A 72,089-nucleotide genomic window follows, 5' to 3' on the forward strand; every position below is an offset into this window, starting at 1 on the left:
AGAATATATTTAAATATTCGCGTAAGATATTATTAATAAATATCTAAAAAGTAATAAGAGTATTATATAATTTAAAAGATATTATTATATATTTAAATAAACTATATTAAGTAAGAAATTTTTTTTTATAATTCTTTTTTACTTTAATTTCGTTAAAAGTGATTATAATATTAAATTTATTATATATTCTTCGCCGCGTATAATTTAACAAAGAGTCTCTTTAATTAATAGAGAAGCGTTTTAATTAAAGATAATAAGTATATTAAAAGCTCTATAATTTATATATAGTCTAAATTCTTTATTAAATTTCTTTATAATTAGAATTAAGTATTATATAGAGAGAAATATTTAATCTAATATAGTCTTTTTCTAATATCTTATTAATATATTTCTTTATAATTAATATCTAGTCTTTAAAGAGTTTATAAAGCTCTTTTTAATAATAAAATAGCTTTTTTTTAAGATATATTTTATAATTAATAAAGCGATAAGAAGAAAGTTTATTAATTTTAATTAAGTTTTAAATATCTAATTATTCGTAATATATTATAAAAACTTATTTCTATAATTATTTTATAATTAAAGATTTCTTTCTTAGTTTATAAAAGAATTTCTTATAATTTTTTATGTAATAATAGCGACGATATTAATAATAAACTTTACTTTCTTATTAATAAAATTAAAAAATTATTTAAAGTTTTAAAGCTATATAATAATAACTTAATTCTTTAATTTTTTAATTATCTTAATAAAAATATAGGCGAAGATCTCTATTATATTCTTTTTTTTAAATATAATCTTTATTATATAATTTAAATTCTTTTTTAAAAATTTATTATTACTTTAAATAATAATAGATTTATTATATAATAAATAGTTAAATATATAATAATCTAAATTAAATATAATAATTCTAGATTTAAAAAATATATAAGAATTATATTATTCTAGTTATAATATTTCTAAAATAATATTAAATTATTTTAATAAGATAATTAAGTATTAAAGTTCTTCTATATAATCTTTTAAAATAAGTTTTATTAAGATTATATATATAATATTAAAAATAGAGATAGATTTATTATTAATTAATTATAATCTATAAAATTATATTAATATTATTTTAAATAATTTATTTATTTTAATAAAAGATATATTTATAAAGCTTAATATTAAAGCTTTAATATTTAAAAGATAATTAATCTTAATCTATTTTATTAATATAATAATTTTTTTATAAAAATCTAATTAATATTTATTTTATAAAGAGATTTTAATAATAATAATATACGCGAATAGAGAGATAAAAGCGAGTATTCTTTTTATTTCTAACTCTTTAATTTTTATATATAAGACTTTTAGATCTCTAGCGGCGACTTAGTTAAAGATATTTAATTTTTTAATTCTTATAATAATTTAATAAGAATATTCTTCTTTATATTAATAGCTTTTAAAATTATATTAATTTATTCTTTTATTAATAAATTTATATTTTTATATAAAATACTATTATCGCTAGAACGATATCTAATTTTTAAATATTTAAAATATCTATCTTCTTTTTAAATTCTATTTATTAATAATTTAAGATACTTATATTTTTATATATAGAAATTTTTAATAATAATATTATTATTTCTTTTAATAAAGAAAGTATTATATTAATTATTCGAGGGGGTAAAGTTCTTATTAATTTTATTAATCTCTTTCTTATTTTTTAAATTTAATATATTATTATATTAATTAAAGTTTATATCTAGTATTTATAGAAATATAACTAATTCTTAAAAAGTATTAAAAGATTATTTTAAAATTTGATATTTTAGATATATAAAGATTAGTTATTTTAGATTAAATATCTTATAAATTTTAATAAATCTTAAGAGAGTAATAGCTATAGAGAATTATATATAGAAATTCTTAAATAATTTCTTTTTATCTATTTTCTATTTTTTATATTAAATTTAAAATTAAATATCTTAATATTTATATTTAATAATCTTATTATATATTTATAATTATATTTAGTTATCTTATTTAATATATCTATATTAATATTATATCTATATTAATTCTAATACTATAACTAAGATTAACTTACTTATTTTATTTATATTAGCGAACGAATTTAAAGAAACGCGCTAATAGAGGCTTTAATAAGAAATTAAGTTAAGTTATCATATTTCTAAATAAGTCTATTAGATAGATAAATCGATTTTAAAGAGTCTAAAAGAAATAGCGAAACGATCTCGATAAATAGTAGTTAAGAAATAAAGAAGATATTAAATTATTTATATAGCTAGCGAATCGAAAGAAATAGCTAATATTATCTTATATTTTTATATTTAAAATATATACTAGTAGTATTACTTATAACTTTATATATTATAATATCTAGAGTTTTAATAAAGTCTTAATTAGATAAGAAACGACCGAGTTATAGTTAATTTAAAATACTCTTCTTCGAAACTTTCTTATATATAACTTCTCTATGAGATAAGAGACTCTCTAAGCGAAGTAAGTATACTCGAAAGACTACTATTTAACGTATTTATAGTCTTCTTAACGTCTTAAATAATTAAGAAATAAGTATATTAAACCCCCGTAAAGAAATAACCTTATCTTAAGCTTTATAGTAAAAATTTTTATTCTTAATATCGAATAATTTCGACGCGTCTTCAAGAAACTTTACTACTCTCTAGTATATCTAATATCTCTTAATACCTATTCTTTCGAAGTATTTAAACTCCTCTCTTACTTTATTTTAAATCTTCTTTTTCTCTTTTTTATAACAAAGTTTAATATCGAAAGAATAGATTAAATTAAGACTCTACTTAAGTAAATTAAGTTTTAAAAAATATTAGTTCTATTAGATAATATAGTCTAACGAGTTTAACTCAATAGAAATATTTTAAAATATCGCTAATAGCTTATAACTATAATATTAGATTAAGTATTAATCTAACGAATTTATAATTATATTAAATAAAATTCGTTAGAAGCGAGACGATTTTCGAAAGATTATTACTCGATATTATATCGTTATAATAAAAAAGAATCTAGTTATAAACGATTTATTTTAGATTTATAGAATAATCGAGAAGATAAATTAACTAGTTTAAGACTTTTAGAAGAATATAACTTTTTTATAGCGAAAAGTTAATAATCTTAATCTATAGTCGATAAAAGACTTATAACTATTCTCGATTAAGGAGAAATATACATCTAGACGTTTAAAAGAGAAATTAGTTAAGATTCTAGATTTATCTCTATTTATCGACGATATTAACTCTATCTAAAACGACTAATTCTTTAGAATAGAATAGAAATTTAAGATTAATAGCGATTATTATCTTATTAAGAACTTTAAGATAATTTATATAATTTTATAACTCGGCGATAAGACTATATAATATACGATATATAGAAGACTTCGAAATTTTATTAACTTATATTAGTCTTTTACTAAGATTATAAATAAGTTAATTAATATTTATAAGAACTTAAATCGACGTAGTAATATATTATATAATATATATACTCTATAATAAGAGATCTAAATCTTTATCGACTTCTATTTAGACTTTATTTAACTAGATATTATTCTTAACTATAATAAAACTCTTATACTAAAGAACTATCTTTTTAAGAAATTAAGAAAGAAATTAAAGAAGATATAATAGATTATAGAAGGTTTTACTATCTTAAAGACTATAAAAGAATATCTTCGAAAGCTAAATAACTTATAACGTGCTAATTATAAGAATTTTAAATTTATAAAAGCTATTATTAAGTTAACTATAATATAAATATCGACGATAATATCCGCGATTAATATACGTCTTATATTTATTATCGAGTTTAATTTAAGTATAATTACTACGCCTCTAAATATTATAATTAATTTAAAATTAAGAAAATTAATATACTATAACTACGATAAGAAAGATTACTATTAAAAGAACTATATAATAATTATCTAAATCGAGGTCGATAAAAAAACTTTCGAGAAAGTATAACTCTATGCGATGGAAATAAATAAAGAATTCGAAATCGATAACGTCGATATTACGGGTAGCGACGATTCTTCTTCGAATTCGAGAAACGAATAGCCTCTTTTAAAGTTACGATAAGAGATACTTATAAAGTATATCTAATAGATACTTTTAATAACGCTCTAGCACGTCGTTCTTTTCGTATATAAGTTACGCTATCTTTATAAGAAAGAAAGTATTTACTTTAGAACTCTCTTATAGATAGTAAATATATCGATACTTATATAGTTATAAATAAGTTCTTAATCTTAGCGATATATAAGGCCTTATATCTAAAATTACTTTTACTATTATAATCTAAATTACTAAGAGATTATAACGACTAGATTATAAAACGATTAATTATATACTATTTACTTTCTACGATAATAGTAAAAGATTATTAAGAAGGAATATATCTAATATTAATTATATTATTAAAATACGATATAATAGTTGAAAAATCTTAAATAAATAAATACGAGATAGTTCTTAATATATTATAAAATAAGATACTCTTTCTATTCGATCGATATAATTATAATAATAATTAGATATTAATAATAAACGAACTCCTCTTTCTATTAACTTCGAAGCTACGATTATCTATATTACTTACTCTCTTATCTATTATACTAAAACAATAAAGCTCTCTCTTTATCTATCTACGATAACGAGACTAATTTAAATATCTTCTTATTAAATAAGAATAAGAATAATAAGAAGTCTAAGTTTATTAATATCGCTAAGATTAATATAGCGGCTTATTATTAACTAGCCCGTAAAAAAGATAATAAACTATTTATATTAATAATAAATAAGATCTATAATAACTCGTCTAATATTATATATATCTTCTTATTCTCAAATATCTCGCGATTTCTATATATCGATTAATAAACTCTATTTCTATAACTTAGAAAAGAAATATAAAAGATATTATAATTTTAATTACTCTATTTAGATTAATATCGTTAAAGAGGTTACTTTTAAGAAGGTAAAATATAAGCTATCTACGAAGTATTACGACTATCTCGATATTTTCGATAGAACTAAGACGAATATACTTTCCTTATATTATTCTTATAATTATAAGCTAAAATTTAACGATAGCTTCGATAAAACGAAACTTTCGAAAAGTAGAATCTATTTAATATTAGAATATAAACTAAAATAGATAAAGAAGTACCTAAATGAATATTTAAAGAAGGGATTTATAATATTAAGCTATATACTATTCGCCTTATCTATTCTATTCGCGGAAAAGTCGAATAAAGAATTACGTTTTTATATAAACTATCGAAAGCTAAACGCTATTATTAAAAGAAATCGATATTTAATTTTATTAATAGATAAGATTTTAATAAGAATTTAGAGATATAAATATCTTACTCGATTAAATATTATAGCCGCGTTTAATAAACTACATATATACTTTGAGAGCGAGAATTTTACTACTTTTATTATCTTTCTTAAAGTATATAAGTATTAGAGTTCTCTCTCTTCGATCTAATTAACGGCTTAACTATATATTAATAATATATAAATAATATTCTATTTAAGTATCTAAACGACTTCTATTAGATCTATCTCGATAATATACTTATTTATAATAAGATAAAAAAGAAATACATTTAATACGTTAGATAAATCCTCTAGAAATTAAGAGATATCGATCTTTAGATAAATATTCTTAAGTGCGAATTCTACGTTTAGAAAATTAAATTTCTAGACTTATTAATATCTATAGACGGGTTATAAATAAACTCTATTAAAATTCAGACTATTATCGAGTAAACTATATCTATTAACCTTAAAGAGATATAGGCCTTTATCGAATTTTATAATTTTTATTAACGATTTATTAGAGACTTCTCTAAAATAGTTAAATTTATAATAAAACTTACGATAAAAGAGACTATATTTAATTAGTTCCCAGTATATTAAGAGGCCTTCTACTTTCTTAAAGTCGTCGTTATTAAAGCTTTAGTTCTACGTTATTTCGATAGAATAAAGAAGGTCATTCTAGAGACTAACTCTTTCGACTACGTTAACGAAGGTATTTTTTTCTAATATAATAATAAGAAAGTACTCTACCCGATAGTCTTCTATAATAAAAATCTTACTTTAGTCAAGTATAACTATTAGATCTACGATAAGAAGTTACTAACTATTATTCGCTATCTTAAATACTAGCGTTCTAAACTAAAATATATCAATATCTCTATTAAGATCTTTACGAATTATAAGAACTTAATATACTTTCGTCAAAGAAAGAGACCTTAGTCGTCGTTAGGCTCGATATTTAAATATATTATTAGAATTTAATATAAAGATTATTTATCGATTAAGATCTTAGAACGTTAAGGCGAATATACTTATACGAATAGCTAGATATAAATTAATCGATTTCGAGAATAAACGATTACGTTAATAGTATTAAATAATTCTTATCTCTAATCGATTAAAATTAAATAGCGAATATATCGATATATATATAATTAATAACTCTATTTATTATAAGATAGTAGAGGCTAATAAGAAAGATAAGTATTATATAGAAATTCGTAATATTATTATCGAAGATAAAGATAAGTTTTAAGAGATTACTCTTAGTAAATACTTTATATAAGACGAGGTACTTTATTATTAGAATCGTTTATAGATATTCGATAATATATATATCGATATTATTCGAGAGATATACGATTAATTATTCTACGAATATCTCGAGATAGTATATACTTATAAGCTATTTAAAAGAAAATATTATTAGCGAGATATAAGAACTATTATAGCTATCTACGTTTAGAATTACTATATCTATTAGAGAATTAAGGCGTCTCGCGATCGAAAGTATAGTTTATTATAGTCTCTATTAATTTTATAGAAGCGATAATAAGATATATCGATCGACTTCGTTATAGGCTTATCTATATTTAATAACTATAACGCTATTTAAATAGCGATTAATTAATTTATTAAGAAATATTACTACGTAGTCTATTTCGATATTAATAAAGATATTATCGCTAAGAAGATAGTTAACTTACTACTTAAGAAAGTATTTTATCTATATAATCTATCGATCTTAATAATATCGAATTAAGGCTCTTAATTTATAGCTATTATATAAAAGTCTTTTTATAAGAGACTAGATATTATAGTTAAGCTATTAATAGCCTTTTATTCTAAAATCGATAAATAGATTAAATAAGCGAATTAGAATATAAAGCGTTATCTTTAAATATACTATAATTATATATAGAATAATTAAATAAGATAGCTATCTATTATCGAGTTCGTCGATAATAATACTATCTTATCGACTATCGATATTCTATCTTTTCTTATAAATAAGAGATTTTATTCTCGAATAACTTTTAGCTTAAATATTATCGACTATAAGATTATATATAAGCGTCTTAATACTACTTAGACGAAGAATATTACAAATTATATAAAATAAGTTCTTAAGTATATTCGAAGTAATATAAATCGCGTTTAGAAGGCTATAGTTATATAAATTAATAAGTATTAATAAAAGATTACTTTTTAAATAGGCGATACGATCTTTCTAAATAGTAAGAATATTATCTTTAATCGCTCTTCTTATAAATTAGACTATAAGAGACTCGATCTATTTAAGATTATAGGTCTTATTAAAATCTTATATCGTTTAAAACTTTCGCTAAGTATAAGAATTCACGACGTCTTTTATCTTAATCTCTTAAGTCTTATAGTAAATAACCTATTATTAAAATAGATAAATTCTTCGTCGAAATATATTACTATTAACGATTAAATCGAATAGATTATTAAAGAAATACTTAACTTTAAATTAATCTATAGTCGTCTTAAGTATAAAGTTAAGTAGAAAGATCTCGATAATAATCTCGTCTAATATAATACGAACGGCGGTAAATTCGAAAATTGCTAAGATCTAATAAACGACTTTTATAAACGATATTTCGAAGAGTCTTATCTATAAAGGGTTAACTTATAGAATAATAGAGGATACCCCGTTTTTAGTCGAATTAAAATCGTTCGATATCTTTATAAAAGCCTTATTTTTTCTAAACTCGAGAATCGATTTCTTAGATCTATATTAATAAAGAATTATCTTATATATAGTCTTTCGCGTAAGCCCCCCTTACTAATATAACTCTAAAGATCTTTCGAAGCTATATTAGTATATATATAAACTACGTTATCGCTATTACGAAATATAATCGATATTAGCTAAATAATATATTATAGAGAAGACTATATTAAAGTTATTTAATATTAAATTAGAGTTTTTAGCGCTTACGACTCGATTCGATTCGAGAGCCCTTAATTAATTACGTCGTATTATTTCACCGATATCTTATTCGCTTAAATACGAATTCGAAAATTACTATTATTTACACCTACGCCTATAAATATGGTTTACGCTATACTATATCGATTTCCTCTCGACTAGGCTTCTTATATACGTTTATATCTTAGCTAGCGACGTCGCTATAGCGTAAATATAAAGAGCTACTATCGTTCTTAATACCTCTTATAAAGAAAGATACGATACTAGAATTCTTAGATACGATTATTTCTTTACTACTTTTATCATTTTTTCAGACGTTAAGCGTGTATATATATTTATTTTTCTATCTTTCTACTTATTAATTATAGAATATAATTTAACGAAGGAGAGAAATAGTATTATAAGCGTATTCTTAATATACCTCTTAGCTCTATAGCTAGCGGGCCTTAGCGAAGATATTCTCTATTATATTATATCTTCTTTTCATCTATATATGATATATACTTATATATGATAATAGTAATTTCTAAGACTTACTAGAATTAAATCCTCTATTATAGGCTTATTTCTATAGATGATTAATAATAAAGCGGGAGATCTTGGTAATAGTAGTAATAATTTTAGCTATAATGCTAGCTTCGGCTAAAGTAAGTATCTAAAATTTGATATCGTTATTATAATTAATAGCTTAAGCTTTATCTATAAATATTTTAATATAGAGAATATAGAGAGAATTACTTCTTATAGTTATATTAAGAACTTTATATATAATATAAAGTCTTAAGATTCTCCCTCTTTTCTCGTAGGCTAGTACGTTTAATATTAATATCGTAATTCGATAAATATACTATTTATATATAGCTATAACGTCGCTATAACGCGTATATACTTCGTATATATATACTTCGTATATATATACCTCGTATATATAATATTAACGTCGCTATTAAGTAAAAAGTAGTAATATTAAAGATATTTAAGATATTCAGAATATTTACTAAGTATACATTACATTCATGGCTTGTGGTGCAAAACCATACGAAATGTACCCCAGTCTCATCCTATTGAGTCAGTCCCTGCAACCAGCAAACTAAGTCAGGCTGATGTAGGCCTGCAAGCGTATACCTGTCTGCTTGCTCCATCTACTATCGTTGCAGAGACTTACAGGAAAGAGATTTTTTGAGTGCCAAAATACGCGTACGACAACCGCTATTTGCACGCATCATCATGAAAACATTATACACTCTCATAATTAACAACCTATTTGGCTAGGCCTCCTCATAATGGTACACGACTTCGTAAGCCACGCCTGTGGCGCTCGCAACGATTATGAGAAGCGCTGCCCGAACCCAGATTGCAAAGTAAACTGCACTTACAGTAAGAAGTCGGGGCATTCGATAGACAAGTGACCAAAATTGTTTTGCGACCATTGTCATACTCAAGAACGCCCCAAACAATCCTCTAGAGCAATGCGACAAAAGCCGAACCACACCAAGCCTGCACGCTTTAGTTCTGACGATTCTCCAAAAGCAAATACGCCGAAGCCGACACTCGCTCCCACAACGTCTGCTTCCATTTTGCAGGAGCTCAATTGCCAAGCTGATCAGTATCAGAGTCTTGGGGATACGTCCCACGCCTTCCCAGGGTTGAGATGCGTCCTCAGCCATCTTCTCGATCATCTTGGGCCTGGCCATGGAACAGAATCATGGCAAACAATGTACTGTGCTTGGGTCAAAAGGCTTGGTGGACCGAAGAAGGTAGAGGATCTGTTGCTCGGTTTCATTGACGAGGATATCAAAGCCCTACAGGGTCAGTTGATCACTGCTCAACGACTGCAAGAGGTGAAACATGGGCAGCCTGTGATAATTGACCGGCACTAAAGGCAATCTGGAGGGTACCTCGACTTCATCACGGACGATCGGGAAATTTATTACCAACGATACTATTGGCCAGTCGACAAATTTGGGAGTATCGTAGGGTAGGCGATTATCGCGGAGTAAGAGAATATCGTGGGATATAAGAATATCGTAGGGTAGGAGAGTATGGTAGGATAAGGTATCGTGAGGTAAAAGAGTACAGTACCACCAGTACTGCAGGCCTCAAGGTGAAGCTCAGCTGGAATATTCGCTAAAGCGGCCACGGTCAGGGTGAGTGGGGGTTATACATACGAAATGTACCGCGATGATCCTATGTAAATGCGTACGCCCCCCCATCTCAGCCTGATGCTCTAGAACAAGAAGTTGTCAAAGGCTTCAGGCTGGCCCCTCACGCTAGGATATGCCATCTCGGGTAATCTTCCAAGTTAGGTAGGTGAAGAAGAAAACCCATCTAAGCTTGTCACACCTACCCCACCTTGACCTATCAGCTCTGGCGGTTCATGTTCTCCGACAGTATGTGGATTCAACGCTCCTTGGCGTCACCTACGCATTCTCTGCGGCTTTCCTGCCTTCATAAATCTCTCGTGTCTCCCTCTTTTCATTTCCATTCATATATAGATTGACCTTCTTTACGTTATAGATGCTTTGATCTTGCTGTTCCTTACTACTTGCCCAATGATGCTCCCAATATTATTAGCTGGCCTCGGGGCCTTGTCCTTGACTTGTGCAATGCCCCCACGACAGCTACTGGCTTCTAAACATATGGAGCTATCGCTTGAGCGTAGACAGGATGCCTCGCAGTACCCAGCGCATACCATTGATATGCCCATTGACCATTTCCCAAATAACCCACGTTATGCCCCGCACACAAATGCGACCTTCTCTCAGCGATATTATTTCGACTCGACGTACTATAAACCTGGCGGTCCAGTATATCTGTATATAGGAGGTGAAACGAGTGGGCCGAGCAGGTTCTCGAATTTGGAGACCGGGATCATCCAAATTTTGATGAATGCAACGAATGGATTGGGCGTCATCCTAGAGAATAGATACTATGGAGAATCGTTTCCTTACAACACTTCGACTACAGACCAACTAGCCTACTTGACTACCGAGCAAACAATTGCGGACAATGCATACTTCGCCACTCATGCAACCTTCCCTGGCATCAAAGGCAATATATCGGCACCAATTTCACCATGGGTGTTGTACGGAGGAAGTCTGGCAGGAGCTCAGACTGCATTCTCTGTCAAGCAATACGGAGGCTTGCTATACGGCGGCATTGCTAGTAGCGCCGTAATCCATGCGGTGCTCGCTTATCCTGAGTGGTACGCTCCAATCCAGAAGTTCGCTCCCCAAGACTGTGTCACAAGTATCAACAACATCGTCGACAAGTTCGATGCACTAGTTGCTGCAAACAACACTGAAGGGATTGAAGCATTCAAGGCAATTTTCGGCCTTGAGGCGTTGATAGACAACCGAGACTTCGCGATGACAATTGCTTTCCCAATCGGTGGGCCAATGAACTATCCGACCAACACATGGCAAGAGCTCAATTGGAACTCGACATATGGTTCCCAGGATTTCTTCCATTTCTGCTCCAATGTCACCAATCTGGACGCCCCTGAAAACATCACAGCGGTCGACACCGTGCTCAGTAAATACAGTAATGGCGAAGCTTGGAGCAATCTTGGTAACTACGCCCAATACGTGAAACAAACACTCCTCCCACTCTGTGACGGTGTCCCGATCGACAGCACGTCTTGCTTTGGCACCCAGAATCAAACTTTCTATGCCGATACAACCAATTCAGCAGCGCGCAGCTACCTTTACAGCACCTGCACCGAACAGGGCGCCTATCAGGTCGCTCCCGCAACTGGACCTTCATTGATCTCCCGCGTCCTTCAGGTCAACTACACCCAGCAATGGTGTGAATGGGCTTTTCCCAAGGGGAAGTTCAATTCCATACCCAGCACGCCCAATTTGAATTACTACAATCATTACGGAGGTTTCAATTTCTCTGCGGATCGTCTAGCCTTCATTGACGGCAACATCGACGTCTGGCTCGACGTCTGCTATCACTCGAATGACGCCCCAGCGCGCTATTCTACAGACCTTCATCCTGAGTATTTGATTGCCGGCGCGGGCCATCACTGGGATAGCTACGGCATTCTTGATCTCGCCGCGGAGCCCCAGTTCATCGAGCAGGCGCATCTGTGGGAGATCAGAACGGTGAGGAAGTGGCTGAGAAGCTTTAAGAGCTGGAAATCGAACGTCAGACATTCAGAGCTCTAGACCCTCGGGAAAGCCAGAGATTGAAGGCTTGTTCAGGTATCGAAAAGGTGGATTTATCATAGAGAGTATCGGTCAATCAAACACAAAAGCTGTCGTAACCATCTCACAAATCTCTTTCTCGCCCGCACTAATTCTGGCTGTAAAGTTGAGTTGATGAGCTGCTGAATGCCTCGATATCTTGCAGTGGGATTTGCTAAAGTTTTACCGCCAAGGTTATAAGGTACTTTAGTAGAGTAATGCGTTTTCCCCGACCAAGGCTAGTGTGAGTGCTGCTTTACATCGCGTGACTAACGCTGATTGTAGGTGGCCAAGGGTTGCTCTCAGAAACCGTTGCAACCGGGTCATAATGATTTCATGGTTATAGACACCATAGACGATAGTGATATACGCCAGCCCGACTGCTTTGTCCCCGTGGACTCACGAAGTGTGTTTGCAAAAGCCTAGATGCTACCGTTCCTGAAAACTCCTCAGATGAGTCGAGGACCGACATTGCTAACAATAGAAAGCGAAAACTTCGCTCACTTTTTCCTCTCGACTTTCCCCTGCCCCTCAAGCCCCTCCAACGCCTTACATGCCTCTGCCCAAGCCCCATCTCCCTCATAGAGCTGACTCCTTAAATACGCCCACGTCATCCTTTGCACTACCGCCAACCGCTCCGGACTCTCATCCAACGTCTCGCGCGCGTCCCACCCACTGATACCCCCAAGGCTATGTCTGGCGCCCTTGAGCGTAAGCAGATCTTTCGGCCCCGGAGCAAGCGCGTACGGGTCGGCATGCCAGTCGGCGCCGCGGATCGTCAAATGGGGGCTGACGTCCTCGTCACCGTACACCACGAGCGCGGGCGTGGCCATGTTGCCGAAGCTCGCGCCATAGAAGGGGACGAGTCTCTTCCCGAAGGCCGAGATATCCGCGCCGCCGTTTCCGATGCCGGCGAGGACGACGCCCGCCTTGATGCGCGTCTCGGGCTCGTACCACGTGGACCCGTCGCGCGGGTCCGTGTTGCTGGCACCCAGGAGCATGGCGGCGGTCCACCCGCCCGCCGAGTGGCCCGCGACCGCCACCCGCCGCTTGTCGAGGCGGCCCCGGAGCCCCGGCACGGCCGCCTCGACGCTGTTGAGGTGGTCGAGGATCCGCACCATGTCCGCGGCTCGCTCTTGCCAGAACAGTTCCTGGCCCTCGGGCGCCTCGAGCCCCAGGAACGCCGAGCTCAGGTGCGTCGGCTGCAGCACCGCGAAGCCGTGCGCGGCCCAGAACTCGTACAGGGGCGCGTACCCCTCCAGCGACGAGAGCGAGTTGCTGCGCCCCTGGCCGTGCGAGAGGAGGATGATCGGCAGGGCGTCCCCGGTCGAGGGCACCGTTACGCGCAGCTGGAGGTCGACGGGACGGCCGGGGGCGGGGAGGACGACGGGGCTGAAGGAGATGATGGGTTTAGAGGGGTTGGTGGGGATGTCGGCCGCGGCGCCGATGAGGGCGTGGTAACCGGTATGCATGGTGTTCGTTTTTGTTTGGTGAGTTGGATTGAGTGGGAGGTGGAGGGACGAGGGATGATCGAGTTGGTGAGAGACGGGACTGTAAAGCGAGAAGTATTTAATTCATAGATGAAATGACACGGCGCTGATAAAGCCAGCGCAATGGTGAGCGATCAGGATCAACTCTTCAGGGATTCACGATGGATATATGGAGTTAAGACGGACGTAAGCTCGGCTTTTGACTCGCTCACTCTACTTATTCCGCAAATTTGGACGGCAAAGCTTGAGGTAGTCTATCCCAATACCGTCTTGGAAACAAGAAGAGACCTTCCTTGCAGCAAGTGTAAGACAGCTATCATGCCCTGCTCCGAACCAGATAGTAGGGCTTACAAGACACCTCACCTTGTGTAAAGCGAGGGCACGCACCACAGGGAGCCCGTGAAAGGTTGACTGGAGAATATGAAATGTGATATAAAGACAGAATGCAGAAACTCCCAAGCTGGTCATGGCACCGCCGGCAGTGTACCCGATCGCGGCCGTTCAAATTCTTCAGCAAGTGCCTCGTGTATATTTGCCTCGTCCACCCGCTCGTTATGCTCATGACTGTAACCCTGCCACTTGACCGAGTAGCTACGCCTGAGGCTCGGAGCGCGGCTGTCCTTTTCCGCCCCTTCCACGGGCGGGCCACGACTGCGGCGAGGGCCGACGGGTGACGCGACAGTCGAGGAGCGCCGCTTAGCCAGATACTGACTGTCTTCGGAAACGACGGGGGGCGGGGGAGCCGGCTGGCTGTTGCTGTGTGGGCTTCGGAGAAGGTGATCCGGATATTGGGCGATGTCGAGCCTGCTTGGCCCCACTGATGGATGTCACTCGTTCATCGGCTAAGCCGTAGTCACCAAGTCGCCGTGACGGTGCTGAGCGCGAAGAAGCCAATTGCTGTATGGTGAAACGGAGGTTTCATGTCTTGAGAGAGATAGCGAGCTTCGAACGCAGCGGATCGCGCCATCACTCATCCGCATCAGCCAATCCGTCGACTTCCAGCCTTGCGCTTTCCGTGCCGGTGGTGTAAGTTCGATGAAGCACGCTTTGCTGTCGGGCACAAAGCAACGGGACCCTTTTTGCAGCTCGTTCAATGAAGTTTCGCTTCCGCCGGAGTCATCGGCAACCAGCGAGCTATTGGTTGGTTCAGTTCTGTGAGCCAAATTTCTAATTGGCATCGTGCTTGATGGTTGAGTGCGCTAAAAGCGGCAATCTCGGGTGAGCTCAGATTGACTAGCGTATGCACAAAGGTCCGGAATGCTTGGCGCTGAGAATTCCCACATATACCACCAAGAATAGTAGTGAATAGCTGCATCTTCTCCAATATCGTATTAAATTACCTCGGTTATTCTAAAGCTATTAAGAGCATTTTATAAAATTCGCTATTATTCTATTTTATAATAAAATAAAATATTTATATCTTTTAAAAACTTTATAATCTAATCTATATTATATTTATTAAATTTTAATAACTTTCTAGATTATAATAAACTGTGGTTTTGAACCTATACAGAAAAATTGAAATTTTTGCCATTGAACTGAGGGAAATTTTCTTTCTTTCTCAAGGATTATGCAATCAGGGGTAAAGCGGTTACGGCCGCGCGGGTTCCGAGTGTGTGGGGGGCTGGGGGCTCGGGGGTACAATGCTTTAAAGTAAAGTTTAGGTACCTTAAACCTGGTAGTCTTCACTGGCGTCTTTTTTTTCTGCCAAGACATGACTTTTTGACGATTGGTTCATCATTCACTACCTTGTTTTTGAAGCTCCATCAGATAGCTGGGGTAACCTTGACATGCGGACAGATGGCGGACTTTGATCTATCGACTTCTTTTGTCCCTTCTCTCAACAAGCCGTCCTCTCTCCTTCCTATTGCACGTCATCGTCAGAGTCTACTATATCTAGTTGAAACTTTTCCAGTAATCATAGTTGTTGGTCAAACAGGTTCGTACATTCCGTATTATCTTTCTTGTTTGGATCCAGGACTTGAGTCACATCACGGGGAGCAAAAGGGTTTTGTACTTGGCTTAGAGAAGCAATGCTGACCCGGAATTGTTGGTTAAGGAAGTGGAAAGACAACACAGATCCCACAGTTTCTCGAACAGGCAGGATGGTGCGAAGCAGGCAAAGTTGTTGCGGTCACGCAGGTAGGTGAGTTGGAAAGCCCTGTATTGATTGTCAGGTTTATTGATTACTGATGACATATCAGCCCCGGAGAGTCGCTGCTACTACCGTGGCCACTCGGGTCGCAGAGGAGGTTGGATGCAATTTAGGGGAAGAAGTCGGCTACTCCATTAGATTCGAGGACTTGACCAGTGCCAAAACTCGCATCAAGTTCTTGACCGATGGTCTTCTTCTTCGAGAAGCACTTGCAGATCCTCTCTTATCGAGATACTCAATTGTCATGGTCGACGAAGCTCATGAGCGCTCGCTAAGCACTGATATACTCCTCGGCGTACTGAAGAAGATTAGCAAAAGGAGGTCAGATCTCCGTATAATTATCAGTAGCGCAACATTGCAAGCAGAAGACTTTCTTCGTTTCTTCTCTGGAGAACAACCCGAACAGAACGGTGATGCAGACGAGCACTCTGTAGGTCGGATCATCAGCCTAGAAGGACGCATGTATCCAGTGGACACGATGTATCTTGAGGAGCCGGCCGAAAACTACGTCGAAAGGGCAGTGAAGACCGTATTCGATATACACGCCAGTGAATCGGATGGCGACATACTCATTTTCCTGACAGGTCGAGAAGAGATTGACACGGCTCTTCAGCTAATTGCAGACCGAGCAGCGTCTCTACACCCTCGGGCTCAATCTGTCCTCTCGCTGCCTCTATATGCTGGGCTAACGAGCGAGCAACAGCTCTACGTATTCGAGCCTGCTCCAGAGAATACCCGCAAAGTCATCGTCTCAACGAACATTGCGGAGGCTTCAGTGACCATTGATGGCATTGTCTATGTCATTGATTGTGGCTTTGTTAAGCTGCGTGCCTTTAATCCTAAGACTGGGATTGAAACTTTGACAGCCACGCCGGTTTCCAAGGCATCGGCCACGCAGCGTGCTGGACGAGCAGGGCGGACGAAAGCGGGGAAATGCTACAGGTTGTATACGCAGCTGGCTTACCAGAGTCTACCGGAAGCCACCGTGCCTGAAATCCAGAGATCAAATCTTGCACCAATCATTCTCCAATTGAAAGCACTTGGCATCGACAATGTTCTTCGCTTTGATTTTCTCACCCCTCCACCAGCAGAATTGATCATCCGTGCGCTGGAGCTGTTGTACTCGTTGGGAGCGGTGGATGACTACGCAAAGCTCACTCGGCCCTTGGGCGTACGCATGGCCGAACTTTCGGTTGAACCAATGATGGCTAAGGTCCTCTTGTCAGCATCTACTATGGGCTGTATGAGTGAGATTTTGTCTATTGCGGCAATGACTAGTTTGCAAGGAGCCGTGTGGTTTCATCACGATGGAGAGAAGAAGGCAACGGAATCTGCTCGTCGCAAATTCGCCGTCGAGGAAGGAGATCACCTTACGTTACTCAACGTATATCAAGCTTTTGTGACTAAAGGCAGGAAGGATTCGAAATGGTGTCGGGACAATTGTCTTAATTACAAATCTATGACACGCGCCGTCAGTGTTCGAACTCAGCTAAAGCGGCATCTAGAGCGGTTTGGAATAGACGTTGATGAAACACTTGCCACGAGTAAGAAGGCTGACGAAGTGTCTGATAAAGGAAAACAGATCAGAAAGTGTCTAGCAGCTGGATATTTTGCTCACGCCGCCAGGATGCAGCCTGATGGGGTCTTCAAGACAGTCAATGGGAGCGTGACTTTGCACGCTCATCCAAGCTCTCTCATGTTTGTAAGTCTACTTTCGCTCTCAGATTTTTGAAAGTCTTGCTAACGACAAATAGAATAGGAAGGCGGATTGGGTCATCTTCCACGAGATCCTCGAGACTGGGAGCAAGACCTTTATTCGAGATGTCACAAAGATCGAGAAGGGCTGGTTGCTTGATGGCTCGTTGTCCACGTATTATGAAATCACGGAACATTGAGAACGGTCTGGTCTGGTGAGTGGCTTTGAGACGAAGCACTAGAGGATCTCCATGGCGACATACGATTATTGTATAATAGACAATACATAGCAAGGAGTGATCTGAATTGAAGAAGTTGACCAATCAAAGCCGCACTTGCTAAGTGAATGTATCCCCGCTTCCTTACTTCCTTCTCTAGAAAATGTAGCCAGCACCTCCACCATGACCAAACATGCCTCACCATCAAGGGCACGATCATTCGGGTCACGACCACGAAGGCCACGGTCATGATCACGGTCACGACCACAGTGACGAGACAGAACCAGCTCTCCAGACCCTGATATGGAAGCAAATCGACTTTGACAACATAAGAACTCTCAACGAGCGTGAGCCCGATGCAGGCGCGAAGGTTGTCAAAAAAACATGGCAGCAGCGGCTGGAGGCTGATCCAGAGCTCGAGAGTGATGCAGACGAGCAGTTGCTCATGTTTGTGCCGTATGTAACTGATATGCTTCCTCAGACCTATAACACTCTAACGACTTGTGCACAGCTTCGCCGGCGTCCTAAAGCTCCACGCCATCCTCGTTCGTGCCTCAACTTCCGACTGCTGTCCCAAGACCCTCAAAGTCTACCACAACAGAGACGACCTCGACTTCTCCACCGCCTCTGATCTCGAGCCCACGCAGACACTCACCGTCTCACAGACCAGTGATATCCAAGATCTGCAGGTCAAGCGGGCGAAGTTTGGGAACACGTACAACTTGACGTTGTTCCTGGAGGATAACTATGGGGATGATGTTACGAGAGTGTATTGGATCGGATTCAAGGGAGAGTTTACGGAGTTGAACAGGGAGCCGTTCGAAGTGCTATATGAGAAGGCGGCGAATCCGAAGGATCATGAATTGGTAGCGGGGATTGGAGAGAGGGGTGCTATGAGTGGGGGGAGACATGGGATGTAGGTGGACGCCTACTGGATGGAGTAGAGGTTATAGCATGCTCTGCAATTGCTGCTTCACGGAATAAATTCCAGGAGCGTTAGCACCCCGGTGCTGTGTAAAGGAGCAAGATGTATTTGATAGTGATGACAACATCTATACATTTGCAATCGAAAGTGCACCAAGTGTGGATGAGAATTCCAAGAAGCCAAATATATACCGGCTGAGCATAACCAACGCCATTCGCTATGCCGTTCGCATAATCCCGGACCTTCCCGTATGAGCACTATGCCAGCATCGGCTCCGCAGCCTGCGCCGCCGCCCTCTCCTGTGCTCTCGCCCTTGCTCTCGCCTTCTGCTGTCCCACCTCTTCCAATTCACCAGCAAACACAGGCTCATTCTGAGGTGCTGCTGGATACTTGATAGCATTCGGCTCTTTAATCCCGTTGATCTCTCCCTCCAAAGTCTCCAACTCGTCCTCTACTTCGTCCTCGTCCTGATTTGACATTTGGCCTCCCAGCATCTCACTAATCTCTTTTTGATACGCCTTCGCATCTTCACTCTCCCCCATCAACTTCTCCACATTCTCAATGCCGCCCATTTCGGCATGTATTTGTTTGAGAACGTTTGTACCCTGTTGTAGGCCGTAGACCACGTCCTTCTGGACCAAGGTAAACTCGACATTGCTGGTCAACTGTTCAAGTGTCTCAAGCTGGGCGTCGGTTTTGGCGAGAAGGGTTTCTTGGAACTTCTTGCGCCGCAATGCCAGGAGCGCTTTAGGCTTGTCTCCACGGGCCAGACATTCTCGCGCGACTGCTGTCTCGCGGTCTGTAATCAGGGTTACGCGCTGCTGGTATTGGTGTAGCTTGTCGCGCTGGTTCTTCATGTCAAGGATTGCCCTACGTCATTTGTTAGTAGATATTGGGGAATAAAAGGCTCTTTGAGAGGACCTGTCCTGTGCCGATATCTTGTGCGAGCTTGGAGTGTTCCCCATAGCGACATGGTCTCGTTTCCAGCTACAAATAGGACGTAGTATACCGGGTTCAAGGTCAGATGCCTCGGAAGTTGTGAATTACAGACAGATACTAGCGCAGTCCTTATCGATAAGGGGCCGAACATTTTCCCTCGCCGTCAGTCTTCTCGCACACTCGAGAAGCTGCTTTCCAAACTTCGAGGCGCAATGCCTTCACGCACCTTTCATGGAAGGGTAACTTTGGGCCAGGGCCTAGACAAAGAGGTATGCATTACCGAGCAAGCCAACAGGAAATTTGCTCACTGGCCAGGTCTATCAAATTGTTCGGAAGCTCGCCGACGAAGACGCACAGTATGACCAGCAAACGAAATCGTCTATCTCCGATGTCTACGACAAGATCAAGAGGTCGAATTCAAGTCTAAATAGGAAAAGCAAAAAGTTGTTGGAGGATAGCATAGGCAGGGTGCTCGACGTATTGAAACAAGAAGCGGAGAGCGAAGATGAGATTGGGTCCATTGAGGGCGACTTTCCTGACATACAGAAAACGGATGTATTGATTGCAAATGGTATGAACAAGAGAATCGTGGGTTCGTGGTCGAAAGATGCTTCGAAAATGAATGGAAGCCAGACACTTTCCACTGAGGAGCAGGCAGCCCAGTCCATAGCACCAGTGTCGAAGAAGCGTCAAATGAACGGCGAACCCATGATGAAGCGGCGAAAAGCAGCTTCAGAGGTTGACCGCTCACCACCAACGCATGTCAGCCTGGCAGACCTCGGAGGAGTCGACACTGTCATCCAAGATCTGAAGGATTTAATCGTCCTACCTTTATTCAGGCCTGATATCTACATGAACTCAAAGATACAACCACCTCGCGGTATTCTTCTCCATGGACCTCCTGGATGTGGAAAAACCATGATTGCAAATGCTCTCGCTGCGGAGCTTGGCGTACCTTTCATCTCACTGTCTGCTCCTTCATTGGTGTCTGGTATGTCTGGGGAGTCGGAGAAAGCATTACGAGACCACTTTGAAGAGGCGAAGAAGATGGCACCTTGTCTCGTCTTCTTGGACGAAATAGACTCAATTACTCCTAAAAGAGAAAATGCGCAGCGCGAAATGGAGAAACGCATTGTTGCTCAACTTCTCACATGTATGGACCAGTTGGCCTTGGAGCAGACGGGTGGAAAGGCAGTGATCATTCTTGCCGCTACTAATAGACCCGATTCGCTCGATCCTGCTTTAAGGCGAGGCGGTCGATTCGATAAAGAGATCAATCTTGGAGTACCGAGTGAAGCAGTTCGTGGGCAAATTCTACGAGCATTGACCAGGCAGATGGCTTTGTCCGATGACTTCGATTTCCGCCATCTAGCCAAACTTACGCCTGGATTTGTGGGTGCTGATCTCAGCGACCTGGTCTCTACGGCGGGCTCGGCAGCTATAAAAAGATTCTTAGACACGCTCGAGATAGAGAGTAGTGACATGGATGTTGACACTGGTGATGCCCCAGTCTCGGAGACGGTCTTAGAACTGCGGCGACTAATAAAACGGGCAAAGGAGCCTCCCGGCCCAGAAAGGGCCGCTATTTTGATCACAACTGGTGACTTCTTGACTGCATTGCCCAAGATACAACCTTCATCTAAACGCGAAGGATTTGCTACAATCCCTGGTACTACTTGGGCAGACATTGGAGCCTTGCGGCCCGTTCGTGAAGAACTTCTTACTGCAATTGTTGAGCCAATCAGGAGTCCCGAAAAATACGAGCGGGTGGGCATTACGGCGCCTACAGGGGTTCTTTTATGGGGTCCGCCCGGTTGTGGGAAGACATTGCTTGCCAAGGCTGTGGCGAACGAGTCAAGAGCCAACTTCATCAGCGTCAAAGGGCCCGAACTTCTCAACAAGTATGTGGGTGAATCAGAGAGAGCGGTACGCCAAGTGTTTGTACGAGCCAGGTCAAGCATACCTTGCGTTATTTTCTTCGACGAATTAGACGCGCTGGTGCCCAAACGTGATGACAGCCTTTCGGAATCGTCCGCAAGAGTAGTCAATACACTGCTTACCGAGCTCGACGGCCTGAGCAGTCGACAGGGAATCTATGTAATTGCTGCAACCAACCGCCCAGACATCATAGATCCTGCAATGCTTCGGCCTGGCAGACTCGAGACTTTGCTCTTCGTTGACCTACCTGAAGAGGCGGAAAGAGTCGAGATCCTACAGACCCTGAGCCGCAATCTCTCGATACCATTCACCGATGCAATCGCGGATGTTGCCCGAGCATGTGAAGGCTTCAGCGGTGCGGACTTGGAGAGTCTACTGCGCAGGGCCGGGTATGCGGCCATCAAGCGTAATGACGATATCAAGTTAGAAGACTTCATGACTGCACGACAGAAGATCAGGCCCAGTGTTGGCGACAGAAGAAAATACGATAAATTGAAAGTGCAGTGGGGTGCAGGTCTATCAGGCTAGCGACAATACGAAGACCAATCTTATCACACTTTACCAAGTTCGGTTTACTTATGTGTGTATCTGTGTCTTGCAGTCTCAACTGGTAACAGTTCCCCGCTTTAACCTGTACTCCCTATCTGGACTGCAGTCTGATGGACCTTCTCGACTTGCATGGACGCACGCCAAAATGCGAAAGGAGGAACCAGCAAAAGGTGGGGAACAACGGCATGATTCCAGTACTATAACCATTCCACTTCTTCGGCAGATCATCGATTTGGTCTGGTTTTTCTATATTTGCTTGCTGGAGCGGCTTCGGGCCCGGGTATGCAGGAGAATCTTACACAATTAACAGGGGGTCCAATCCGCAAATTGCAACAACTGAGATTAGGACCAGGTTTACAGCGTCTAGGTCTTTAAGGTCTCGAGATATTTCAAGCGAGAGACAAGAAGGCGGATGTGTGGAGGCTCTTCCCAACCTAAGCCGCGGATTCGTCTGCAGCTATGTGCCCCTTGCATGTGCATTTGGCAGAATGCATCAGGAGTCGTTACCACTTTCTGTGGCAAGACAAGATAATCTGGGGAGTCGAAATGCGGGGACCCCAGATCATGCGCAAGGTCTGCTGCTCCAGACTACTACGCCCAAATAGGAAGGTGAAAGGCACAGCGCTAACCGCGAGCCCTTTAGCCGCTCCAGGTTGACCGCGAGAAATAGCATACTTTATGTCTCGGGACCCCAGATTTTGAATTTGGAGCTGCCCATGATGGCAAAGCTAAAAGCAAACAGGGATGGAAAACCTCATGGTCCCTCTCACATGGATCAGATGTGGTGCGTGCTACCTTGGAGGGATGACTACTGCTATATGAATCGTAGCCAATCATACCAGCCTACCAGCAAAGATATCAGCCGCCGAAGAGAAATCTTCTCGCCACTAGACTCGTACAAGGGGGCCAACGGAGCATGTACCAAAGCACCTAGATTGCCCTAGGGATGCACCGGCCTTGGATGATCCCAAATGCGGGAACACGTCATAAGGACTAGTTGCAATACGTTCCCTGATATGTCGTGCAGCATGGCCACTTGGACCAATCTATGCCTTCAAATCCGGGGTAGATATGGGGAAGCGGTTACTCTTGAAAATTGTTTCGATACTTAGAGGCCAAGAATTCTTGCTCCCCTGAACGACCGCATTCTGCTCTGATTTCGCTGGTGCCACGAGCCTGACAGCGGAGATTGAGCTCAGCTAATACCGGAGCTTCACAGTCATTTGTAGAAGCTTGAAAATGGCGCGTGTTGGCATCACCAGGTCTTTTCAGCAAGAGTGCTATAAGAAGCGTGATGTCCACCTTCAATCTCAGCCTCCAGCCCTCACAGACTCCTTCCTTTGGGAATCATGTTCTCTCATTGTTATGCCCTGCCCTTTGCGGCGCTCGTCTGTGTCTCCTATGCCGCATCAACCTTCTCACCTGCTCGTCCTCCAGCCATTCCTTTAGCAGTGAAATCTCCCTATGTCAACTGCTGGCAGCAAGCGGGGAGTGATGTCGAAATGGGAGGTCCTGGCAATGGTGGTTATCTTGCAGGGTAGGCGCAGTTTTCGGAGGAATCTCTTCCCACTTGATACCGCAAATTGAGCTGCAAGGCCTATCATCGTGTTGAAACTCTCACTTAGCCGTCTGGAGTTGTCTTATAATCCATATTTCCTCCTCAAAGAATTTCTGCTGATTCCGAAATTTGCAGGGAGTGGCCAACATTTTGGGCGTGCGTAAGCCTAGTCTTAGGACTGAGCCTGCTACTAACACTCTGTGCAGAGGCCAAATACTGGGATGGACGGGACTGATACGTGTCGACAATATATCCTATACGTGGATGGGCGCCCCAGCGCCATTACCCACAGTTGTGAATCAGACCTCTTTTGAGTACACCTCGACAAGGAGTAGTTTCGTCATGGACGTTGCCGGCGTCGTAGAGATGAACGTTACGTTCCTCTCATCCATCACTCCCACAGATCTGATGCGGCAGTCATTAATATTCTCCTACGTTGATGTCTCAGTGACTGCCACTGACGGAGCTACCCATGATGTACAGCTGTACACGGACATCACAGCCGGTAGGCCTTTAGGCTCACCCGTTTTTGGTGCTCGCTTTGCTGACCATGCTGCTTGATAGAATGGGTCTCTGGCGACAGAACGGCTATTGCTGAGTGGGAGTATGGCGTTACGTCAAATGACAGCTCTACAACAAGAAAACGTAATTTCTTCGATTCATTTGCACCGTTGTTGGACCGCAGGGAGTACACCAACGTGACCACTTCGACGAAGGCTACGGCGACAGGGGGCATCGCCTACCATAAAATTTACAGACAAACACAACTACTTTGGTCCGAGACCGATGATCAGACGGATTACGGCAATTGGTATTGGGCAACAGACAATGTCGAAGGCTTGACTTTTCAGTCGGGCGCGGATATTGACGTTCGCTCAGCCTTCACCACTTCAGGCGCTCTTGCAAACACAAACGATACCAATTTTCGTGCAATCAATGATGATTATCCCACCTTCGCGTTCGCAGTGGATCTGGGCACCGTTGGTGCAACCACTGTTAGCACTATCTTCTCTCTTGGCTTGACCCAGGAGCAGGCAATTCAGTTCGATGGAGCGAGCGGTAACGTGAGCGTGCCATCCTTGTGGACAAGCTACTTTTCAACTGAGCTCGATGCGGTAAGTCAAGTTGTCTATTCATGACGAATTAGCACTGAACTTTACGTTAGCTGGCCTTTTTCCACACTGATTTTGCTACTGCCTCTGGCCTGGCAACTACCTTTGATAACCAAGTCTCAGATGATGGGATGGCTGCCGGCGGTGCTGACTTTGTGACGATTGCTTCACTCACAGCCCGGCAAGCCTTTGGTGGGACTCAGTTGTGCGGAACGACAGCTGCACCATATCTTTTCCTCAAGGAGATCAGTTCAGACGGGAATGTGCAGACAGTTGGTAGGCAATTCTTCCTCATTCATGCTGTCTTATGGGTCGTTACACATGTCTCGCGACTCAGTACTCCTCCCGAAAGAGTGATGCTGACTGGGAAATCATCAAGATGTCTGCTACCCCTTTCATCCCATTTTGATCTACACCAATCCGACACTACTCAAGTATCTCTTGGATCCGCTTTTCATCAACCAAGAGGCTGGTCAATATCCTAATATGTATTCAATGCACGACCTTGGTTCCAGCTATCCTAACGCAACTGGTCATGTTGCTGGAAATGACGAGAAGCAACCACTGGAGGAGTGCGGGAACATGCTCATCATGACTCTGGCGTACGCTCAGAGGGCCAACGATACCGCATATCTTAGCCAGCATTATCCTATACTTGACCAGTGGACTCAGTATCTCATCGAGGAAGCCTTAATTCCGGCCGATCAGATCTCAACGGACGACTTTGCTGGAGCACTTGCGTACGTTTCTCCATTTCACATGAAATATACGACTGATACTGACTTGATGTTTCCAAAGGAACCAAACAAATCTGGCGCTCAAGGGCATCATAGGTATTGAAGCCATGGCTGTGATTGCGAACTTGACTGGCAACACAATCACGGGAGCGAATTACACATCAATAGCACATGATTATATCACGCAATGGCAGGTTCTAGGTATCGCCCATGATGCAGATCCTCCGCACACGACCCTTGCTTATGGGATGAATGATACACATGGTATGCAGGATCCTAATATTTAAGTCGACCAATGCATAAGCTAAAGCTGCCTAAAGGGTTGCTGTACAACCTCTTTGGCGACAGGGAGCTCGGTCTGAACCTCGTTCCTCAATCCGTCTACGATATGCAGAGCGCTTTTTACCCCACCGTGGAGGAAGAGTACGGTGTGCCGCTGGACACACGACATGACTACACGAAAGGTTGGTCAGATTTCCCACGTAAATCTACTCCGCTAACTGCGACTGATAGTTGATTGGGAGATGCTTGTGGCTGCAATCGCCTCAACGAATACATCGCAGATGATTTTCAGCGATATTGCTAATTGGATCAACGAGACGCCGACTAATAGGGCTTTTACTGATCTGTATAACGCAACCGGCGGAGAGTGAGTCGTCTTCTGTTGTTTCGATGGTCTAAATGCTGACAATGTTTAATAGTTATGGACTCATTCCTAATCTCACATTCACTGCTCGTCCTGTAGTTGGTGGTGCATTTGGCCTATTGGCACTTCCCAAATAGCTCCTGTTTCAAGTGGAAAAAAAAAATCTTGTCAACACAATTGTTTACTTCCTTGTACGTAATTCCATAGCGATCTTAATCATGCATTCCATTGGATAATCGAGCATCCTTCCGTATCGCTCCACTCTAAAATACCTTACCGCCAGTGGATTAATGGAAGCACGTCTTCACCGACGGAAGTAGCGATCGAACCATTGTGGTTAGGATCCTCTCTTGACAGTCCGACTTGATGAGGAAAGAGCCTTTGCGCTCGCTTCCATTCTCCAGCTTGGAAAGCTCATTTGTCCAGCTTCCAACTCCTCTTCTGTACTCTCATCGTCAACAAAATATTCCATACAAGATATCTCAGACACAGAAACATTGCTAGTATTTGTATTGAATCAGGATCACACCACAGCACCCACTAACCAGAGCAATGCCTCCTCTCGACCTTCTAGACAGCGTCACGAGCGGCCACATGACGAACCCAAGCCCGGAGCGCGGACCCGCAACCAACTCACTCGACGGTCCAAGGGACGGCTACCCAGCATCTCGCGTCTCCCATGCATACGACCTTCCATACCGAGAACCTCCACAAAATGCAACACCATTCAACAACAGCTACCCTCCTCTTCCTCCTCCTCCTCCTCCTCCTCCTCCTCCTCCCCCTCCTCCTCCTCCTCCTCGTCCCTCACCACCCGCCTACCGTGCTACGCCTCCCCAACAACGTCGCACACCCTTTCCCCGGACTCTCGCTCACCGCACCTGGACAGCCCTCCTCCACTGGCTCCGCCTCGTCCATCTCGACATCCTTTTCATGCTCATCGCCCTCGCCATCACGCATATCATCATGAGGTTCTCGCACGTCGTTTTCCGCTGGAACCAGCGCTACTTCCCCATGACGTGGGATCCGGTGTCTGGACACTGGTATGGACCGGCCGAGCTCAGCTATCCGCACTCGCCGTTTATACTCGGTATACTCTTTACCGGGGTGCTGATACCGGTGGTGGGGGTGCTGGTGATTGTGGGCATGCAGACGTGGGTGATGAGTTTTTGGGATACGAATGCGGCTTTGTTCGGGCTGTTCAAAGGGTTGGTTATGATGTGAGTTTTTGAGGTCTGAGCTGGGTAGCTGATACGATTGTTCTTCTCCTCTATCCTGTTCCTGTGTCTCTCTCGCGGGGCCTGCATGAGCATGGCTAGAAAGAACTATTTTGCATACTGACATTGTGGTCAGGACTTTCATCCAAATCTTCCTCAAACAATGGATTGGTAAGAGCAATTGCTGGTATTCTTGTGTGTCATGGTCTGCAAACTGACCCAAATCAGGTGGATTCCGCCCTTACTTCATCACAGTCTGCAACCCAGTCTTACTGCCTCCAAATATGACCGACCGGTTCCCATTCCGCAGATTCGTAACACCGGATTGCTGCAAACCCGAATCCCTAAAACACTTACAGGTGTCGGCAATGCAGTCGTTCCCTAGTGGCCACACTTCGGAGTCGTTCTTTGTGGGGACATTTCTGGCTCTCTACCTGAACGCGAAGCTGAAGGCTTTCTCGGATTACCATACTAGCTTCTGGAAATGGCTTGCTGTGATGTTACCCCTCTTTGGATCGTGTCTTATCGCTGGGACCTTGGTTGTTGACAGGAATCATCATGTCCACGATATCCTCCTGTCCATTCCTTGGGGCGTCCTGGTTGCTTTTCTCGCTTACCGCAGCCATTATGCCTCCATCTTCGACTACCGCACGAATCACCTTCCACTTCCCTGGTCGGGCACCCGCAAAAGTCTTCGCCGCACAATCCCAGCACCAGAGACCAAGCGCGGTGACAACCTAGCAGCAGTTACATGGCCCAGGAAGCCCATTGAGCACAGCTTTGACGGCGAACGAGGACAAGCCACAGGACTTGGCCTAGACGGAGCGGCAGATCGGCTGAGGGGCCCAAGGAACATCAACAGAGGCAGGCTGAGGCAGAACATCTTTCCGCAGCCCACGCCGTCCATGCGGAATCGCAGTGGTGCTATCGTTCCGGATGGCCAGGGGCAATTCGAGCTGAGGGACGTTGTGGACGTGGATCGTATGGAGCCAGATCTGGGTGCTGCTGGGCCGTCGACTGCTCGTGCCACTGGACGCCAGGTGGATTTGGAAGGGCAACGGCAGAGGAGACGGACGTTGGAGAGTGCTGAGGAGCTGGGTTGATGAGGTGCCTGGCAGAAGTGATGTCGCAAGTTTGGGAGCTAGGAGTATACGGTTCATCTTTGGGCATTATGGTTCTTGGGTTTCATGGTCTGTGATTCGGGTTTGATTCTGGCTCGTGGTGAGCAAAGCTTTGAATTGAATTGAAGAAGAGAACCTTCTGTATGCCAGCATAAGCAGGGGCTTTGCAGATTGTTTTAATTACTGCATCAAACGTGTGCTTAAAGGCCGACTGCTAAGACAGACTACCTCCTCTGCCTCTTTGAGCTCTTATTGCTGACGTGGCTTATGACGCTCGCACTACGTTTCCGTAGCCCTTCGCCCCTGGTGGTAGGAGCCGCGCTTGCTGGCGAAGAAGCTCCGTCGTCCTCGACCTCCTCATTCGCATCCGCATTGTCATCATTATTGTCCGCGTCCACCTCCGCTTCTGCTTCTGCCTCATCCGGCATCTCCTCATCTTCATCGTCCTCTCCCTCCTCCTCCTCCTCCTCCTCCTCCTCCTCGTCGTCTTGGTCCCCGGCGAAGTTCTCATCGACTTCAGCGTCTTCCTCTTCGTCCTTGTTGCTTCCTTTGGCACTGACCTCTTCATCGCTGTCCTCCTTCTCTTCTTCCTTCCCCTCGGCATTTTCGTCGTCTTCGTCGTCGTCTTCGTCATCATCCTCGGCCTCGTCGTCATCCTCGGCTTCAGCTTTCCTCCTACGTTCAGCCTGCTCATCAATCTCTTTCGTGTCCTCATCCTCCTCCTCATTCTCCACCGTTTGACTAGGCTCCTCTTCCTTGACCTCCTCACCCCGATCCTTAGCTTCTTGCTGCTCCTTCTGCGCCTGCCACACTTTGATCTCCCCGTCCAATTTCTCACTCAATTTCCTCACTTCGAGCAAAGTCTTGATGCTCTCAATCAGTTTCTCATACTCCGTAACCACCTTGGCCGTCGGCATGGTCAACCGTTGCGGTATTTTCAACTCTGTCAACGCTGCACCTATCCTGCTAGTTTGAACACCAGATTTCGCTTGACCGGCTTTAGTGATGCGCTCGTGCCGGAATTGCACGCCGCCTGTAAGACGCTCGTTGGGGTGGCTGACGCCATATTTCTGCTCCTCACGGGCGCTGAGCTGGCGTGGTCCTCCTTGTCCAAATGAAAAGCGCTTGTCTAAACCACCGCCTATTGAATGGCGTTGACCTCTATCCATACCGGACGGTCCGCCTGGGAAGTCGCCTTCTGCCCCCATGGCTGAGCGGCGTTTCTCTTTCTTCTCGAGCTCTTTGTTTTTGTTTTGGGTGAGGAGGTTCTGCATTAGTTGTGTGAGACCTTGGCTGGATTGATACATGGCCGTGCTATGGGTTTGCGGTGCGCCTGGCGGGGTTCCGAGGCGATCGTAGAGGGCTTTGCGTTCGTTGAATAGTTTTTCTTGGTTGAGGACGATTCTTGAGAGCTCTTTGAGCAGCATCTCTTCCTCGTACTTTTCCTCGTCTGTTCGGTTCATGAGCTGTTCGGCGTACATCTTCCGTTTTTTCTCTTGATTAGGGTCGTATTTCGTCATCTTCTCGTGAGCGTCGAATTCGGATGATGACATGCTCGATAGGGGATTATGGAGGACCATAGATTTCGCTGCGACGTCGTAGTATCGGGCTTTCATATCTTCCTGAGTTCTTGGCTTGGCCTGCAGCGTAACGGCCATGGAGTCGTCGTTCTCATTGGGTTGTCCCTTGGGCTGATATTCATATCTATCCGTGATCACGATCCACCGAAGATCGAAGTCCGTAGCCAAGTCGATCAAGTAATCTGTCTCTTCCTTGCTCCAATCGTCATTCTTCAAATGTGTCTCGTATTGCTCATCCGTGTACTGAGGCTTGTCGACCTTCACATTGAACTTTGCCCAGTGTGAATCAGATAGCGTAGTTGCTGCCTTTTCGTCCTGCTCCATCTCTGATGCGGCATTCGAATCTGCCGGCGTAACAGGCAATGCAGCTGCATTAGAAACGTCGCCCTTCCGCCTCCAATGTCGAAGTATAAGACCATCTTTCCGAGCCGAGTTTCCAAAAGGTGTCTCTTCCCAGGGACGAGGCTTGAATGGCAGCTTTGGCTTCTCCTTGAATTTGGGGGCGACGATTGATATTGGTGGTGCTCCTTCATATTTGAGATCGAGGACTTCTCTGCTCATTCCAGCTACGAAAGTCAGCACTGCGTTCAATTAGCTGGGAAGCGACAACACTTACTTGGACCTCTGACCTTTGGTTTCTGCACTTTTGGTGTTGCCGGCTTGGGTGGGCCTGCGCTGGGCAGCCCCAGCACATCGCGCGCATCTGAGCCCATCATCTTGACGCCTATGGGCTCTTGGAGCGGACCCGATCAGAATGAAACAACCTCAATAGCTTTCCATAGATTTATATTCATCACCAGGTCCTCAAAGCTACAGATTTAGAGCGAAAGTGATTGTGTTGATGCATTGGTGAATCTCCGCCAGGGAAGCCTGCGGCGGAGGACCCCTGCCCAAAAATATTCGCGGCTTCAACTTCTCTCTAAAGGAGTCTTGTGTTCAATCCCGTTCACTTTTTTGACACCAACCATGCAGACTGCACAGCGAGGGCCATTGAGTCTGGTGCCCTCTCTACTTCTAGTCCTTGTGTTCAATCTCATACTACCAACACAAGCCCTCTACTTCTACCTGGACGGTGCCTCCGCAAGCCCAAAATGCTTCTACGAAGAGCTCCCTAAGGACACTCTGGTCGTCGGTAAGCACCATTTCTCCTGTATCATCCATTCTCCTTGCTAACCCATGGAACACTAGGCCACTACAGCGCCCTCGAGTCTCAAAATAACGTCTTCACCACGAACCCCGACCTCTCCATCACCGTCACCGTCGACGAAGTCTTCGACAACGACCACCGCGTCGTCAACACCAAAGGATCCCACACCGGCAAGTTCACCTTCAGCGCCGCCGACGCTGGCGAGCACCGCATCTGCTTCACGCCCACCGGGGCCTCGCAGGGTGGGTGGTTGAGCCAGGGACAGGGCCATGGACAGGTGAGGTTGACGCTGGATCTGGCGATTGGGGAGACGAGCGCGATCGAGAGCACGGATAAGGGGAAGTTGAGTGAGATTGCGCAGAAGGTTAGGGATTTGAATGGGAGGCTGCAGGACATCAGGCGGGAGCAGGTTTTCCAGAGGGTGAGTGGCAGTTTCGAGGGTGCTAGAACCGGTGAGAGGGAGTGCTAATGCGGTTGATGTAGGAACGAGAAGCGGAGTTCAGAGATCAATCAGAATCTACGAATGCGAGGGTAGTGAGGTGGACTCTACTACAACTGATCGTCTTGGGCGTCACTTGTGCTTGGCAGCTATCGCACCTTCGCGCCTTCTTCATCAAGCAGAAACTCACATGAAGTTGCCAGAAAGTCTTTCGGAGCGCTTCTGGTGGTGGGCAATATATATTTTGCCGGAAGGTTCTTGCATTGCAACAGACCTGTGGTCCGTGGTGGCCGTATCAGGAAGCCTTTCTTCCATTGCATCCACACCAGATCTCACGGTGCAGGGAGAAGCGCATTTGATTTCGTGCATTATTTACGCGATCATTGAAGCTACTGGCGCTATTGATAAAGCCATGTCTCTTATATACCTACTAGAAGTATGACCAACTGCTCTGCCGGAACTGACAAAAGCATGCTCAAGCAAATAGGGTATATCGTATAAAGCAAGTCCAGCAACAGCTCATACGCTTCCAACCATCTGATGCAACGTAATGTATACCAGGGCCAAATATACTCAGCAGTGACTAGTTCTTCTGTCCCCCCACATGAAATGTAACATCATTCGTCTGCAATTCGTCGACATCCATGCCATCTCCGTCAATTTGCTCCAGTCGTTGCATACCCGCTCGTGACTCTCGGCCACGGCTGAAGAGCACACTGCTTGGTCGTGTAACCAAAGATCGTTTGCTGGCAATTGCATGAGCCCAGGGTCTCTTTGCTTCGTCCTCGCCCGTCCCTTCAGGAAATTTTCCTTTGCTGAGGTCAAAGATGCTCATACCTTTCCTCTTGCTCGCATTCCGGCTAGGCTTCGCAACCACGGCGTTCGTACTCTCAAGCGAAAGGAGAGCTCGATCATCCTCTGTGGCTAGATGACTGATCCCAGCTGCTAGTCCTCCCGCATCCTTTGAAGAAATTGAGTCTGTCTTCAATTTCTTCGTTACTGGTGCCACTTGTGAGCGGAGGTCTTTCGTGGCTCCCTTCCTTTTCACGCTTGTGCTTCCTTCCGAGGCTCTCCTTTTAGGAGATTGGGCCTCTGAGGAAGCATCCTCGCTTTGGCCCTCGAAGCTAAACTCTAAGATGGATGGACTCCGTTGCAGCGCACCGGCGGCCGTCTTATTTCCATTCATTGGTGGCTGAGGTTCGAGGCGAATCCGTGGTGTTGAGTAGCCGACAGGACTACTCGAGAAATACTCCGTATCGGAATGCTGAGCTAGCCCCGAGATCATGTTAGAGAACCTGGATGTAGATTTAGGGACAGTCAAGTGCTGATCAGACCGCCCAGAAGGACTGTCCACCTGTTCCACGACTGGCACCGGTGCACGTACGGCCTTGCCTTTGTGCTTGCGTCTGCTGAAGTCGAAGTCAAAGCCAGAATAGTCCTCAGGGGGTAGATGGCCGTCTTCGTCATCCGCTTCTGAGAAAGGATTATCCGATTCAGAGTGTTGACTTCTGGATCTCATGCTCTCATAGACTGGTAACGGCTTGCGTGGAATATTGCCATCGCCCGTCAGTTTTCGTATCTTAGGATTGCTTAGGTTTTCGCCTTCAGCAATGCGTCGATCGAGCCTTCCTCGGGTCAACTCTTCTTGCGATTCATACTGCGGAGGAGGCTCCCAGCCACCGCTGGAGCTCCTCTCAATAGATTCCATTCTCCTCGAATTGAAGGGCTTGTCGTTGCTACTGCTGCTGCTACTCAGTCGTTCCTTGATTGCACGAGTGGCTTTGACGAATGCCTTCTTGCCCTTTTCTAGAGGGGACAGCTTGGCCGATTCGGCGGCGTAAATGGCGGCCTTTTGCTTAGTCTGTGACTCCTGAGCGGCGGCTTGTTGCATGAGATTTGAGATTTTCTTGCTAAAATTCGTGGCATCTGCTGTACTTGGCTGAGTACCGAATGTGCTTTGGCTAGTATGACTGGTGGCAGGTCTGCTAGGAGACGGACCTGCGGGGCTCGACTCTGGCTCTACCATTATTGGAGAAGAGATCTTGGGTTTGGTGGCTACCTTGCCAGGGTCGGAGGCCTTCATGTTGGTTGTCTTTTTGGCGAGAGGTGGTCTATTCTGCCAGTGTAGTCTCTGCTCAGCAAAAGGGTCTCTTGGGATTGGCGGAAGTGGCTTGTCCGAATCGTCTGGGACTGTCTTTGTAGATCTGCTGGATTTTGGACGAAGGATGTCCGTCGTGCTCATTGCGGCAAGACTATGTAGTGAGGGAAGACGGACCGGCTCGTGGGGTACGGTGCTTAGAAGTTCATTCCCAGCAAGCTCATCAATGCTGCTTTCGTCATCTTGCGCCCGGCTGCGTGATCTCTGCATCTTCGACTTCGCCCTTTCGAGGCGTGCGTAGGCTGACAAACGGAGATGGATTAGATCTGCATATTTGTACGTTTTGGGATGTACTCACTCGAGCGCTGCTGCTGCTTAGTCTCTTTCTCTGGCTTGTCATCTTGGAAGACGGTGAAAGAGGAGAGTAGGCCTTTCTTTCTCTTGCCGTATGTTGCCATTGAAGCTTTGTGGAGCTTAAGGTGGACAGTCACTTCAATAGAGTTGTGACCCAAGTTGGTAAAAGTGAACTATCGCTAATGCTTGGAACTGCAGTATTGAGGTCACATAGTCAAAAGGAGGAGGGGATTTTTCATATGAGATTCAGTAGATAGCAATGACCAGAGTGCCTTCCCTTGCAAATGCTGTGATGCACATTGTATATATTTGAGGGAATGCTGCTTCTCTATCGGAAATTTAAGTTGAACATAATGAAGGTCCGGATCCGTACCCACCTAATCTTGACTGTTTGCTTGCTTTTAAGTTGACATATCTCTGTCGCCTTTTTGGCGTTTGTCTAACAGGATTGAAGGCGCAACAGCACAAATACAAGCAAACTACGAAATAGAATCATCCCAAAGGATCCAGAGCTTGATGGTGGACTTTTCAATTCCTCGCAATTCTCCACTCCGCTCGATAGCCCAATAATGAACCCCGGCCCTCCATACCAAAAAGCCGGGGTCTCGAGACGGAGCTCGAAAAGTGATGGTCTTCAAAGCATACTGTCATGAAGGGAGCCTTTTATTAGACGACAGAGTTGATCACCGAAATGTAGTATCATTGGATGAATTCGCCGTCTCTCGTTTAGTCTTTCAATGATATAGACAGCGATTAAAAACATTGGGTGTCGGAAAGGTGAAAGATGCTGGATGAGTGGAAAAGAAGCCGGCGATCATTACTTAGTCTACGCGAGGATCGAAGGAGCTTTCTCCGGCCGGAGCGGCCAATCAGAGTTAGCTTATTCTAAACATCCCCTGAAGGATGACGATTTTGAAAGCGACGAAGCCTCGTCCGCAAGTATAGATAATCAATTGTATGCTTACTGCCCATCCAAATCACTCGCCAGACATAAAATCTTGCACATCCACATCTAGTTTCCTAGGCCATTTACCACATCTTCACATTTCTGCCATTGTCCAAGTGTGCATCTGAGTCGATGTAGTTACAGTCGCCACTATTTCCGTCCTGTACGCCCTACGGAAGCGCCTCTGTCAGCATTGAATTGGCCTGAGGAGAGAGTTTTGTACATCTATCCAACAGCTTCCTTAGAATACAACCAACACAATGTCGTTCTCTTCGCTGGTCTCAGACCTGGCGTTTCGGGACAGCAATCCCAACGACCAAGCTTCACGCGCCTCGAGACCGTCCGCAAGATCAACCGCAGGTTCATACGCCAAATCGTACGCAAGTACGGCGGCAACGAGCGTCAGCATTTCGGGCGACATCTCGAGTCAACTCCATGGAGGTTATAGCCATCCGCTCACACGGTCCTGGCAGGCCGAGAGACAATTAACGAAGGTACTAGGGCATTTTGCCTTGTGTACCACGCTTTGCTAATATGCCCAGTCAATGCTCATCTACCCCCTCTTCATATCCGACCAAGCTGAAGAAGAGACCCTCATTCCCTCCCTTCCCAACCAACACCGCCGCGGCATCAACAAACTCATCCCTCACCTCGAGCCTCTTGTACGGAAAGGCCTCCGTTCCGTAATTCTCTTCGGTGTCCCTATCGCGCCAAACGTTAAAGATGCCCTCGGTACCGCAGCCGACGACCCCCAAGGTCCAGTCATTCAATCCATCCGTCTCCTCCGCGCCCGCTTTCCCACTCTCTTCATCGTCACCGACGTCTGCCTCTGCGAGTACACTTCCCACGGCCACTGCGGTATCCTGCGCGAGGACGGTAGTCTCAACAACAGCCTCTCCGTCGACCGCATAAGCGATGTGGCTATGGCGTACGCAGAAGCAGGCGCCCATTGTGTGGCACCATCAGACATGAACGACGGTCGTATCCGGGCTATAAAGCTCAAGCTCATCGAGGCCGGCATAGCGCACAAAGTTGTCCTCATGTCCTACTCTGCCAAGTTTTCCGGCTGTCTCTACGGTCCTTTCCGAGACGCAGCGGGTTCCTGCCCTTCCTTTGGCGACCGCAAATGCTATCAATTACCGCCGGGCGGTCGAGGTCTGGCTCGGCGGGCGATACATCGCGATATCCAAGAAGGTGCTGATATCATTATGGTGAAGCCTGCGAGTTCGTATCTCGACATCATTAGCGACGCAAAGGAGATAGGAAAGGACATGCCGATCGCGGCGTATCAGGTTAGTGGGGAATTTGCTATGATTCACGCAGCGGCAGCTGCAGGGGTGTTTGATATCAAAACAATGGCATTTGAAAGTACGGAGGGCATATTGAGGGCAGGGGCAACCATTGTGGTGTCTTATTTTACGCCGCAATTCTTGGATTGGCTGTCTAGTTGATAGGAACGATGCACGTTTGAGCATTTTCACAAAAACCAGGTATTGACCTGCACGCTGAGCGTTCGGGCTTTACATTTTATGCGCAGAACTGATGAGCTATGTAGCGATATTTATTGCCATACGAGTATCTAAAATGTACTGATTGATGCGCTACTGCTGCTTTCGTCTGACGTGTTTGGGGATCTGCGTCTTTCCAGTCTCATATTCATGTGACCACACGTGATGAGTCTCCAGCTAATCACGTAATCAGAGGACCGTCTCCAAAGACTATTGCACAAATGCGACAGCATCTCTCTCCGAGTAGCCCCGAAAATATCCGAAGGTAGGACACATCGAGCCATTCGGTGTATATTGTGAAGGACAGACTCTCACAGAAAGGCTAAAGCCCACTCTACCTGCCAGTAGACGCTCCACGACCGGATCTGCGCCACCGATGAAAGGAGGGCTTTGGAGGCTTTCCAACCTCCAGGTTGCCATCCTGAATCGCAGTCTCGCTGATGTCGACCGCTAGTGCACAGGTAAGTTCGGAAGGAAAGAGGTGCTGCTATTCTCAGGACGTACCACCGGATCCAGTATGTGGCTTTCCCGGCAGAGACACTATGGTCCCAGAGCAATCCTTCTCTCCCTCGGCGTGTTCGTGAAATGCACACAGATCCTTTTTGAAGGGAGCATCATTCAGGTTCATACCCTTAGTTTGAGCGTTGTTACCAGACTTCGCCAGTTCCATAGCCACATCAAACAGGAATTCTGGGCACTCGAGGAAAGTTTCTGTTGCTTTACCTGCCACCCAGATCCAGAGTGTGGGTTTGGCGGTAAACATAGCCGCGAGAAGTCTGCGTAAGGGAGAGCCGGCTGTTGTGTTCGCATAGGCATGTGCGATACATCCGACGACGACCACTGGAGATGAATAGTTGGACGCTATGACGTCGATAGCCTTATTCCGCAGTAGAGGCATATCATACTTATCGCCGAAGATAAAGGCATCGGCGAGCTGATCTGGGCCGCAGGCAGCATCCTTGCCGCCCACTGTCTGCGTGAGCTCATTAGTATAGAGCCAGGTGTGCATGATCTCAAAGTTTCGAGATGATGTCTTGGGAAGCACGACGACGCCATTCACTGCCTCGCTGAAGGATCCATTGAATGCTGCGTTGAAGTATTTCGAATACTTGCTGATTAGCCCTTTGTGGACCCCGAAGCGTACTTTGTACGGACCAACATCCACGTGCACGTATTCTTTGAAAAGTGACCTATATTACACCAGCGTCAGATATGAAATGCGTATGCAAGACGTTTCCATGGTAGCGTAGACCGTACCGTATAGGAGAAGTCTGTGCCTGGGATTGTGATTGCGCTGTTGGGTCTCCCTTGCTCTCGAAAGTAGCCTGCGGTGAGGACTTCGCAGCTTCTTCCTCTCCTGCACCTTTCTTCTCCTTCTCAAGCAGTGGTGTACTCGCGATACTCATAGGACTCGAAGCCAAGCAATCCTCTGGTATCTGGTCGCCAAATATCGAAGTATGGGTAGACAAAGGCTTGACTTGAGAGCTCGTTGGTCTGGAGAAGTCGTCGCTCCCATCAGACATGGAAGGTTTGCAGTCGAGAGCCATGGTAGCGGTGACAGGTATCTGTTTGGGTAACGATGTGATGATTCGAGGGGACTCGGATGGAGGTGTAGGCTTCAGCCTTTTATCTCCCCCAAATGGTGTCGCAAAGTCTTGTCACCTATTCAAGGAGAACAGCGAAGACTTATTGTGTTTACAAACATTGACCTGATTAACTCAAACTGCTTGGAGGGATGGAAGGTTTTGGAAAGGGTGGAAGCAAATTATTGCAGATGTTTATGACATTTGATGTGTGTGACTTCTTAACGCTGACCAGATCTCACTCTGCAAAGGCAAGGAATCCTCCTCATTTAGTGAGTAGCAAGATCTCAAAGTCCCTGGTTGTATCACATTGAAGCGTGCCTGTGGCCGACTATCTGGGTTACCAGTACTACTGTGGATAGGACAGTTGAACAACAGGGGCTTAGAGTGGCAGGCAAGGTGCCAGAACAAGTGGCAGTCGGAATGGTACTAATGCTCAACATTTGACAAGAGCAGCAGCAACAAGGAGGTTTCTGTGACGTACAGCGCTCCTTCTCGAGCGCATTTGATCTCGAACGACACAATATTCTGGACTGGTGCCCTAAAGTCGTCGTGAAAACAAGAGGTTTTCAGACATGGTCTCAGAATGCGACTTTTGTTGCAGGGTTACTGAATACTGAGACAGTCTCTGGGGTAGCTTTTAAACCTCAGCCCACCCCCACGGTAATATTACCGGAGAACGATTAGGCCGACCCGCCGGATTAGTAAGGCCCTCCCATAGTAATTTGGCAGCCCTCCTTACCTGTTGTACTCTTCTTCTCTATACCTCGCTGTCGCCCACCAATTTTTTTGAAGCTATTCATAACTCCGCCCCGCCCACTATGACCTCTCAAGAACGCGTCGTTCGCCCCGCCCACTATAACCTCTCAAGAACGCGTCGTCCGCGTCGCCCACTATGACCTCTCAAGAACGCGTCGTTCGTCAGCCCCCGCAATACGGGGGCTTCGAGGATACTTAGGAGGAGCTGGATTGGTACGGCAGTAACCCTAAAGACATTAATCGAGATCGTCCTCCGCCAGAGATTCTCTCGGAAGACGATATGACTCTACTGTAGAAGAAGGATAAGAGTAACTCTACTAATACTGAGTGGAGTCGCGGCACGTACTCTGACGCGTCTAGATCGCCGTCGCCATCATTTAATACCCTCCCTACCTCCCATCACCCCTCTGTTAAGCGAAAGGCCTCTATTAGTCTTGATGAGCAGAAAGAGCCGCGAAAGGGGACCAAACGCAGTAATCTCGCGCCTGTGATACTCGTGAGGCTGTTTTTACGCTGAAAACAGTTATCAAATGGACGCCCGAGTAGTTTGACGCGTATTGGCCTCTGGTTAATAATTTCTAAGTATGTAATAAGCTCGACAAGCCGCTGACTGCCTAAGGCAGTCGGTTATTCTATTGATAGTGTCGTTTACATAAGGGCGAGACTATTAGCGAGATATATCGTTAGCGAAATAAGTAGCTACGTTACGTCGATTTCTATAAAATAAAGCTAAAGATAATAAAGATCTATAGCGAGTATAGTAAATTAAGAGAATGATATAAGGGAGCGTATTTCCGCTTAATGGATGGCGATATTACGTTAAATAACTAAGTTTATTTATTAATAAGGGGTTTAAAAGATCTTAAAGAAGCTCGTCGGCCATAGATATAGTATAGCCCGGCTAGAGGCGCTAGCGAGATGAAGTAAAAAGGATTAAACTAGATTATATAGATAATACTATCGATAAAGTTCTCTTTCTCGTAAAAATCCTTAGCTTCGATAACGACGAGTCTTTTTTTCGTTCTATATACCTCGGAAAAGTAAAGAGCCTCTATTATACGAATAGTCTTATCGATAATAGCGAGATTACTATAAGACTACGTCTTATTTTAATATAACTCTTATATAAATCTAGCGCGGCCTTATAATCTCGCTATTAATATTTTTCTTAGTATAGACTAAGATTTAAAAGTATTCTATTTAGTTTAATATCTTATTATTATTAAAGAAAAGTATAGTTAATAGAGATTATCTAGTTAATAATACTAGTAGGCCTTAACTATAATAGTAGATATCTAGCTTTATATTAGTTATATATAATAGAGTTATTCTTCTTCTATCTATACGAGTCGTAATTATTCTTATTCTTTAAAGGTTCTACTCGAATTTCTTATAACTTTAAAGAACGATTATACTTCTATTATTTATTATCTTTTAATTTAATAACATTATTATATTAGTTATATTAATTATATCGAATTAATTATATTCGATATTCGATTTTTATTATACTTATAATAATTTAAAGCTAGTCTTACGTTAACTAAAGCGTCTTAAGTTTAAGTTACGAAGTTCTCGAAATAAAGTTATTACCTCGAAGTACTATTTAAGCTCTATAAATCTACTTCTTATAGAGAACGTAGTCGATTAGATAGAGTCTTTACTAGAAATTAATACGCTTTTTATCGAACCTTATATCAGCGAGTTATTAGATCGATTCCTCTCGCTCTTTAAAGAGCGTTTTTCTATTAAGTCTATCGAGACAATTTCGACTATCTTTTCGAAAGAACTCGAAGGCTTATATTAGAATATTAAGAAGTTACTTACTTCGTACTATTAGCGTATAATATAAATTATATATCGTTTTAAGACTCGTAATCGTCTTTTCGAAGGTCTATCTCTATTAATTCTCGAGTCTTTAATATTAAACTTAATCTATAATACTTTTCTTAAGAATTTACGAGATCTCGAGCTACGGCGTAAGGCCATTCGGAGGACTGTTACTGGAATATCTCTACACTCGATATTTATGTCTATGGAACAGGCATATAAATCTCGACTAATTATTAGAAAGATTGAGTACGAGAAGATTCAGTCACGGAAGGCCATATCCTATAAGGATATCGTGAAGAGAAATGTGTCTACAACTTAGTTGGATTCCATATAGGCTTCTTATTCAGCGGGGAGCAGGTGTGCCTGAACAGAGAATCCCACCACAATTTCTACTACCGTCTCCGAATCCTAAGCAAGTTTCTCAGTCAGCAATCGATTCGAAATCAGTCACCTGGGGTACGAGTGGTTTAGGTTCTCGATCCATTTTGAAGAAGGATCTATCAGGGGCTGCTGGGGCTGTTGTGAGTGCTGGGAGTATCAGTGCGTCTGGACCGGTCTATGGATATGAAGGATATCATGAAGGATTTGGTGTGGATCAGGGTGTTGGCTAGGCATGGTCGCGGGGCTCTTGTTGTTTGTTTGGTAGTAGTTGACAGGGGTTGCCTAGCCAACAACACTAGTGGGCCTTGGCCATGGTAGATATCTGGCCCTGCACCAGCCATACCTAGTAGTTATTCTCTTCTACCCACACGAGCCGTAGTCATTCTTGTTCTTTAGTAATACACGTACACCCCCTTTTTATACATGTACACCCCCTTTTGATACATGTACACCCCCCCCAAATCCGATTAGCTTCCGCGCGGCCGCTAGCCGCATAGAGTATAAAACCCGCACATAGCCGGAGTAGGGCTACACGAGGCGGACAGCGAGGTAGTCGACAGCGAGGTAGTCGGCAGCGAGGTAGTCGGCAGCGAGGTGGACGTGGTACGCCAGCCTACATGCAGGGTAACGAGACCATATTTGGTATCTTTCAGCTGTAGGAAGGCCAGGTGGCCAATAGGTAGTGGATATTCGAGTACGATAGGCGTATTTCTAGTAGCAACGAGAGAGGGTAGCCAGCCAATCAGCTAAGGACAATCCAAAGACCTCACCATTCGACGATTTGAAACCGTCTGATCTTTTAGACTTTATCAGGAGAGGTCTGGGAAGACTTGCCTTGCTACCACCAAGAGTCTCGGCAATATTCCCCAGGAAGCTATGTGCGAGGTTTATACCTTATGCGGCTAGCGGCCGCGCGGAAGCTAATCGGATTTGGGGGGGGGTGTACATGTATCCAAAGGGGGTGTACGTGTATCACATCCCTTATCAAATGCTTCCATATTCACCTCATCTCATTTTTTCACATCTTAGCAACAATCCTGCAAAAACGCCTCAAGAGCTTAACAAAACACCTCCTTCAAGGGTTGCGCACCTTGCATTGCTTTCAACATGGCGTAAGTACACCGTACTTAGTACAGACCCGACCTTTGTCTTCCATACGCATTGAAGAATTGCAAATGGATGGTGCTAACAGAACGTAGTGAGCTCACAACCTTCCAAAAACTGCAACTCCAGCCCTGGGTCACTTGGCCACACCCAGATACCTACAAGAACTACAAGACGTTGAAAGAGTGTATCGGTGAGGATGAATACGGCGAGGCCTGGGTTGAGGTTAGTATCGGTCTCGGCTGGATTTCACTTAGGCGTATGGATGCTCACAACATTGACACGCTCTCTCGACAGAAGAAGAGGAAGAGCACTTATCCACGTTCCCCCCTTTTCCCGAACTCCAGTCGTTTAGCCTCCAATGGTGCCTCGTCGTCCCGGTCCCACAACAACTATCAAAGCCAGTCTGGACTCTCAAACGCGACTTCAGTAAAATCATTCGCCACTGCTCTTACAAGACAGGGAACATCCTCAACGGCGCCTTCAACCGCCGCTAGAAGGAATGAATATGATCTCGGCCTGACTACCCTCGAAATAAGTTACTTTGTCACGGCATTCGGACAGGCGGAGAAACAGCTGGGGATTGTTCACCAACGAAACGGGGAGGCTTACCTTCCTGAAAGCGTCGAGGGACTCAAGATGCGGGCAATGATGATCGTAAAGAGTGTCCAAGACCAAAACACCGCGAGACAAGATCGAATGAAGAGCAAGATCCAAAAGCGAAACGCTCACTGGCAGCACGCAATGGCAAAGGCAGCGGGATTGCGGAAGGAGGTGTCTCACGTATGGACCGGGTTGAATCCAGTGGATGCCGAAAAGCGCTGGCTCAGGAACCGTTGCGTGTGATTTGCTGGTGGGTATGGAAGACATATATACTTGTTCGTTGCTGACGGTCATATAGAAGCCCATGGCCGAGAATGTGGCGACGTCCAGGGCGTACACATGTATTGATCAGTTGATCTGGATGGTGTCTGTCTTCCTAACGAAAGGGCATGGCGAGTCATTTTCCATGTACGTAACGCATGGGTGATAGCGATAGATCCAGATAGCAGAAGCAGCGTCCTTCTCTTCGTTACCAAAAAGACTTGCACGATCTACAAAAAGCCTTAAGTTTATATACGAGTCTTGCGACCTTCCACGGGTACATCATAGATCCCAAACAAAGCCAGCAACTTCTACCTAGATGTCTTAAAGAATGTCTCTTGAAAGGCTTACGTGTCCAAAGTGTTTCACTGCTTTATCGGACTATATTCTCATCAAATGCTAATGCGTCCATTGTTGCGAATAAGTGTGAGCCGGGGACGTCTGTATCAAAACAACCGTAGAGCCAGTCTTGCTCTCTAATGCTTTTTTGCCAATGAGCATCAGCATATATTGTCCCTCCTCGCCCTTTTTTTTAAGCCACAGGTCACAGCGTATAAGAATGGTGCTTCTGGTTCGCCAAATGGTTCTCTCCCTCCCTGCACTCGAGTTCTCTTCATAGATATCCCCATCATCATCAGGACCTCGCTGTGCAGCCCTCCCAGTAACCCCCCCCTCTCTCTCCTCTCTCTCTCTCTTCCCGCCTGTTTCTCAAGAGCATCGTAAGCCTGATTCTCTAAAACTCGACCGCGTACGTTGGAAGGAGGACCCCACGTTAAACGCACCAGCTAAAGCTGTGTCTGTTGAAAGACGACCTATTTGATCTTCGCCCCAGTCCCCCTGTCATTGCCCTTCTGACTCTGGAGTTGCGGCCTCCACCACCTCTCTTGCGTTTTTATCAGCGACCTTTCAAGCTTTAGCTAAGGCGTTTCCTTCCTGCATTGCAGTTGCGCCTCAGCTAAAACCTCAGTCCGAGTCTCATCCTCGCGCTCTGTCTGAGCATTGACTAAGACATCGTCCTTTTGGCGTTACTTTAGCCTTAACCTCATCCTTCTTGCGCGACTTCGGGGCCTCCGCCCGATTCAACTCCTCCTTGTTTACTCCTGAGCCTTAGCCTGTTTTTCAGCCTCCTGCGCAGCACTGCGACTGTAGGATTGTTCTGGCTTTGATGGCGAGTACGTAAAGGGGATGGGGGGTCCGATGCGGTAGAGTCGTTGGAGCGTTTGGGAGGCATAATGAGGCCTATATAGAGCTGAGGTTTGTGATACTTCGATTTTAACCACTTGGAGTGCTCCCAATTGTTTTGTTGATGTTGTTGGGTAGATGTCTGCTCTGCAGTACAAAAATGTATGGGGGGTGGGGGATTGCGACAGATTGCCAACGCCAAGAAATTGCCGATGTCCTGGCATTAAACCGGATGCTTTTAAACCTCAGCCCATGCTAAGAAAAATACCAGTAGCGGGATTATAAGGCCGCGCCAGATTTATATAGAGGTTATATTAAAATAAAGCGCGGCTTTATAATAATCTCGCTATTACTATTATATTATCGCTAGAGACTATTCGTATAATAGAGGCTCTTTACTTTTCCGAGGTATATAGAACGAAAAAAAGACTCGTCGTTATCGAAGCTGGGGATTTTTACGAGAAAGAGAATTTTATCGATAATATTATCTATATAATCTAATCTAATTCTCTCTACTTCGCCTCGCTAGCGCTTTTAATCGAGTTATATTATATCTATTATCGACGAGCTTCTTTAAAGTTTCTTAAATCTCTTATTAACGAATAGACTTAATTATTTAATATATCTTAAATAATTAACGACTTATCGAGTTTATTATATATTTAGAAATTATTAATTAAAGGCTAATACGCGTTAAACTACTTAAATATTTATTTAATAACTATTTTTAGCGTAAAAATAATCTTACGAGTAATTTTAATATTATTAACGCGACCTTTAAAAGTATTATAAGCGTAAGTTTATTACGTTTAATCTTCCTTTATAGCTCTTTTTATTTATTAAAATTAATAAAGATCTTTTATTTAATAGAGGAGTAATAAAATATAGAGAGGATATTAAATAATAGCGACGGCGATCTAGACGCGTTAGAGTACGTGTTATAACTTTACTTAATATTACTAAGATTACTCTTCTTCTATAGTAGGGCTATATTATCTTTTAAGAAAATCTCTAATAGAGAATAATCTCGATTAATATCTTTAAAGTTACTATTATATCAATTCAGCTTCTTCTAAATATTCTTAAAGCTCTCGTATTATAAGGGCTAGCGAATAACGCGTTTTTAAGAGATTATAATCTCGTAAGATAGTAAGTTATACTCTTAAGTACTAAGCTCTATAGAACTATATAAATAAAAAAGTAGTATTTTATTATTCTTTTACTACTATTAATTATAATATTTATATAATTTTATATAAACGTCTTTCTATACTATAAGCGTCGACGAGTATAAGATTAAGAAACTCTCGAATAATATTAAGTAAATTAAAGATTAGAAAGCGATCTATAGAAAGCGTTCGCTATTAAAAGCGATTAATTATAGATTAAATATAGACTAAAAGTTATAATATTAAGAATTTTTTCTCGAGCTAAATAAGTTACCTCTAATTTAGATAATTTATATAAAGAATTAAAATAGATTACTATAGTAATATCTGAATTTATAGATAAATTACTTTATTTATTATATATCTATATAGCTATATAATAAGATTATCTCTACTCGCTTAGCTAGCTCTTAGTATAAAAATCGAGAAGTAGCGTCGAAAGTCGATATTTATATAGAATTTATATTATATTAGACTTAGTACTCGAGAGTATAACTTATTATCTTATAAGATAATAGTAAGTAAGACGAAGCGAAGTTATAGATAGCTTTAAAAAAATTAATAAGTAATAGTAAGATATAGAGAAGAAGAGTATAATAGATAAAGAGGATTATTAAATTACTATTACTAATCGAAAAGATATAATATATTCTATAAAATATTTTATATTAAGTAATATTATATCGTACTCGAGTATAATATAAATAGAGTCGAATATTATTTCATTTTTCTAATATGAATTCGAAATCTTAACGAAATATTTTACGATATAATATATCTATAATATTATATTATGAAATAATATATATATAAAATATTCTTACTAAAATTTCTATATTTATAGAATAATTCGACTAAGATATATAGAATATATTTATTCTTCTTTATTAAGAGAGAGGGAATATAAAGAGTAATTTAATATAGCTATTTATCTTTTTATTAATATTAATAATTAGAATAATAATTAAAACTATAAGCGTCTCTATTCTTCTTCTTAAAAATTATAATATAAAAGAATATTCTAAATTTTAAATCTTTAAATATTATAAGAATAAAATTCTATAATTATCTTTATTTATATATTTATCTTAACGCGTTAAATAAGCTTAATAAACTTTATATTCGTTCTTCTCTTAAATTCTCTATCTCTCTTCTAGTCTACTCTATCGTAATTCTTTTATATATCTTAAATCTATCTCTATCTAATTAAACTTATTAATTATTTATAAATAGATTCGCTTCTCGAGTTATCTTAGATCTCTTTATTAAGATTAGATCTATTATTATTAACTCTCTCTAATTATAAGCCTATTAATTACTTCTCTATATATTATAAAATATTAATAATATATCTTAATAAACTTATAAATATTAGACTTATCGAAGTATTTTTTATAAGCTTATTATCTTTATTAATATAATTATTATAAATATTAACTAAGTTTTTATATAAAGTACTATTAGCTCTTTTAATCTAATTTAATATACTAAAATCTCCTTTAAGATTAAGTTTAGCTTATTTAAGCTCGTTTTCTTAATATTTTATATAAAGAATTATTATTAAAATACGAAATATCGCTAATAAATAATATTTTTAAATATTATAATATCTTTTAGCTATTAAGAAATACCGCTTATATATAATAGCCTCCGCGAGAGAATAAAGAATATTATAAGCTATTTAAGCGACTATAATATATTTAAACTTTAATTTCTTTTATTATTTTAGAATTAGAAGATTTATTAGATTATTAAAAAAAGCTTTATAAAAATTAGAAGTAAGATTATAATTAGAATAATAATTAGAAGATTTATTATTTCTTCTATACTACTAAAGTTAATTATATTTATTCTTATTATCTAAATTTTTAATCTCAGATTCTATCGCTTAATTAAGCGTATTTTTATTCGATTAATTTATTCGCTTAACTCTTTATAATTAACTACTTATATTAATATTTTAATAATTTTAAAATATCTTTTTAAGCGCTTTTTAATTTCGCGTTTAATAAGCTAAGATAGTATTTATTCGAGTTAACTAGATTTTAAAGCGATTATAAGCTATTAATTTAATAGTATATATCTAAAAATTCGAGGGACTATATATAAGATAGGTTTTTTAAATTATTCGAATTAAATAATATTATTAATAATAATAATATCTATTAAAAATTTAATTCGATTAATTAAATATATATTAAAAAGATTTTCGAGATTATTTGAGTTAAATAGTATTATTAATTATAATAATATTTATAAAAATTCTAGATTAGCTAGTCTCGCTAGTAATATTAATATTTATAGCGTATTTAAATTAAATAATATCGCCGATTATAATAACGTCTCTAGAGTATTTAATTTAAATTAAATTTAATATCTCTAAATATCTAATAAAAGTTATCGATTTAAGATTTATCGCGATATCTTATTATAATATTAATAATATTTATAATCTCTAAGATATAGATTTTTAAATAATTAAAATTTTAAGCGCTATAGCGATATTTAATTCTTTATTAATTCTTATTTAATTCGCTTAATAAATAAAGAGATTAACTCTTTCTATTCTATTTACTACGCTATATATTCTTTATATTTTTTCTTCTTATTTAATATAACTTTATTAATTTATAAATACTTATTCTCTTCGTAAATCGTCTCTTTCTTTATTCGCTATAGTAAAGCTATAGACGATATATTAAAGTTTAATCTTTTTTATTTATTCTCTTTACTTATCGAGATATAGAGTATTTATACTTCGAGCTTAGAGAGATTTAAGTTCTAATTATTATTTATTAAATCGATTTCTTTCTATTTAATTATTTTATATATTAATTATTTCTTAATAACTCGCGAGATTCTTTTATTATCTTCGAATAAGCTTAAATTTAATCTCTTAAATAATTTAATATTAGCGAATCTTAGTATAACTTCTCTTAAGACGCTTACGAAGCCCGATTTCTCGATAATATTATTTAGCGAATTCTTATATAAATTATTTAATTTAGAGGGTTTTTATATCTTTCTTATTAATCTAAAATATATCTTTAGAATACGCTATTATAATATATAATATATAATAAGTCTTTTCTATTATTCTATATCTCTTTAAAATTTCTTAATATACTTATATATTTCTAAGAAGTATTATAATTATATAAGTAGTAAAATAATAGTAAAGAGCTTATCTTCGACTTTCTTATTATCTTATCTTTTAATATAAAAATATCTAGAATTATAATTCTTTAGATTATAATAAAAGGCGATTATTATAAGAATTATAATATTATTAAATAAGAGTAATTAAAGATACTTACTTCTTTATCTAAATTTAAGAGATATTCTCTTATTATAAAAGAAAATTTTATATAATAATATAACTATTAATTAAAATAAGAAGTATTTTTTATTCTAGAGACTATTAGCTAAAGAAGTTAATTAATCTAAATTTTATAAAATATATTATATTCTATTTATTTTATAAATCTCGATATATAAATTAAAGGTCGATTAATAAGTCGCTAACTATCGTCTTTAAATCTTTAGATAATAACGTTATATAGATCTTAAGATAAGATTAAATAATATCTCGAATTTTCTTTATTAGAGTTAAACGAAAATCGCCTATATAGTTAAAAAGCTATATTCTTATTAGAAAGAGCTTAAAGTATTAATAATAATAATTAGTTAAGAATATTAATATCTTTCTCGCCTCGAAACTTATAGATTAATTATTAATACTTTATATAAATCGAGTATTCTTATAAAGTTATTATCTCTAATCTTTTTATATTTTAATTATTACTTAATTAAGCGCGTTAATATAATACTTTAACTAGAAACTTAGCTCTTAAAGATTTAGATATTTAAAATCTTTATTAATTATAATTATTATAAATAAGATAACTCTTATTATCTTAAATATATTAAGATACTCTTTCTTAATATTATAATCGCGCTCTTTTTATTATATTAAATTATCTTAAAGCGCGATCTAACGATTATCTTTATTTAAGTTATCTTATAAAGTATAATCTATATATCTTTCTTTATTCTAATCTATTAATAATATATAATTTAATATTATTAGAGATATTAATAAAGTTCTAAATTTTCTTATTTTATTTAATAGACGTATTAATAAAAGACTTAAACGAGCTATATATTAATAACGCGACTTCGATATAATAGCGTTTAACGACTTTATTTAACGTAATACTTTTTAATATTAAATTATTTATAGCGATTTAGTTATTATTCTACTATATTTAGAATATATACTTATTCTTATATTAAAGCTTTATATAAAGTATTTTAGCTTTATTATTATAAAGACGATTTCTCTTAATAAGTTATTTTTTATTTCGACTTAGTATATATTTATTAATCTAGATATTTAATTATATAGTATATTCTTACTTCGCTTTATTAATTCTAATTCTTTATCGCTAATAAGAATTATTTTAAATTCTATAGTTTATATTAGCTAGTTTATATTAATATTATTTAATTTTAAAACTAATTAACTAATAATTAATATTATTACTCTTTATCTTAGATTTAATAATCTTAATACTTAATCGAGGTTTAAATAAAAGTTTTTTTATCGCTTTCTATTAAGATATTAGCTCGATAGAAGATATAAATTAAATAAGAATATATCGAGTTTACGATCTTCGCCTTTATCTTTAACTTTAAAAGAGAGATCTTTTCTAATATCTATAATAGTATATAAAACTAAGAGAGTATTATTAATATTAAGAAGAGCTTCGTTATATATAATAATTATAATTATTAATAATTTCTTTATCTTTTATAAATTAATAGAGTTATTTAAGAATTTATTATCGTCGTAATTAGATACTATATATATATTCTTTTTAAACTTATATATTCTATAACGTTTAGATAATTTAAAATCTATCTATCTATATTCTTTAACGCGTCTTTTTCTCTTATTAATCTTCTTTATTTTACTCGCTTTCTATTAATATATAATTAATAATATCTTCGCGAATAAGTAGATTATAATTTATATTTTCTATCTTCTTAACTTTCTTCTCTCTTCTAGCGTTTTTAGCCTTCTTTATCGCTATTCTCTTTTTTATATTCTATTTTAAAGTTTTTATAATCTCTATAATTTAAATATAATAAATTTACTTAATAGAATATAAAGTATTATAAATCTTCTATTATTATTAAAAGTTAGAATAAAATTAATATTAAATATTAAAGATAATAATAAATAAAATATAAAAGTAAATATATTTAAATAGATAAAAAAATAAAAGAATAAAGAAAAGTTATTAACTTAAAAAGAGGGATTATTAATTAACGCGTTTTTAACTTATTTAAATTAAAGCGCGTCGAATCTCTATTTAAATTCGACTATCTATTTAACTTAAATACTCTATTTAAACTAAATAACGTTTTCGCTAATAATCTCTATTTAAATTAAATAAATTTTTTATTAATAATTAACGTTAAGTTAATTATTATTTATTATTAAATATTATTACTCTAATTATACTTTTCTTATTTACTTTTTATTCTTAAGTATTTTTCTATAAATAATATTTATTTTAATATATATAATTATAGATCTTCTAGTATAAATACTTATCGATAATAATTACTTCGATATATTAATAATATATTTTATCTCTTAGATGACGCTAGATATAAAGTTATAATTTATATAATTATTAATAATAATATTATTATAAACTTTATAACTATTAAAAATAACGTATAATTCTTTTTAGTAATTTAAAGCTATTTTATATATAATAGTATATTTCTATTATAATTAATATCGTCTTTTTATAATCTCTATCAATAAGAATATAGAGGTTAAATATTAGCTTTAGCGTCTTTTATATTATCTCTCTCTATTTAATAAAGATTATATATTTTTTTTAATCGAAGTCTATTAGAATATAATCTATAAAGAAAACTTATATTAGCGAATTTTCTAGAAGTTATTTAAGTTTAATATTATTAAATAACGCGAGGCGCTAGCTATATTAAAGATAAAGATTTTATATTATATAAAGTATAAAGAGATATTTAGAGAAAGTAAAGATTATAGATTATTTTAATAAGATAAACTCTTTATATTATAGAATTTCTCGAAATTAATTAAGCTTTAAAGAATATAATAATTATAATATAAATATCTAATTATTTTTTATATATATATATATTATAACTTTAAATTCTTTCGCTAATAGCGAGAATAGTTAATTCGAGCTATTATATCGCTTTATATATTTCTCTTAATATCTTTACTATCTTTTTCTTTTCTTAAAATAAATAATCTCTTCGCGTATTAATAATAATAGATATATATAAAAAATAAATATTTACTCGTCTAATATTCTTTAATTATAAAGAATATAGAATTCTAGTCTCGCTTATATATCGATAATATAATTATCTTAAACTTTCGAGAATAATTAATCTTAATATCTTTATTATTAATATAATATATAATTCGATCTATTATAGCGTTATATACTTTATCTTCTTTTAATATATTTATAAATATATCGAAATCGATATTATTTATTATAATGCGAATTAATATTTAAATCTTAATAATATTAAGAGATAATATTAATATATTAATTATAGTTCTTTTTAAATATATATAAAAACTAGCTTAATTAAAGATATATAATTATAATATAAAATCGATATTATTAATAGAGATAGATTATTTATTTACCTACCTATATTTATAAGTCTATATATATATATAATTAATTTTTATAATTATATTTAATTTATAATTATTTAATTATTCTCTTAAAATATTAGATATAAAGACTTTCGAAAAGATATTCTTTAGTTATTTAAAGGTCTTATCGAGTTTTATTTAATTATAAAAAATATTAAGCGCGCTCTTAATTAGATATCTCTTTTTTATCTCTTATTTTAAAAAGAAGCGAATCTTTTTATAATTAGACTCTTCTATTATTAAGTTATATAAGATAATTAATATTATTTAAATTTTTAAATTAATATTAATATAGAATAATTTAGATAAAATAGATAAAGATAACGCGACGCTAACTTATAAAGACTTATATTTTATATCTAAGATTAATTAAATTATAGAATTCTAAAAGAAGTAGAATAATTCTAGAGAAGAATATATTAGAAAGAATATTATAGAATTAATAGAGATTCTAATTTAGAAATAGATTTTACGAGCTAACCTTTATTTAATAAACTCTATTATATTATTTATTCTATCTATTTAAGAAATTAATTAATAATTAAATTAAATAGTTAAAGTCGAATAATATAATACGAAGTCGAACTATACTATATATTATTTAGATATTTAAAATATCTATTTAAGAATAATATATATCTTTCTTAACTTCTTTATCTATCGTATATCTAAATTATCTTATCTTTTACTTCTTTACTTATATCGTTATTCTTATATCTATTATAAATATTAACTCTTAAATTAAGTATCTTTTATTTAATCTTTTTATTTAGAATTTTTTTATTTAGATCTTATAAGTTATTTAATATTAAATTATAATTATATATTAAAATAGTATAGAAGCTTTAGAATAATTAAGTATACTTATAAATAGCGTATCTAAAAAGATAATATAGTATTATTATATATTTAAGAACGAATTATCTCTCTTTATATATTTCTATTTAAAATCTTATTATTAAGGCTTTTTAGATTATTTAATATTAAGTAGTAATTATATATCTTTTTATTTTCCTACGATAATTATATTACTCTTTTATCTATTTAAATATTCTATTATTTCTCTTAATTAATATCTAGATTAATAAAGCGAAAGACTCTTATTAGCGTTATATCTATATTTATAAAACGCTTAATTAAGATAAAAAAGTAGAATTTATCGTTATTCTTAAAAGATCGTATTATTAAGCTATCGCGATTTTTAAATTAAATAACTAAAGAGTATTAGAGAGTTTCATTATTTAAATACTCTTACTTAAATTACTATAAGTTTATTAATATTATTTAAGATTAATAAAATAGAGAAAAAGATTATATTAGAGCGATAATTAGATTAATTATAAGAGAACTTATAAATATTATTAGCTTTTTAAAATATTTATAAATATCTTTATTAAGAGTATTAATTAGCTATTTTAATACGATAAGCTTAAAAATATTTTTTATTAAGTTATATAGATAGTAATTATATATACTATCTTATAAATATTATAATTAATTCTTCTTTATATTATCTAGCTTAGAAGATTAATTATTACTATTTAGATTTATAATAATTCTTATTATTATAATACTTAATATTAATTAGCTTTAATTAATATATCTTAAAGAATTTAAGAATATTAGAAATAATAATTATAACGCGTAGTTTATAAGTCTTATTAAAGTATAATTTATATATAAATTTAGATAGATTATACTCTTAGCTCTAGATTTTATTATATTATATAAAATGCTTAACTTTAATTTAATCTTAAATAATCTAATTAATATCTTAAAGAATTTTTCTCTAATTATCGCTTAATAAATAGATAATCTTTCTTATTTTATAAGATAAAAGCTTTATAAGTAAAGCGTCGCTATTAATAATTTTTAATTTTACTATTTATTTAATTATTAGCTTATCTAGAATTATTTATATTTTATTAATATTTCTCTTTAATTTCTTATTTAATAAAGCGCGTAGACGAGACTTTATATTCTCTATATACTTCTTAATATTATAATATTTCTTCTCTATTATCTTAGATAAAATAATATTTATCTTTTATTATAATTACTTAATTAATAGAATTATTATTATTATATTAATAAAGAATATAATTTATAATATAATTAAATATCTATAAATAAATAATAGATAATACTTAAACTTCTTCGCTATTCTATTATAATATACTTATTTCTTCTTATTTAAATTTTATATATAAGCGAGATCTTTGATAATAATTTTAGATTACTTTATCTTATAAATAATAATTAATATAAATATTAAGAAGATATTTAATTTTATATTATAATATTTATTAATATAAATTTATTTAATAGCGAAGTTATATATAAATAAGCCCTTTATTTTAATTTAAATATAATTCTTATAAAATTTAAGCGTTATTAAGATTAAGAATCTCTCTTATCTAGATTAAGCTTTATCGTTAATTATATATTTAAATAATTTAATATTTATAAAGATTAAAGACTTCGGGCTAATATTATAATATCGAATTAATTTATATATATAAAAAACGCGAAGTTATATTATATTATAATCTTCGAGATTTATTAACTTAATAATTTTAATAAATTAATTTATAAAAATTTTAACTAGAATAATTATTAAGAAGAATTTTAATTTAAATATTATTTGAGTTATATAATTAACTTTGTTTTTATATAAATATATAATATTAAATATCTTAATTAAAGAATATTAAAATTATTAATTCTTTTAAATAAATTATAATATAAGATATTTATTCGCGAAGAAAGACTTTTTAAAGACTTCGATAATAATAATATCTTAATATTTTTCGAGAATATTAAATTATAAAATAAGTTATTATTTAAATATCTAACTTAATAATAATATTAGAGTCTAAAGAAATATTTATATTAGCGAGTCGAATAAAAGAATTAAATATATTTATCTTATTAAAGTCGAGTTTATTTATATTAATTACTTTATTATAGAGATTTATCTAAAAACGTCTTTATATTAAATTATATAGCTAATAAATTTTTAAAATAATAGATATTAAAGTTTCTTACGAACTTAAGATATATTTTAAATCTCTAAAAATATAAGTATTTTTAATACTTTTATTATTATAATTAAGTTATAGAACTTACTTTATAATTTTTTAAATCTAATTTAATTATTATAACCTCTCTTTCTTATTAAGCTTAATTTTTTTATTAAATTAATTAATATAAAGAGTAAATAATTAATAATACTCGAATATATACTCTAATATTAGATCTTTATTATTAATCTTTATATTATTCTATATCTTTCTTTAATTTATAATCTTATTAATTTTAATATTATAAGAGTTAATTAATTAAAAAATATAATCTTATTTAATTAAGAGCTTTATTAATATAGTATCTTCTATTATTAAATATCTTCTCTCTTATAATAAAAGTATATTATTACTTTTATAAATTTTAAGTATAATAACGTTATCTATTAAATTATTAATAAACTTCTTTTATAAAGAATAGCGATAAATTTATAATTAAGAGTTATTCTTATTTAAGCTAATACTAATAAATCGAAAATCTATTTTATTTTCTTTATAAATATTAAGTAAATTAGATAATAAGATTAAAGACGAAGTAATAATAGAATAAAGAGAAAGTAAAGTTTTAGTAGATTTAAATTAAGGCGAAATATTAATAAGTTTAAAAGAGATTAAAAACTTTAAGATTTTCTAAGAATTATCTTATATAAAGTATAGTAAAAGAAAGATATAAAAAAGAAGAATATTAAGAATTAAGAGTTAGAATTAAAATACTTTAATAGATAACTTAATCTTCTTTATAAATAGAGATTTATTTAATAATTTATTTTAGTAGTAAATAAAGTTTAAAAGAAGAATATAATATATTATTAATAATTTATTTAGATTAAAAGCTAGTCTTAAAAATTAAGATAAAAGATTTATATTAAATAAAACTCAATATTAAAATTAAGAGTAACTTCGATAAAGATTTTATTAAATATTATTTATAATATAAAGTTTATAAAGTAAATATTAAATAATAAATTATAAAGGGAAAATAGTAGAATATAATATTATAGGCGCTAATAACTAGCGCGATAATCGACTATTTAACTTTAATTTAATAATTTATTAACTATTTAAATTATCTATTTAATTTAAATATTTAATTATAATTTATATTATTTAAAAGCTAGATTAGAGATTATATTAATAATTAAAAATTATAATTAAAAGAATTATAGATATTTAATAGAAGTTAAATATTAAATTTATTATTACTATTAATTAACTTAAATATATTATTTATTTAGTTTAAATACTAAATATAGTAATAATATCGAAATCGAATAAGCGATATCTAAGCTATCTATATATTCGCGTTATTTATATTTCTAATATTATTATTCTTATTCTTAATATTATTATATATCTAAAATTAAATTATCTCTCTTTATATATTTCGATTTAATATCTTATTATTTAAGCTATTTAAGTTATTTAATATTAAATAATAATTATAAATCTTTTTATTTTTCTATAATAGCTATATTATTCTATTATCTATTTAAATATTTTATTATTTCTTTTAATCGATATCTAGATTTATAAAGCGAAAGAATCTTATTAAGATTATATTTATATTTATAAAATATTTAATAAAAATTAAAAAGCGAGATTCGTTATTATTCTCGAAAGATTATATTATTATATTATTATAATTCTTAAAAAAAATCGTTAAAAAGTATTAGAGAGTTTCGTAATTTAAATACTCTTATTTAAATTACTATGAGTTTATTAATATTATTTAAGATTAATTAGATAAAAAAGAAAAATATATTAGATTAATAATAAGATTAATAATAGAGGAATTTATAAAAATAACTAATTTTTTAATATATTTATATATATTCTCTTTAAGAGTATTAATTAACTACTTTAAGATAATAAGCTTAAAAATATCTTATATTAACTTATTTAGATAGTAATTATAAATACTATATTTTAAGTATTAAAGTTAATTATCTTTCTTATTATCTAGCTTTATAAAGTTTAATTATTATTATCTTATTTTATAATAATTTTTATTATTTTAATACTTAGAATTAATTAATTTTAGTTAATATTATTTAAAAAAGTCGAGAATATTTAAAATTATTATTACTATTTAAAGTTTATAAACTTTATTAAAATATAAATTATAAATAAAGTTAGAGATATTATAATTTTAGATTATAATTTTTTTATATTATATAAAATACTTTACTTTAATCTAATTTTAAATAATTTAATTAATATTTTATAATATCTTTCTTTAATTCTCGCTTAATATATAAATAATCTTTTTTATCTTATATAATAAAAGTTTAATAAATAAAGTATCGCTATTAATAGTTTTTATTTTCGCTATTTATTTAATTATTAGCTTATCTAAAATTATTTATATTTTATTAATATTTCTCTTTAATTTCTTATTCGATAAATTACGCGAGCGAGCTTTTATATTCTCTATCCGCTTTCTAATCTTATAATATACTTTTCTTATTATTATTAATATAATAAGATTTATCTTCTATTATAATTACTCTATTAAGAGAATTATTACTATTATATCTATAAAGAATTTAATTTATAATATAATTAAGTATTTATATATAAATAATAAATAGTATTTATATTTCTTCGCTAGTCTATTATAATATACTTATCTCTTTTTATATAGTTTTTATATATTTATAAGATTATCGATTATAATTCTAGATTACTTTATTTTATAAACGTTAATTAATATAAAAGTTAAAACGATATTTAATTTTATATTATAAAATTTATTAATATAGATCTAATCGATAGCGAAGTTATATTTAAATTTCTCTTTATCTTTAATTATAACTTTTATATAATTTTTATATAATTTAAGAGTTATTAGAATTAAAAATCTCTTTTATTTAAATTAAGCTTAATTATTAGTTATATATTTAAATAATTTAATATTTATAAAGATTAAGAGCTTAACGCTAATTTTATAATATTAAATTAATTTATATATATAAAATATACGAAGTTATATAATATCGCGATCGTCGAGATTTATAAGCTTAATAATTTTTATAAACTAGTTTATTAAAATCTTTATTAGAATAATAATAAGAAAGAATTTTATTTTAGATATTATTTAGATTATATAGTTTACTTTATTTTTATATAAATAAGTAATATTAAATATCTTAATCGAAGGATATTAAGACTATCGATTCTTTTAAATAAATTATAATATAAAATATTTACTCGCGAAGAGAGACTTTTTAAAAACTTCGATAATAGTAATATCTTAATACTTTTCGAGAATATTAAATTATAGAGTAAGTTATTATTTAAATATCTAACTTATTAATAATATTAGAATCTAAAGAAATATTTATATTAGCGAGTTAAATAAAAGAATTAAATATATTTATTTTATTAAAGCCGAGTTTATTTATATTAATAGCTTCTTTATAGATATTTATTTAAAAATATCGCTATATTAAATCGTAAAATTAATAAATCTTTAAAATAATAGAAATTAATATCTCTTATAAATCTAAGATATAATCTAAATCTCTAAATATTCGAGTATTATTAATATTTATATTATTACGATTAAGCTATAAGACTTACTTTATAATTTATTAAATTATATTAAATTATTAAAATCTTTTTTTCTTATTAAATTTTATTTTTCTATTATATTAATTAATATAAAGAATAAATAATTAATAGTATTCGAATATATACTCTAATACTAGATCTCTATCGTCGATCTTTATATTATTCTATATCTTTCTTTAATTTATAATTTTATTAATTTTAATATTATAAGAGTTAGTTAATTAAAGAGTATAATTTTATTTAATTAAAAGCTTTATTAATATAGTATCTTTTATTATTAAACACTTCTCTTTTATATAGGAAAGCGTATTATTATTTTTATAAATTTTAAGTATAATAACGTTATCTATTAGATTATTAATAGATTTCTTTTATAAAAAATAACGATAGATTTATAATTAAGGGTTATCTTTATTTAAGCTAATATTAATAAATTAAGAATTTATCTTATTTCTTTTATAGATATTAAGTAAATTAGATAGTAAGATCGAAGATCGAGTAATAATAGAATAAAGAGAAAGTAAAATTTCGATAGAATTAAGTTAAGGTAGAGTATTATAAAAATTAAAAAAGATTAAAAACTTTAAGACTTACTTTAGCTTAATAGAAGAAAAAACTAAATACTTAAATATCTTAGAGAATTATTAAAATTAAAAATATAAGTATATTAATAAATCTCGTATAATTCTAAAGATATTAATTTTAATATCTAATATCTTAATCGAAGTTAGAATTAATATTAATACTTATTATTAATATAAAAAAGCGAGATAAATAAATCTTTAATTACGCGCTATAAGAATATCCGCTATTTAAATATATATACTCGCTCTTAATATTTATACGCCTCTTATAAATTATTATTATTATTTATAATTAAGCTTATATTATTTACTTTATAAATTAGATAAAATAATATTATAGAATTTTTATTAATATTATTTTAGAATTATTTTAATTAAAGATAAGTAATAAAAGCTTTAAGGCTAAGTTATTTCTAGAATTAAGAAATTATTATTAAATTATATATTAACTTTTAAATAAAGATAAGTTTATATTTATTTAAATTATTAATAATAATAAATTAAAGAGAGTTAATATTAGAGGAATTTTTAATCAATAATTTATTAAATTAATAGAGATTTATTAATCTCTCGATTATTAAAAGCTTCTAGATCTTTATATATTTATCTTTCTATATTTTTATTAATTTTCTCTTAAATAATTACTTCTCTTACTTTATAGATATCTTATTAATTAATAAAATTAATTTATATAAGAATTTAAGAAGAAAGCTAAGATCTTATATAATTATATAATTAAAAATAGATAATAATTAAATAGTCTTATTTATAATAATATTAATCTTTTCCTTATATAATCTTATAGACTTTCTCTAAAAACCTTTATATCTTAATTAACGCGAGAACTTCTCTTTTATAATTTTAAATATAGACTCTAAAAATCGAAGTTCTTTATAAATATTATCTTAGTTTATAGAAATATCTAACTTAGCGACGTCGATTTTAAAATAAAAATTAATTTCGATAAATATTATTATTATAAATATATTATTTAAAAAAAATATAGATATTAATATAATAATATATATAATATAATAATAAGAAAATATATATTAGATTAAGTAAGATATAAGATAAAAGAAATTTAAATAAGATTAAAGAGTTTAAATTAAATATTTAATATTATTTTTTAAAATATATATTATATCTTTAATTAACTTTAATTAATTATAAATAAACTTTAATTAATATTAACTTTATTAATAGCTATCTTAATAATCTTAATTAAATATTAATATATTATATCTTTAATTAACTTTAATTAATTATTAATAAAAATTTCGATAAAAGTTTTAATTAGTATTAAAATTAATAATATATATATTAATAATAAGAGTATAAATTTCGCTATTATATCTACTAAGAATATAAATTTATTTAATAATAATATAAATTTTCTAAGATCTATTCTCTATTAATAATTTTAAAATTAATAATCTTTAGTAGAGTTTAAATAATAATAATTACTTCGATAATTAATATTTCGAAAATTAATACTTATTTTAATTCTTTAATATAAGAGATAATAATAAGATATAGTAATTAATAAATACTATATTTATATAATTTTTATCTACTCTTTAATTAATTAATAGATAGTTAAATTTCTTTTTTAATAGATATATTAATCTTCTTTCTTTTTTATATTTATAAAAATCGATTAATTAGATTATCTTCTTTTTAGATATATACGACTCTTAATAATTTATTTAACTTCGATTATTTATATTTAAAAGATTTTTATTTTAATATAAAGATATATTAGCTAGCTAAATATAATAAAATAGCTATATATTATAAATAATAATAAATATATTTAATATATTTCTTTTATAATACTTATTTTTAGAGATATTACTATTTAAATTAAACGATTTAAATTAAAATAAAATTAGTTTCTTTTATATAAAATATATATTTTTAAATTATATACTCTATAGACGACTTTACTATTTTAAAATAAATATATAAATATAATTTTATATATATAAAAGCGCTTTAATTATATATATATTAAATACGAAGAAATATTTAAAAGTAATAAAAGTATTTCTTCTCTAAATAGCTCGTTATAGACTCTTTCTTTTTATAAATATCTATTAATATAAAATATTTTTTATATATAAATTTATAAATATCTTTAATATAACTATAAAGAATATAAAATTAAAATTAGACTTCGCGATAAGTAAGGTTAAAGTAGTAATATATATTCGCTAAAGTATTAATATATTATTAATTATTAAAGAATATATATCTTATAATTAATTAATAATAGATAAGAGAATATATATCGAGTATATCGCTTTTATAAAAAATAATATAAAAATAATAGTAAACTTATTAGATATTTATAAGATTATAAAAAGCGAAAATCGATTCTTTTACACGCGTCTTTCAATATTATAAATCGTAATATAATTAATAATATTAATAATCTAATAACTCTAATTATCGTAAAAGAAGAAGATATATATTTACTCGAAGATAATATAATTATAAATTTAATATTATAATAATAATTAAACGTATAGAAGATAGAGAAAGAGAGAATAAATATAATATAAATAATAAATCTAAATAATAAGATAATAGTACTCTCTATCTCTATAATAGACTTAAGTTATAATATTATAATTTTATCTTTAATAATTAACTTTATAGAATTATATCTAAAAGAGCGAGGCGCTAGAAAATCGATAAAATTATAATTTAAATTAAAATCTCTTAATTAAATAAAATTAATATTTAATTATTAAATTAGATTAGACGTTAAGTCGATATTTAATATAAATAATTTTTAGAATTTATTTAAATCTCGAAAAGATTATACGCTAGCGCTATAATTTTTTAAGTTAAAACTCTTTAATAATAATATTAATAAGTTCTTTCGCGATATCTATTTATAGCGATTTCGAGATAATTATAATTTTAATAATATAAAATTATTAAAATATAAAATATAGAATATATATAGCGATAATATCGATAATGGTTAGATTAATTAGTCTTTTAAAATTTATAACTTTAAACTCGAATTAAAATCGAAGATATATTATATTATTTATTTTAATATTATAAGTATTATTAAAGTATTTCTAATATATAAATTTTTTAATATAAGCTTATATTATCGATTTATATATTAAAGAAATATTAATAAAGCGAAAGTCTATAATAAGATATATATCGCGAATTAATAGTAAGAAATATAGAATAAGCTATCTAATAGCTTTATCGTTATTTTTATTATTTTAATATTAAATAAAACTTATCTCTCTTAAATATATAGAGATTAATATATTTAATTAATTTATATTATAATTAGAAATCTTTAATAAAACGCGTAATACGCGTATAGTAAATCGAATATAGCGATTTTAGAAATAATATTAATTATTATAAAAAAAGAAGTTAAGATCTAGATCTATTATTACGCTTTAAATTTAATAATTAAAAATAACTTCTTATACTCTTATAATATACTATCTATTAATAAAGTATATTTAATAATTAAAAAATATTTTAAATATAATATTAATATATAATATAGTCTAATTTAAAGATATTATTTAATATTAATTATTATAATATTAGATTATAAAAAATAGATAATAATTACTTTAATCTTAAGCGATAGATATTATTTTATATATATAATCTTATCTATAAAGAGAGAGTAATTATATTTTTTAATTTTATATTTTAAATAAATATTTAAGTATATAGTCGAGTAGCTAAGATTATAAAAGAGATATATTAAAAAGATATTAAAATACTTATAAAATATAATACTTTATAATCGTTATTCTTTTATTAATAACTACTTTATTATCGATATATATTAATTATAATACTTTAATATTTTATATTTTTTAATAATTAAGAGACTTATAAACTATTTATTTAAATAATAAATTAAATATATTAAGATTATAAAGATAGAGAATAAAATAAATAAGTTTTTTAATACTCGCTTTTAGATGATTTCTAACTATATTAATTTAAGATATATTAAGTTTTTAAATAAAAAGATATAGTAAATAGAAGAGAATAATTGAATTCTATAAAGAATAATAATAGCTATCTTTATATTAATCTTAATTAAATTAAATTCGAATATATTATATATAGATCGCGCTATTCTTAATCTTATTATATTAATAAGATATTATTCTTATAATAATAATACTATTTAATATCTACTCGCGATCCTAATTTAAATTAATTTATTAAAAAAGATTTTTTAAATATATAGATCTTTAAATAAAATAATAAATAAAGATTATTTTAACTTTTTAAAGTTTTATAGTATTAATTACTTACTCGAAATAATATAATTATTTAATTTACTCGATAAATTAACTACTTAAATAAGGGAAAAGGCGTATATTAAATTTTTTAAAAAGTATTATAAATTAATAAATAAGTATAATAATTATATTAAATAGATTATATATTATAATATTATATATTAAAAGATAATTATAATATATAATTTTATTAAGTATTAAGATATAAAAGTATTATTATTTATAATTAAGAGATTATAAAAAAAAGAGAAAAAGATTAAAATAAGAACTTCTTTAAATTTTTATATTTAAGATTAATAGGCGGATAATAAAAAGTATAATATTATAAGATAGATCTATTATTATAATAGTTATTATTAATAATTAATAAGAGTTATTATTAAATAGTTAAAATTAAATACTTTCCTCGAAGCTTTAACCGCCTTTATTTAAATAGATCGAATAAAATTAAAAGAATATTATCTATTTAAAAGAGATAATAATATTAATATATATAAGGCGAATTATAAATAAATATATCGATATCCGATTCGTATTTATTTTAATATTCGATATTAAAAGGCTTTTAAGAAGAATTCTCTAAATATAGCTTATCTATTTAAAAACGTCGTTATCTATAGACTTATTAATTAATTCTTTTAAAAAAGATAGCGTAGAGATTACGCTTAAATTTACGAATATAATTAATAAACCTTTAATATTAATAAGATTTTTTTAAGAAAATTAATAGGGGAAGTATTAGTCGTAGTAAAAGTAATAAATCTAGTTTATAAAGATTTTAAATAAAGATTAATTTATCTATAAAGTATTTTTATAAAGATATTTAAATATCGATATAATAAATAAGTTTAGAAATATTATAATATAATAAAAATAGAAAGAGCGTAGCCATTAATAGCGCGGAATCTAAGAATTCTTAAAAAATAACGATTTTATAGCCTTATAAATATCGAGAGAAATATATATATTATATTTATATTAATAAAAGATAAGAAATTTTATTATATTAATAGCTTTATTGACTTTAATTAATATAATAATATCTATAATTTAAATTTTTTAAATAAGAGTTATAGAGTAATAAAGAAGATTAATATACGCTATATTATAAGATAATAGAGATATTAAAAATTTAAATCTTAGAATATTAGAAATAGAATTAAATATATAATAGATAAAATTAGTTTTAGTTACTCTTCTCGATTTAAATATCTTTCTCGATTTAAATACTCTTCTTAACTTAAATATTCTTCTTAATTTAAATAATTTTTAAATTATCTTTAGAGTTTATTAAGCGAAGAGAGGTTTTATAATTATAGAATATATATATAAATATTATAATTAGAAAGAGAAGAGAGAGCGAGCTCTTTTCTAATTAAAGAGATATTAATACGCTTTAAAAAGTATCTAGCTAAGTATTCTAACACTAAAAACTACTATTAAATTAATTCGCGATTTCTTATAATTTAAAAAATACTATCGCTTATAATAAAGGCTATTATCTAAAGTTTCTTTAAGTTATTAATAATCTATATAATAATATTAGAATTAAAATATATTATTTTAAAAATATAATAAATTAGAAGAAAGTCTTAATATAAAATATTATAGAGGGAGATTTATATATATTATTACTCGCTATATTCTTATATATATAATTATTTAAAAATTAAAACTTCTAATTTAAAAAAGTCGATTTTGATTTTATAAGAAAGATATCTAATACTTTAACTAGTATTAATATATATAAATCTTAAAGAAATTTAGATATTAAGAGAAGAGGTTAATAAAGCTAAGATTAGATAATAAAGATATAAATATATATTATTAATCTTTATATATATTATATTAACTTTAACGCGATTATAGCGATAGAAAAGCGTATTAACGATAATTTTTCTTTTTAAATAATTAATATTTACGAAATATATTATAAATAATAATATTCTTATCTTTAATAGAGAAGATAGATTACTTAATATAATAATATAAATTTATATATATAAACTTAATATCTAATAATAATATTATTAAATCGAGTTAAATTAAATTTATAATATAATTAAATTAAGTTAAACTCGACTTATAAAGTTAAATTAATATCGCGAATTATAGGAATAATAAAATATTAATATAAGATAATTATTATTTCTAGAAAAATTATTTAAATAGTATATAGTAATTATTAAACTAATAAATATTATTTGAATAATATATAGTAATTATTAAATTAATAAATATTATTTAAATAGTATATAATAATTATTAAATTAGCGAATAGTATTTTAATAGTAAATAGTAATTATTAAATTAGCGAATAGCGTATAAAAAGTAAACTATAATTATTAATTAGGCGGAATTTAGATAAATTTAAATTAGATTTACTAATTCGACGGATTTTATAATTTCCGCGACTAACGCGCGATTAGCAATTTCAAATTTTATAGAAACTTTTTAGATTTACAGATGCACTTAGTTATATTAACTATTAAGTTCTATAAAAGAAAAGAGCGACTTAATACGAGCGCGCTAAGGTATATCACATAACGTAGTTATATAATTACTAAGACGCTAAGAATTATATAATTTAAATTTTAATACTCCCCTTCGCATATATCCTTTTATAAGCGAAATTTAGTAGATACGAAGTTTAATATTAACGGCGTTAAAATCGAGTAGATAAGATAAGATTAGCGTCGAGTAGTAAGAGTAAATTAGTATTAAGTAGCTAAGGTAAGTTAGTATCGAATAGTTAACGTAAAAATATACCCCTTATATACCTCTACCCCCCTTATAAATAAAATTAAAAAATATAAGATTTAAAGTTTACGACGTCTAAAATAGAGTAGATAAAGTAAAAAGTCGAAATCTAAAAATAACTATATTAAACTATAGCCCTTATTTAAATATAATCTAAATTTCACTTTTTATTAAAAAGCGATTTTTCGAAAATTTTATTTCTAGATTATCTAATATATATTAAAAATCGATTAATTTAAGATCGGAAAATATATATAAGAATAGCTGAATAGAATAATTAGAAGAAATCTCTCTAGCTATATATCGTCGACTATAAGGTCTCTATAAGAGTTATTTTAAATAATTAGTTTTTAATAATAATAGTTATAATAGCGATAATTTAAAGATATAATATTTAAGATATTAATAATAAATAGATATAAATTCTTCGAAAGAGTTTTAGAAGTTTTAATAATAATAGCGGTAATAGCGTTAAAGAAATAATTATTTTAATATAAAATAGTAAATTTATATAATATTAAGTCTAATATAGCGACTCGATAAGCAACTTAAGACGATTATTTATAATATAAAAATTAATAAAATAGCTTCTCTAAAATAGATAACTTCTTTATATTAAGACTATTAGACTATAATTATAAACGATATTTTAATTTAATAAATTAATAAAAACTCTTAAATTTATTCTTATAGAGAATTTTAATAAAATTATTAATTATCTATTAATTGATAAAGATATAATCTAAAGCGATATTTTTAATAATAACTTATTCTTATATATAGTAATATTAAATATTAATATATTTAATATAGATATTAAAATTAAGAATTTTTAGCTAGTATTATAACGTCTTAATTATTATAAAAAATAACTATTTATTTATATTTATTTATTACTAAAATTAAATTAATTTAATAAATTATATAATTAAATTACTTTTTTAATAGCTTATATTTAATTAATATATTTAATTTTATAAATTAAAAGCGTTATAGTAGATTATCGCTTTAATAATTAATTAATAGCTTTATTATTAATATTAAATATATATCTAAATATAAAGTAATAAGTATCTTAATTATTAGCTTAATTGACGTTAATATAATTACTTAAAGATTTTAAATCTTCTCTAAAGATAAGTTAATAATTAATAATTTATTTAAAATAGCGAAAGATTCGCTTAATCGCTTTTTAATAGACTTCGTTAAGATTTAAGCTATATTAAAATATTATTAAAATTATAAATATAATATCTAGTCTTATATTAAATATTATATATATTAATAACTTTATTACTAACTAATACTTAATATAAAAGATTTAAAAGTTCTCTTCGAATATCTAATATCTTTCGATATCTATAAAAATAGATATATCTTTAAATTTCTATATACTATACTTAATAAAAAACCTTTTAATATACTTTATCTAATTAAATTAAATAATATAATTAATATAATTTCTAATAATAGTTATATCTAGATAATAAATATATAATTTTAAATTAATTATTTCGAAGTAACTATTAAGCTTATCTTTAATACTCTAAATTTCTACTTTATCGAAATTAATTAAAAAAATATTATTTATATAAATTATAATAATTATAATATTATTAATAAAGATTAAGAAATTAATTATAATAGACTTAAAGTCTAATTCTTTTAAATATATAAAGAAAATATTATATTAGATTTTTAAAAATTACTTTAAATTATATAGCGCCTTCTTTAACTTATATATCTTATATTTATTATTAATTTTAAAGCCTATAAACTACGTTATATAAATAATTTTCTTTATATTATTATAAAGAAAAGTAATTTTAATATTTATTTATTCTAATTTTTAATTAAGAATTATCGTTAAAGTAAAGATCGCTTTATAATTTATAAACTTAACTATAAAGATAAAAATCTTATTAAAATTTACGTCTTCGTATTATTTAAAATTATAAATTATTTATTAAGCTTTATATTATATAATCTTCTTAATAAAATCTTATTTAAATTTATAAATCTATTTATTATTTAAAATATATATATTTAAAAATAAATTTATTAAGATTTAAATATTATTAATTATAAGGAAATTAACTTCTTTTTATATAATAAGTTTCTATTTTATTTTTCGATATTTATTTATTATTATTTTTTAATATATTTAAAATTTAAATAGTTTAAGAGTATTAGCTTTAATTAAAAAGATGAGTAAATCTAATAAGAAATCGCGATAAACTTTAAGAATTTTATATTATTTAGATTATTTTAAAAGAGACTATTAATTAGTTATAAATCTAGTTATAGACTTTACTAGAGCTTATAAAGCTATTGAGATAAATTTTATAAGTATATTTTTACTTAAAGTTTTAAGTAATTCTAACTCTATCCCTTTTAAATATATCTATAAAGATATCTATAACGATATCTACGATAATATCTATAAAGATATTTTTTTAACGAAAATCTATATAATAGTAATAAATTCTTTTTTAACGATTTTAGTTAAGGTAATTACTACTTCGATAAATATTTTCTATCTTATTCTTTTTAAGATTTTCTTCTCTAAAATTAATATTAAAGAAATAATTAATAACTTATATATAATCTTTTATAGTATATTTATATAACGCTTATTTCTATTTTTAAATAGATTTTAATTATTAATCTTTTTTTTTTAGTGGGATTAAGCTTAAATAGAATTAACTTAAAAAAAATATTATTAATTTAAATTATATTTAAATAGATCTAAATTTTATTATTTAATATTAATATATAATAAAATTAATTAATTTTATAATTAATTAAATACCTCTTATAGATATAATTCTTATATTTAATCTAGCTAATATTTAATAAATATATTTAATAAAAATTAATTTATTTAATAATTTAAAGATATAAAATATTAGATAAATAATTTATAAAGATCTTATAAAAAGTAATATTTCTTTTTAATATTAATTATAGATTATATAGATAATTAAAAGCTTATATAAATTTTAATTAATACTTTTATAATAGTTTACTCTCTTTAAATATAGCGCTAATCTTATATTATATTATTTAATTAAAATATTTAAATTTATTATTTATTTAAATATTATTAAATATAATATCTTTTTAAATAATTTTTTTAATAAATTAAAAAGTATATATATTATAATTATTATACTCGAAATTATAATCGCTATAAAATCTAATATAAATATAATTTTTATATTTAATTTAATTTAAAAAAGACTTAAACGCTATAAGAATTATAAGATTATTTTTATTAGAAAATAAAAATATAGCGAAATAAAGTGTTTTATCGTTTAGAAAAATTACTATTTATTTATAATTATTATAAAAAATAGAGAAAGATCTTTAAAGATTATTATAAATTAGATTATTTTTTTAATAATCTAACGTTATATAACGCTTATATAATTTAATTTTTATATTAATAATATTATATAATTTATATATATCTTTTAAAAATAAAATAAATAAATTTATTTCGATATATATTTTAATTAATTTTTTAAGATTCTAAAATTCTAAGTAATTATAATAAGCGTATTATATATATAAAGTTTTTTTTATTAATTTAAAAATTTAGAATATTAATAAATAAGAATAAGAATTTAGATTTAGATATAGATATAGATATAATAAATTTATTATAAATAAAAATATTTTTATTAATAACTATTAAATATATAAGAGTCTTTATTTATATATTTAATATATAAAGATAATTACGCTAGCGTCTAAAAATAATATTATACTCTTTTATTTTAATATTTTTAAATATAAATTAAAATAAATAGTTTTAATCTTTAAGTTACTTTTAAAAAATTAAATTAAAACTATTATTAGAAATATATTAAATATCTTTTATATATAAGATTTATTTATTTTTAAAATCTTTATATTTAAGTTTAATACGCTTAAAGCTAATAGTTATAATTAAGCTATTAACTTTATTAATTAAATAATATAATTTAAATAAAATAAAGATTTAAAAGATTAAGAAGTTATAAGTAATATATTAAGTATAAATATTATTAATAAATTATAAATATAATAATATAATAATTATAAATATCGAAGAAGTTTAAGCTATAGTCTTTAAACTCTTTTTAATAAAGAAATAATAGATTTAATTTTATAAGAATTAAGAATTAGTAATAAGATATATAGTATTCTCTAGATTAAAATTAATATATATTATAAAACTATATATTATCGTCAGTTAAATATATATAATAATAATCTTAATATTATTAAACTAGCGATTAATAATAGACTTATTATTTTAAATATTTTTATTTTTATCTTTATTATCTAAGCTAGAGAAATTATTATTATTACTTTTTTTATTATTATCTTTATTATTATAACTATCGCGATCTTCGCGATTATCGTAATCTCTCTTACTATTATTATTATTTTATTTCTTAAATTCGAGATATAGAATAATATATTCGATATTATTATATTAGTTTTTCTTATAATAATTATAATATTTATAAATTTAAGTATAAATATAAGAGTTATTAATATAAATCTCTTATTAAATTTTATACTTAATAATTTTATTAACGATAATTAATATAATAATACTCTATAAATTATATATAAAAAATTTATTAATTAGTATAACTAGTATATAGACTTTAATATTAATTAAATTAATAGAATTAATTACGATATTAATAAATCGAGTAATTATATAGTTTAAATTAAACTTTATAATATTATTATTTTTAAAAACGTCGTAATTTTAATTATATTATTTATAGTATAAATTATATAAAGAATTTAAGCTTAAATAAAAGTAATAGATCTTCTAATTCTTATCGAACTTTAGCTTTAAAAATAAATTATCGAATTTATTTAGAATCTTTATAAATCTATTAACGTAGAATTAAAGATTATTATTATATCTTATAAGAGTAATATTATCTATTTTTCTAAATATAAAATTAAGAATATTTAAATCTTAAAATTTAAACTTATTTAAAATCTTTTAGACTTCTTTAGCGTTAATTTTATTCTTAATTTTAAAATATAGATTTTTTTTATAGCGCGATTTTAGTATAATATAGATTTAATTTTATATTTATAATTAATTATTAATCTAGAATTCGATAATAGTAATATTAATAATTAGCTTTATATAGTCTTTTTTAATATAACGTTATAATCTAAATAATTTTAATTTATTCTTAAATTATTACTTTTAAATTTAATAATTAAAAATATTTTTAAA

General features: G+C 33.0%; 14 protein-coding genes across 14 annotated transcripts; 9 read left to right on the forward strand and 5 right to left on the reverse strand.

The window, feature by feature from the left end:
* Positions 1-9,806: 9,806 nt before the first annotated feature.
* Positions 9,807-10,217, forward strand: HO173_012379 (uncharacterized protein; the record flags this gene model as incomplete). Its single annotated transcript, XM_037314250.1, has 1 exon — positions 9,807-10,217. One exon carries the CDS (start codon positions 9,807-9,809, stop codon positions 10,215-10,217), a length of 411 nt encoding a protein of 136 aa, XP_037158862.1.
* A 726-nt stretch (positions 10,218-10,943) lies between these two features.
* HO173_012380 (uncharacterized protein) lies at positions 10,944-12,509 on the forward strand (the record flags this gene model as incomplete). Its single annotated transcript, XM_037314251.1, has 1 exon — positions 10,944-12,509. One exon carries the CDS (start codon positions 10,944-10,946, stop codon positions 12,507-12,509), a length of 1,566 nt encoding a protein of 521 aa, XP_037158863.1.
* Positions 12,510-13,027: 518 nt separating this feature from the next.
* Positions 13,028-13,999, reverse strand: HO173_012381 (uncharacterized protein; the record flags this gene model as incomplete). Its single annotated transcript, XM_037314252.1, has 1 exon — positions 13,028-13,999. One exon carries the CDS (start codon positions 13,997-13,999, stop codon positions 13,028-13,030), a length of 972 nt encoding a protein of 323 aa, XP_037158864.1.
* A 1,818-nt stretch (positions 14,000-15,817) lies between these two features.
* Positions 15,818-18,067, forward strand: HO173_012382 (uncharacterized protein; the record flags this gene model as incomplete). Its single annotated transcript, XM_037314253.1, has 4 exons — positions 15,818-15,956; positions 16,077-16,159; positions 16,222-17,874; positions 17,927-18,067. The coding sequence occupies 4 exons, from the start codon at positions 15,818-15,820 to the stop codon at positions 18,065-18,067; spliced, it is 2,016 nt and encodes a 671-aa protein (XP_037158865.1).
* Positions 18,068-18,278: 211 nt separating this feature from the next.
* HO173_012383 (uncharacterized protein) lies at positions 18,279-19,005 on the forward strand (the record flags this gene model as incomplete). Its single annotated transcript, XM_037314254.1, has 2 exons — positions 18,279-18,541; positions 18,597-19,005. 2 exons carry the CDS (start codon positions 18,279-18,281, stop codon positions 19,003-19,005), a joined length of 672 nt encoding a protein of 223 aa, XP_037158866.1.
* Positions 19,006-19,267: 262 nt separating this feature from the next.
* On the reverse strand, positions 19,268-19,975 carry HO173_012384 (uncharacterized protein; the record flags this gene model as incomplete). Its single annotated transcript, XM_037314255.1, has 2 exons — positions 19,268-19,880; positions 19,932-19,975. 2 exons carry the CDS (start codon positions 19,973-19,975, stop codon positions 19,268-19,270), a joined length of 657 nt encoding a protein of 218 aa, XP_037158867.1.
* A 186-nt stretch (positions 19,976-20,161) lies between these two features.
* Positions 20,162-22,415, forward strand: HO173_012385 (uncharacterized protein; the record flags this gene model as incomplete). Its single annotated transcript, XM_037314256.1, has 2 exons — positions 20,162-20,218; positions 20,265-22,415. 2 exons carry the CDS (start codon positions 20,162-20,164, stop codon positions 22,413-22,415), a joined length of 2,208 nt encoding a protein of 735 aa, XP_037158868.1.
* Positions 22,416-23,785: 1,370 nt separating this feature from the next.
* Positions 23,786-26,626, forward strand: HO173_012386 (uncharacterized protein; the record flags this gene model as incomplete). Its single annotated transcript, XM_037314257.1, has 10 exons — positions 23,786-23,973; positions 24,130-24,150; positions 24,201-24,499; positions 24,559-25,109; positions 25,160-25,382; positions 25,486-25,846; positions 25,905-26,107; positions 26,164-26,307; positions 26,357-26,492; positions 26,545-26,626. The coding sequence occupies 10 exons, from the start codon at positions 23,786-23,788 to the stop codon at positions 26,624-26,626; spliced, it is 2,208 nt and encodes a 735-aa protein (XP_037158869.1).
* A 415-nt stretch (positions 26,627-27,041) lies between these two features.
* Positions 27,042-28,809, forward strand: HO173_012387 (uncharacterized protein; the record flags this gene model as incomplete). The annotated part of the gene is made up of 3 exons (XM_037314258.1): positions 27,042-27,709; positions 27,843-27,877; positions 27,935-28,809. 3 exons carry the CDS (start codon positions 27,042-27,044, stop codon positions 28,807-28,809), a joined length of 1,578 nt encoding a protein of 525 aa, XP_037158870.1.
* A 242-nt stretch (positions 28,810-29,051) lies between these two features.
* HO173_012388 (uncharacterized protein) lies at positions 29,052-31,123 on the reverse strand (the record flags this gene model as incomplete). The annotated part of the gene is made up of 2 exons (XM_037314259.1): positions 29,052-30,973; positions 31,024-31,123. 2 exons carry the CDS (start codon positions 31,121-31,123, stop codon positions 29,052-29,054), a joined length of 2,022 nt encoding a protein of 673 aa, XP_037158871.1.
* A 250-nt stretch (positions 31,124-31,373) lies between these two features.
* On the forward strand, positions 31,374-32,187 carry HO173_012389 (uncharacterized protein; the record flags this gene model as incomplete). Its single annotated transcript, XM_037314260.1, has 3 exons — positions 31,374-31,539; positions 31,596-31,975; positions 32,038-32,187. 3 exons carry the CDS (start codon positions 31,374-31,376, stop codon positions 32,185-32,187), a joined length of 696 nt encoding a protein of 231 aa, XP_037158872.1.
* Positions 32,188-32,576: 389 nt separating this feature from the next.
* On the reverse strand, positions 32,577-34,549 carry HO173_012390 (uncharacterized protein; the record flags this gene model as incomplete). The annotated part of the gene is made up of 2 exons (XM_037314261.1): positions 32,577-34,393; positions 34,450-34,549. The coding sequence occupies 2 exons, from the start codon at positions 34,547-34,549 to the stop codon at positions 32,577-32,579; spliced, it is 1,917 nt and encodes a 638-aa protein (XP_037158873.1).
* A 1,102-nt stretch (positions 34,550-35,651) lies between these two features.
* On the forward strand, positions 35,652-36,842 carry HO173_012391 (uncharacterized protein; the record flags this gene model as incomplete). The annotated part of the gene is made up of 2 exons (XM_037314262.1): positions 35,652-35,885; positions 35,934-36,842. The coding sequence occupies 2 exons, from the start codon at positions 35,652-35,654 to the stop codon at positions 36,840-36,842; spliced, it is 1,143 nt and encodes a 380-aa protein (XP_037158874.1).
* Positions 36,843-37,233: 391 nt separating this feature from the next.
* HO173_012392 (uncharacterized protein) lies at positions 37,234-38,446 on the reverse strand (the record flags this gene model as incomplete). The annotated part of the gene is made up of 3 exons (XM_037314263.1): positions 37,234-37,349; positions 37,404-38,089; positions 38,157-38,446. 3 exons carry the CDS (start codon positions 38,444-38,446, stop codon positions 37,234-37,236), a joined length of 1,092 nt encoding a protein of 363 aa, XP_037158875.1.
* Positions 38,447-72,089: the final 33,643 nt, after the last annotated feature.

Source organism: Letharia columbiana (assembly GCF_014066305.1).
Source record: "Letharia columbiana isolate WasteWater2 chromosome Unknown Sc0000079_s0, whole genome shotgun sequence".
NCBI lineage: Eukaryota > Fungi > Ascomycota > Lecanoromycetes > Lecanorales > Parmeliaceae > Letharia > Letharia columbiana.